Below are 72,089 nucleotides of genomic sequence, written 5' to 3'. Positions count from 1 at the left end.
CCAAGGAACTGCTGTAGAGCTACCAAAAATGTAGAAAGCAAATGTGGTGCTTGTTTCAAAACCAATGTCATAAAGTTATTTAAGGACAAATTCTACCAGGTCAACAGAACAGCCAAGCATGGACCCTCTCCAAGGAAAAGCTGAAGAGCTACAGCTGTTTCTTGTGCTGCTCTCCTTCTCATGCTTCCACCATGTTTCTTCCTCTTCCTTCTCCCAAAATCATTTAGGGAGAAGGAAGAGGAAGAAACATGGTGGAAGCATGAAAAGGAGGGCAGCAACAGTTCCACCACCACCTGCAAAAATAGCAGCTTATGGGCAGAGTGTGCTCCTTGAGAAGCTCCTTGTAGATCCGTATTTCCATATAGACATACGTATTTTTCTTTTGGTGGGAAGCAGGAAAAGGAAAGCAGCAACGCCACCACAACTAGTAGCAGCACATGGAGAGCACAGTGTGGTCTTTGGTATAAAACTATTCTCCATTATATGTGAGTAAACACTTGTCATCATATTAACTAGTTAGTGTAATCTGCCATGGGGGTGCAGAGGTCAGGTGAAATCCGATCCTGGTTCATTTTTATAAGCATCAGGCAATCTACATTGTCTCCGGTCAGGTGGATGCATCTGTCAGTTATCACACCCCCAGCTGTGCTAATCGCCCTTCTTAATACCGTGTTTCCCCAATAGTAAGACCTAGCTCAATAATAAGCCCTACTCTGATTTTCAGGGAAGGGGGGCTTGAAATATAAGCTCCCCCAAAAAAATAAGCCCTAGGTACACTAGATAAAATAAAAACAGCAATACTCACCTAGCCGGCAGCATCCTGGTCCCTCGCACTGGTCTCCAGCACTGTGCAAGAGGCACAGTGCCTTATTATTTGGGGTGTCGTATATTTACCTAGCTAGCGGCAACCTGGTGCCTCACGCTGGTCCGTGGCGTTGCTGCTGTGTCCTATGCACTAACAGCACTCTCTTCCTGGTAACGGGGATTTGAATACCCTGCCTCTAGCAGGCGAGTGCTGTGATTGGATCATGAGCACTGCTGGCTCAGCCAATCAGAGTCAGCCCTTGATCATTCACAGCCATTAAGTGAATGACATCACTGAATGGCTGTGATTGGTTCATCGGGCGCCGGCTCTGATTGGCTGAGCCAGCGGCACTCATGATCCAATCACAGCACTCGCCTGCAGGAGGCAGGGTATTTAAAGTCCCATTAGATACCAGAAAGAGAGTGCAGTCCGCACGGAGGACACAGCAGTGCTACCGGAGACTATTAGAGCCAGCGCTCGATAAAGCAATCACAGCCATTCAAAAACTATGCCACACCTCTATTAGACTTTTCCTGCCAGCGGTGGTGGTGCTGCTGCGGCAGCTTCCTGCTCTGCCAGTATAAGCCACAAAGCTGCGATCCAGTTCAGATGCCTACTCGTGGCCATGGTGAAATTCTCTGCTCGGTCTGTTTAACATTTTATCCTGATTAGGATGGCTCATAGAGAAGTGGCAAAAAATAAAGTGGCAGCTATACAGCAAGACACCTTTCCAACTTGTTACAAGTAATGTTAAGGTAAAGTTTTAGCTTTAAATTCCAACTGCAAGATAGTGCTCAAAACTGATGTGAATTATGAGAAATGGCGCTTATGCACAAGATTTCCAATTACAATTACAGAAGCTACAGCATTAATATTAATAATTTGCTTTTCCAGAAAAAATGCCATACTTTAAATCATCAAGTATTGACAATGGCATGTGTCCTGACAATCTACACATTTGTGCTGTTCCTACAAAATACCTCCAAATATATGAAAATAGTCAAAATTACAACACAAATACTTGTTAGTCAATGCCAAAGGACTGCACAGCAGGGTTGGAACAGCCTTGTGACTTGCTTCCACAACAGTTGTTTTTCTTCTTTGTTATTAATAAAATGTCTGAAAATGTATGGTTTTTGAGCACAAGCTGTCCTAGAAATAAGAACCTGAAACTCTGCCCCAAGTAAAGGTTTGTTGAAAGGAAATTAATTAGAGGGTGTCTTGCTTTGTAGTTGAAAGTTCAGTTTTTTGGGCCACTTCAATTCTGATACTGCTGCATTTTGAGATCCCTGTACACTGAATGAGATTTGTCATTGTGGCCTTGTAGTGTGGATCAAGGAAGGTGGCCACCCAGTAATGATCTGATATTTTGATATGGGCTATGTGGCGGTCCTTCTGCAAGCACTGCAGCACAAAAGCACTCATATGTCTCAAACTGCCAAAGGGTGATGGCCCTACTCCCTGTCCTAGCATGATACTGCCATGCAATGTCCGTCTCTTTCTACTCATCCTGTGAGCGGCTATCGTGGCTCTCTCTGTCTGTCCACAGTTCGGTTAAGCACTTCAGCATCTTCTACCTTCTCTTCCTCATTGTTGTCCTATGTTTCCTACATAGAGTGGACTCTGTGTCACATTTGGCACCTCTGTTTCCACATCCCCCTGAATACACATTGCCTGTAAAGGGCTGACCACATGCACTGACCCAACCTCATCTTCCTTTTCGGAGCCAAAAAAATGGTTGTGCATCATTTTGGTCTTCTTGCTCCATTTATTTCCTATTTAATGCTCCGTTGAAATCCATGACACTGAATAATCAACAGCTCCTTAAACTAATCCATGTGGACTGCTCCAGAGGGTGCACAAAATTTGGCATGGGGTGAAGTAAAGGAGGAATGCTCATGGCTGACTGATGCAGACTACCTGCTGTGTGCCTGCGATTTGAAGGAAGAGGAGGTAGTAATACTTCAGATATGCTATGTCATCCACTCTACAATTTATTCTTCATGCTGCGGATGTAACACACAGGCAGAACCACTTCTAAGGAAAGGCAGCAGTCTTTCCTCATCTGCTGCAGAATATGGAGCGGTTGCTTCAGTGGGAGTCGTTCAAAGTGCCAACTTGGCCTGTCCTCTACCACCTCTACAAATGAAATGTCCCCTATCCCTTGATTTCTTCATGTTTCCTTTATTTGTTTTTTATTTTTTGTTCACTTTTTTGTGTCATTTTATGTAATTTACGAGCTAACTTTATAGTTTGCAGAAAACTGGAGACTCTGAATGGTGCCTAAGGCCGCCTGCAGACGGGTGGAAATTCCGCAGCAATCCTATGCAGACGGGCGCGGTTGGTCTGCACGTAATCACGCATCCGGCAGCCGGCATATGAAAGAGCCGGAGCTGCGGGAGCGGGTGAGTCCGCGATGCTCTCTGCAGGCGCTCTCTTACTAGCTGCGTAAGATTTTGAATGACATCTGAGGCAACAAACAGAGAACTGCAATATTCCCCACGCCAAAGCGTGCAAGTATTTATATTAGTTTACGTATACAGTAGCTATATTGTTATGTATCATTGCACATAGCATATGCTATAACATTAAAGGAGCTCATTGGAGCTCCAGTGACCTTTCTAGTGATTAGAAGCAGGGGTGGGCTGGGCTGGGTGGCAGAAGGGCATAAGCACACTGGACCAGTATCCTGGTACATATTTAGGGCCACCCGTTTTGTATACTCGCTCACCCTGGCACAGCTATAGCTCCTAGTTACAAAGCACAGACCCCATTCCTCTGCAGTGGGAGGGCAAGGCTTCTATTGTTAGGCTGCTGTTGGCTCAGTTGCCACTTCTGCAGTTTCTGGGAAAGGTCTGGGATGAACAGCTTCTGACCAAGAAGGACAACAAGGACCATATATGGGTCTCCCACGCCTCTGTCAACTCTGTTCTTCCACCATACGTACAATCTAATAGATAAAGAAGAGTGCTGTACACCAATAGCTGGCGGGTACAGTAAGTGCAGAAGATCATCTTCCAAGAAGAAGCTCAGACTGGACATCAACAACAGTGTGAGTCACCTACATATACTGATGATGTATGTTGATATGCACACACCATTATATATTACCACATACTGAATACTTATTTATTGATCGCATAGTCAAGTGCACTAATGAATGAAAAGAAACTTTATTAAAATGTAAAAAAAATAATAATTTCCATTTTCCCCTTACACATCACTTTCTTATGTAAAGAAAAACAATAAAAAGAGAGACATAATTGGTATCGCTGCCTTTGTAAAAGCCAGCGCTGTAAAACTAATAAATCATAATCTCACATGTGTTCACAGTAAAAAATGAAAATAAAAACAATACCAGACTAGCTGCTTTTTGATCACCTCACCTCCAAAAACTAAAATAAAAAGGGATCAAAAAATTGTTTGCACTCCATGATGATACCAATAAAAACTACAGTTTGTATCATAAAATAAACCTTTAGAAAGCTCCATTTATGAGCTTTCCCTATAAGGTATTCCAGGATGGCATCTCTCAGAAACCCCTCAAATGTTTTTCTCATTATTGAAGTGAGACTTACCAGCCTGTAGTTACCAGGCTCTAAATTAGATTGTGTGCTTTAATGTCTTAGTGGTGTCTAAACTGACAGCAACATATGGGGCAATATGACATAGTAGGGGACTAGTCACCTCGCAGGATTGCCACCTTACCTCCCCCTAGGTGGGTGGCCGCACCTCAATGACCCATATGCAGGTCAATATAGGTGATAAAATTCAGGAAGTCTATTTTATTTTGCAGTAAATACTAGTTACAAAGATATCTTTGCACCATTGTTAGTCACATTGCACACTTACATCAAAACTGAAATCCCAGTTGTCTGGCTACTAACTCACATCAGATTCCTATCTAACACAGTGGTCTAGCACCACTACAAGTCACAACAATGTTTATCAGTGTACCCAACCGGGTGTCAGTGTAGGGCTGTCCTTCCCTGTCAGACTCATTGTCAGTACCACAGCCTGGTCTGCCACAGACCTGAGGCTTCCATCTTACTCCAAGCTTCACTCTCAGGGTATGGCTCCAGCAGCAGCTCTGCTCTGACTTTCAGTTGCCAAACTCAATGTGTCTGGTGGTTTCAACTCTTCCATACACTTCTATATAAATGTTCTCAAGCCCCCTGTAGGCTATTCTGTGTACTGCTTTGCCAAACATGTTATATAGGGTTTATTCTCAGTCAGGAAATAGTATATTATAAAGTTAAAAATTCACCCTAATGAAGATGAAAAATAATTAGACTTTCTTTATAGTCCCACTTATATTGCACATGAGATCTTATGAGTAGTGGCACTGAAAAAACATTTCAACCTGATGTTGGAAGGCATTTTCAATAGGAAAGACAAATAGGTGAGGCACAACTCGCTCACAACTCGCTGAGTGAGATTGGGGCATTTCTTCAATAATCTGACATTAGTGTTATGGTTAAGTGATGGATCTGGACATCAGAGTTGCTGTAATAAGCAGGTTCAGACTGATGTCCAGGTGGCATACCCACAGAATGAAGGGATGACTTGGAGAAACAGACACATCTAACTTGTTACCTCCTACGGTATATATTCCCTAGTAGTCCTTGACTACCCCTAACTATACAGAGCAATTGCCCTGACAAGGGTGACCCAGAGAACAGGAATGTTAACAGATTCCTTAGTATTCCTTTAACCTAGGGAAGGAACTAGATAATCATATGGCCAGGCAAGCTGGGGCTACAACTGGAGAGAGTAGCCGGTATATGGGAGGAACACAGAGTTGTAGTCAGGTTACAGCAGAGTCAGAATGCTTAGGGTAAAAACAGAAAGAATAATCCATATTCAAGTTCATGTCCAAAGCCGATATATAGAAAGAAGTAAACACCTCCTTTCAGAAGCAGAAAACCCACAGTACAAGCATAAAGGATATATTACTGGTGTTCAGAAAGAAAAGTGCCAGTTTAAATAGACTTCTAAAACCACAGATATGCAGTCCATAATGATAGACAGCCTTGGTATCCAATCATATGATAATGAAATTAGTCAGGTAATGGAGCAGGTGGTCTATGGAAACAGAAATAACAACCTGACAATACCTAACCGAAATGTTAACTCTTCTTAGGTCTTTCCCTAATCTATTCCTGACATTGACTTTCACATCATACAGTGCTGTCCCTGATTAATCAAAATACTAACAATCACCTGTCCGTGAGTGAGTTACAAGCTCAACTCCTGATCACATGACAGTGATGTCCTCACAAGTCAAAAAACATAAAACATGCAGAGCCTTACAAAAGCCATGTGTTTACAGGACCTGTGATAATGTCACCATCATGTGAACTGTGTGTGTGTGACAAGCATGTAGCAGAGCTGTGTGCGTGGGACATACATGTAGAGCTGTGTGTCTGTGATGCGCATGTAGCAGAGCTTTGTGTGTGTTTGTGACATGCATGCAACAGAACTGTGTGTGTGACATGCATACAGCAGAGCTGTGTGACATGTCTGCAACAGAGCTGTGTGTGTGACATGCATGTTGCAGAGCTGTGTGTCTCTGTGACTTGCATGTAGCAGAGCTATGTGTGTGTCTGAGTTGCATGTAGCTGAACTGTGTGTGCAAGAGGTGCACGTAGCAGAGCTGTGTGTGTCTGTGACATGCACATAGCAGAGCTGTGTGTGTGTGTGATGTGCATGTAGCAGAGCTGTGTGTGTGACTTGCATGTAGCAGAGCTATCCATTAGACTTCAAACACCCTAGCGATGCAATGATTGTGATGTCATCACAGGTCCTTAAACAGTAGTTGTGTGCTTACAACTCCAATCCCTTTCACTATATTATATTAGTAAGTGGCGCATTAAGCCACCAGAAACACTGGTACTATAATTTCCTAATAATTGCTAGTCCTAAAATATCCCTAATGAAAACTCTATCTGAAACATTGTTTCTGACAAACAAGGAGAGGGCCTTGGGACCCAGAAAAAAAAATGACCAAATGGAGCAGAACTGAACTAGAAGCAACACAATGCAGGTACAAACACGATAAACAAACAAGTTACAAGGCTAGAAGCAAGGACTGAACTTGAAAACCACAGGAGCCAGCTAAACTAAATAGACAAAGCTACTGGAGAATAGAAACCAAACAATAGAAGCATACAAGGAGTCACAAAGATAGGCTGGGTAAAGGATTCTAGAAGCAAATAAGTAATATTGGCTTTAAACAAACTTTGCATATGCTGTAACCAGTGACCAACTTCAGAAGCTAGGAATATAACAAAAACTGACACGCTGAATTATTTTTTATATATTATCAATATAAATGAGATTATGAAAATGGAAACTGGTCAATATTTTCATATATTTGCAACTACATGGAAGGAAGAATATTAACAGGTGAGGAGACAAATTTATTAGGCTTTTCTTTATTACTGAGATATGAAAGAAAACCTAATATCTTAGCAAATGTTAAGATTCATGTCAAGTTTGTTATTGGTTATTCAATATGTTATTGCATATTGTAGAATAAGTTTGCATGTTTAGTAACATCATAGAAGCAACTGAATTCTGAGATGCGAGAAAGGTTCTACTTTGGGTTCATAAAACACAGTGTTACTTGAAAGAATTTGTTTAGATCTTCATTGTTCATCTCGGCAATTCAGTGAACAAGAGATCTTTTCTTCATAAAACAGCACAGCAACCAAAGTACTGGCAGTTTGTCAGACATTGCTCTGTCAGCATGCTTGGTATCAATACAAAGGCATAAAATGTTTCCTACAGTGTGCAAAGCATGGAAAATATATTTGTTCACCAATTAATTCACACACCAAAACTTTCATATCAAAGCTGTAAAAACGAATGCTATTCATGTACTGTATCTGAGTTCTGTACATGTTTTGTACTATTTGCTAAAAAGAAAGGTGTCGGAGTTTAACATTTTTCCAAGGTTATTTCCACTAGTTACACAATGTCAGTCTCAAAGTTCTTCTCAGTACACAGAAAGGATAAACTTATAATATTTAATAGTATTGCCCTTTCACTTACAGTATTTTGCGTATGCTGAAATCTATACAGCTTCAGAATGACAAATTTGCCCATGATTACTGTAATCAGACTGGGAGTGACCAAAAAAAAAGCTTATGTCACATGAGGAATCAGGGTATAGGATATCAAATTGTACATGATATATAAACTTCGCCCAAGTTATTTTGGTACAGGTGTTTACCTGTTGTTTGCACAGAAACTTTTCATGAAGTTATGGTTACTTCAGAGGAACCGAGGAATAAAATATGTATATACATAGAGAAGCGTTAGATTCTCCTCAGACTGCATGTACCAATGTCCGTTTGCAGAGTGTGCCACCCCTAACATTCTCCTCACTTTTTAACCTTAAGGTTATACTTCTTCATATTCAAATTGAACCCCAGGCTGAAGGTTGCAGCCCTTTCTTAGCTTTAGAAGCATGATCCAACACTGCAGTCCATGTCCTTAGTCTGTGTACAGCCTTTCGGTATATGCACATAGAGGTCAGTTAGATTGTCCTCAGTATATACACATGGAGGAGCATTAGATTTTCCTCAGTATATACACATAGAGGTGAGGTAGATTCCCCTCAATATATACACATATAGGTGCAGTAGATTCTCCTCACCTAAAGAATGCTTGTGCCACATTTTACACTTGTATGGCACCTGGAAGTTACATTACATAAAGGTGCACTTACATTTGCCAATAGCATTAAATAATTGAGTTGTGACCCCTTTACTTTTCCTATTTAGGACCTAAAAAATAGTTGTGCGAAATTTCATGTTTGTACAACATCGGGAAGTTAGAGAATTAGATTAGGTACATTGCATAGGGGTGCCAATACTTAGCATTGAATAATCAGGTTGTGACCCCTTTACTTTTCCTATTTAGGACCTAAAGAATTGTTGTGCAAAGTTTCATGTTTGTATGACACTGGGAAGTTAGAGAATTAGTGGCAAGTCAGTCAGTGAGTCAATCAGTGAGGGCTTTCACCTTTATATATATAGATAGCACTGAGTAAAGGTTGTGAGTATGTGTGCAAAAAATGCTGTAGAGTAAGAATGGCATCAAACATAGAAATGTTAATAGTTTTTGAGTCAATTAACAAAATGCACAATGAATGAACAAATAAGAAATCTAAATCAAATCAAGATTTGGTGTGACCACCCTTTGTCTTCAAAACAGCATTAATTTTTCTATGTACACTCTCACAAAATGTTTTCAAATGAACTCTGCAGGGAGGTTGTTTTAAACATTTTGGAGAACTAATCACTAGAGATGAGCGAGCGTACTCGGAAAAGCACTACTCACTCGAGTAATTTGCTTTATCCGAGTATCGCTGTGCTCGTCCCTGAAGATTTGGGTGCCGGCACGGAGCGGGGAGCTGCAGGGGAGAGCGGGGAGGAACGGAGGGGAGATCTTTCTCTCCCTCTCTCCCGCCCGCTCTCCCCTGCTCCCCGCTGCGACTCACCTGTCAGCCGCAGCGGCACCCGAATCTTCAGGGACGAGCACAGCGATACTCGGATAAAGCAAATTACTCGAGCGAGTAGTGCTTTTCCGAGTACGCTCGCTCATCTCCACTAATCACAGATCTTCTGTGTATGTAGGCTTGCTCAAAGTCATCCCAGTCAGACTCGATGATGTTAAGATCAAGAATCTGTGGGAACAATATCATTCCAGAACTCCTTGTTCTTCTTTACATTCTAGATACTTATTAATGACATTGGATGTATGTTTGGGGTCGTTGTCCTGCTGCAGAATAAATTTGGAGTCAATGAGATCCGCGATGCGGACACCCGCCACAGATTCCACAATGCAAATCTGTTCATGTGCGGCCAGCCGTACACAGTACTGTAAAAAAACATAAATAGTAACCACCAGAAATGTAACTTGAAGCTTCTAGGCCCCAAAGCAAAATCTGTAATGGGGCCCCCAACTATAATGCTTTAGTCATAGTACTGGGTTCCCTATATGGAAAAGATAAGCCTTATGGGCTCCCTAAGGCTCATGGGCCAGGGTGCAACTACATCCTCTATCCTCTGTAGTTACGCCCCTGGTAACCATCTTATCAGAAAGTGTAGTAGTCTCTAGGCATCGTCAAGTGTTACATCTTATACATTACAATATAATAGGACTACAAGAAGAGATACAGAGATATGCAAAAATGTTATATTATGTCTGTGCAGGATTTTTTTCTTTGCTTAGATATAACTGTGCATACTAGTAATTATGTGAGCAGAGTGGTCCCAATGGGCAAAAATCTGAAAAATCTGCAATCCTGCTGTTAAAACCCTTATTTATCATTTTGCAAGCAGAGTTAAGAGGCTTCATATTTCAATGGATGAGGCTTGTGCTATATAATGGAATGTTTGGGACCTAAAAAGGTGTTCTATAACACCTTTAAAAGGGTTCTCTCATGACAACCTTTACCGGAAATGCAGCCCTAGCTGTGTCCGAAAAGTTTCCAAAGTGTTGGGCAGTGGAGGAAGCACATGAGCATCTCTGCTTCTTTTCATTATGAAAGGACCATCAGAAATAATCGAATCAGCTATCCCCAGAAGTTCCATTGAAGTGAATGGGAGCTTGAGGTGCACATATGCATTCTCCGCTGCCCCACACCTTGGGAACTTCAGGTCTGGGTTGTCATGACAAAATCTTTTTTTTTGCCCCATATTTTTTGTACCAACATTCTGTGATGATTAGAGATAAGCGAGCACCAAAATGTAATGCTTGAGAGTTCGTTTCAAGTAACTAACCCCATTGAAGTCAATGGAAGCCTCGAGCATTTTTTAACAGAGCAGTGGCTGCTGCCAGCGGCTCCATTGAACACAATGGTCTGCTGGCACCCCTGAATTGTTTTTCATGGAAGGGCTTTACATATAAGCCCTTCCCTGAAAAAAAATAATTTTAGTGTAAAAAAATTTAATTAATTTAAAAAAAACGTACCTCTCCGCCGCTGCCGTGTCTCCTGCAGTGATTCAGAACACATCTGCTGCATGTGGCAGCTGTTTCCTTCATCCCCACCAGTAGACAAATTCCCTGCTGCTACACCTGCCACATATGTGATAGATGCAGCAGAGGAATTCTTGTCATTGGATTTCAGGGAAGGGCTTTAAATATAAGCCCTTCCCTGAAAAAACAGTAAAAGTAGTGTAAAAAACAAAAAAAATACATACCTCTCTTCAGCTGCCGGGGCTCAGCCACGTCTTCTCTCAGCTGTTCCCGGCTCTGTAGTGCTGATGTATCAGCAGGCGGGGATTTAAAATCCCTGCCTGCTGAAAGTTGCTGATTGTGATTGGCTGAGGCTCTCAGCCAATCACAGGCAGCTCTTACCTGTCATTCATTCGGCGAAAGCTGCCTGTGATTGGCTAAGTGCCTCAGCCAATCACAATCAGCTCTCATAGATCAGCACTACAGAGTCGGGGACAGCGGAGAGAAGACGTGGCTGAGCCAATCACAATCAGCTCTGATAGATCAGCACTACAGAGTTGGGGACAGCAGAGAGAAGGCGCGGCTGAGCCCCGGCAGCTGAAGGGAAGTGAGTTTGCATTTTTTTGCTTTTTACACTACTTTTACTGTTTTTTTAGGGAAGTGCTTATATTTAAAGCCCATCCCTGAAATCAATTGATGGGGTACCGGCAGCAGGATACTCTACCGCAGCTGTCATTTGTGACAGCTGTGGTAGGGAATTGAAGAATTCCTCTGCTGCATCTGTCACAGATGTGGCAGGTGCAGCAGCAGGGAATTCTTTTCTATTGCGGGTATATTGTGTTCTTCATCCCTACGGGGGACACGGCAGCGGCGGAGAGGTCAGTTTATTTATTTATTTATTTTTTTTAAACACTAAAATTATTGTTTTTCACGGAAGGGCTTATATGTAAAGCCCATCAATGAAAAACAATTCAGGGGGGCTGGCAGACCATTTTCTTCAATGGAGCTCCTGGCAGCAGCCGTGGCTCCATTGAAATCAATTTAGTGTGTGTCCTGTCCATCCGCACTATATAACAAGACTATACTCATAGAAAGAAAGAAAAAATGGGGGGAGGAGAGTGTGAAATTTTCTCGAGCACCCAAGCACCACATGGTGCTCGCTCAAGTAACGAGTACTTTCGAGTATGCTAATGCTTGAACAAGCATCAAGCTAGGGTGAGCATGCTCGCTCATCTCTAGCAATCATTAATTTCTTCATACATTTTTATAGCAGCTGGCTCTCTGTTTTTTTTTTATGTTTGCTTTTTTGGAGACATAGAATGCTAAATCCTCTATTCTGGCTACCTGCAGCCAGCTCTATAGTGAGTCTAGTGTGTTTATACATTTATCTCAATAATGCAAAAATATTGTGGTGTATTTTTGTTAATATAGGGGAGAAAATCATTAAAAGCCCAGTCATATTTTAAAATGTTTATTTGCCTAGTATAAATAGGTAAGTAAAGAGCTTTTTATTCATGAATACATTCTATTGTTACCTCTTGTTAGCTGTAGCTTTCATAGTTATTTGCTACAATTGCTCTCAGTATAAATTGCCGATATCAAGGCTAGCTATAGTTCAGATATAGAAATAGAGAACAGTCAGCTCACCGCTATAATAAGTTGCTTTGAGGACTTGACGTCAGAAGATTTACAAGGTGGTGCATGGCGATAAGTCAGGCTGGGTCCCAGGTTTCAGTGTAGCAGGACAAAGTTTCAGTTATAACAAAGATTTTATGTTTTAATGCTACAGTGCTGGAGATCCCACTGTAATGTTGTTTAGCTAGAATTCCTCCTTTCCTGGACCATTGAATAGCACAAGCTACTGGTAAAGCAACAATCAGATTGAGCATGGTTTCCTTAAGGATGGAAACTAGAGATGAGTGAACATGCTCGTTCGAGTAGTAGCATACTCGATGGTGCTCGTTACTCGAGCGAGTACCATCCGGTGTTCGACCCTTTCCCGTTTTGACCCCTCCCTGCAGTGACGTGCCTGCGTGCGCACGTCCACAGCAGTATGTGGCTGGCTGGGGGGAGGAGAGAGAGACAGAGAGAGAGAGAGAAAAAAAAAAAAGCTCGGCATCCGTCGGGTCCATTGTAAAAATGCTCGTGACTCCCATTGACTTCAATAGGGTCCGTTACTCAAATAGAGCTCTCGAATATTACGAAAAGCTCTACTCGAATAACGAGCACCCGAGCATTTTGGGGCCCGCTCATCTCTAATGGAAACTTAAAAAAGTGTAATAAGCATACACTATCATAAGTTGTATACAGAGCTTCTACATATATGTTAAAAAAACCTTTTTGATTAAACTGGTTTGTCCTTTTTTATGTAAAATGTATCTGATTCTCCTTTATTTTTTCTTAAAAATAAACCCAAATTAGGGTTGGCTTTTACACTTCTTAATTTTCTAAAGAGACGCTCTGGTGAATTTTTTAAAATTCATTATGTAACTAGCCCACAGTGTACATGTCAGTTACTATTACTTTTTTTTAATTCACTGGTCAACAAATTTTTACAAAAGTCGTGTTACTGAAATAAAATTAGTCATTTCTTATCAATTTTTATGTGCTCAACACAAATATGACAGGAAAATGCAAAATTGGCTTTTTTTTTTTTGTCATCTGCAATAATTGTTTACATCACAAAATGCATGTAGGCCTATGGTTAATACCTCTAAAAAATCAAGTCATAGACTACGTCTTAGATCTCTTTGCCTGTCTCTTGTACAGCTGTTCGGGGGCCTCTCTGTGGAGTGTCCAGCAGTAGTCAGCCAGCATGGTAGTGGACCATTTTCCCTGGTATCTTTGTTCCATTGTTGCGATATCTCGATGAAACCATTCGCCATGTTCAGCACTAACCATACCACAGTTGTCTGGAAAGAAATCCAGATAGGAATGAAGGAAGTGGATCTTTAGGGATATATTGCAGCCAAGTTTCTGCCCTAACATTCCCGAGAGAGTTTGTAGACACTAGGCAAAAGCATTCCATGCTTGTTTTGCATCATCCTACAGCAAGTTGTTGAACAAGTCATCTTTGAAGAGCTCTTGAATCTGAGGACCCACAAAACTCCCTCTTCCTCCTCACCAGAGTTGGCAGTTCTCCTGGTAGGGGTTGACAACATTCCTATCAGATGTAGGAAATTATTAACTCCTGGCCTTCTTTCCGTTAAATTGTTGATTGCAAGGAACTGAAAGACAAACCGTGTCCCTTCAATGATAGGTATATCCCAAATGCTCTCGGAACATTGTGTTTATGAAAAATTATTTGCATAGGAATGACAGAGTAAAACAGTTTAGAGAGACTGGGGACCCTGGATGGAGCATTTTCAAATAAAAAGTTTCAAACCTTGAGTTATTTCAGAGAAGTCGTTTTGGTTCCTATGATGTGGATTCTCATAACCGGGTTCTTTTGGTGCATGTAATCTCAATTTCAGAGTAGAATATGCACTATGTATATCTGAATATATGTTTACCAAGACTATAGATGGATTGAATAGATCCTATAACCTTTTGTTTATCTTCCTTCCCCTGTTCTCTCCCCCACCCCTCCCTCTAAGTTAGATACATCTATTGTAATTTGGAGATCTACAACACTTGACTACAATTTACAGTGTTGTTATTATTTCTGTATTCTTTAATATAGTACTGCATATTGTTTTGGAATTCTTGACACATAATGACTGTTCTGTAAGAACTTGTCAAGTATGTGGAACTCAATAAAAATTATTGAACAATAAAAACTCCCTTTTTAATCTTTGCTTCGCTGAGTCTAGGGAATTTTTCATAAAGATATCAGAAAGCTGGCGAAGTCTGGTCCATGGCTTTCACGAAAAAGTTCTTCATCAAACCTGGTTTGATGTGAAGTGGTGGTAGCAGTATTTTATGAGCCTCGACCAGAGTTGGGTGCTGGATATTCTTCTCTCCAATTGCCACGTTTTGTCTGCGAGTCCATGCCTTCTGCAAGTAGTGTAATTCCCTTGCTCAGCTATACCATTCACATAAGAATCATGTGCATTTTGTATATCTCTGCTACAGTCCCATTAAGAGGGCAACTACCTTCAAATCGCCACAGAGGTGCCAGCTGTACTTGTTATACTCAATCGAATTAAGTAGCTGGTTTTAGTCATAGTAACTCTCTTTCATGTGGACACCATGCACTGCTGGAAAAGATGGAAGATGGTTGCCATTGTGCAAAAGCACAGCATTAAGACTCAGTTTCGAAGAGTCTACAAATAGTCTCCATTCTTGTGGGTCATGAGTGATTTCTAAGGCATTCATGAGCCCCTCAATATCGGAACACAATACCAGATTACCTTCCTTTCTGAAGAAAGGCTCAAACTGTAACTGTAAGGATGTTGCTATAGTCCTGCTGGATAAATTTACATGGTGAGGCTGCATTCAGATGAACGTATATCGGCTCGGTTTTCACGCCGAGCCGATATACGTTGTCCTCGTGTGCAGGGGCAGGAACTGAGCTCCCGCCCCCTCTCTGCCTCCTCTCCACCCCTCTGCACTATTTGCAATGGGGAGAGGCGGGGCGGGCTAATTCTCGGAATTTAGCCCGGCCCCCGGCCAGCCTCTGAATGCAGCCTGAAACACAGAAAATGAACTATATAAAATCTCTTCAAAATGAAAGCCAATAAAAAATGTCTGCAGTCATATTTATGTTCAGCACACCAAAATACTACAGATTAAGACCTTTTTAAGTCAGTAACAATTTCAGTGTTGACCAGTGTTATTCCTTTCTATCTGAAATTTCCTAGAATTCTTCTCCTCAGATGGGTCATGTGATGTCATTCTGAATACTTGGGTTTATGTTCCACTCAAAAAGTCAGTTTTTCTGTCAGCATAATTCTTGTGTGATGGACTCGACCACACAAAAACTCCTGTCACAGTTGCTGATGATGATTATAGGCTCCTGTCACACAGTTATAACGAAGGAGACCATAGTTCAGCATCTTGACTGTTTCCTTAGGGTCTGTCGGTTATTTAGATGAATATACAGAGTAGTGATAATAAGAGTGTACACCTTGTAGACAGAGATGGTACAGGCTCTAGCTGATGTGATGTGGTGATACATCATGGCATTGATAGCATTGAGTAGTGAAATAGAAATAAAGGATAAATGTCAGCATCAATATGGTTTCTGATAAGCATCAGACAGGAGACTGCATTTCATGGAAGTGACTGCAATATGCATAAGAGACATTGAGAGTGCAACAGGCAATCAAGTGAGGGGTGCCAAGATAGAAAAAAAATATTTTTTATTAGAGTTGCCCTTTAAAGGTAATTATTAATTACAGGTAGTAGAAGATTAATACAGGTATTGTATCAAGTGCATAAAATTGGAGCAATTAAGAGAAAATAATTTTATCATGGCATTTGCAGTTTGCTATTGAAGCAAGCTAAATTTAATTGTCATAAAGAAGCTTCAAAGCTGTAAAGGCTGAAACATCAATTTAATCATTTAAATATAAATGATAATTTCTTAATTGCCCTCCACATTTAACATCCCTCTCTGATCCTCATTGCAGCCACCCATACAGTTCACAACAACAGGGACTCATACTTACTCTATGAGTTCTCATGAAGAAGTGATTACACTTCAAGTAGTTTTCTGCTCAGCCAATGGTTGGGCATGTCTGATTATTTTAGCCTGACTGTTACACCTTTCCTTTGCCAAAGCATCAAGGCCCCTGTTAGTGCAAAGAAAATGTGACTACTGTTTGTTTTATTTAATTTTACCTGGACTGTTAATTAAATTAGTTTTCAGATTGCTCCTTACAACACAGGTCACACAGACAAGTTTATAAGTAGAGAATGCCTTACAAAAAAACTGACACCTACGGCCAAATGCACATGGCCTGAAATTCCGTGGCGGGATTTCCTGCAGAATTTTTGCCCATGCCCGCTGCTATAGGATTGCGTTAGATAATGCGATCCTATGCAGACAGCCTCTATTTGACCGCATGAAAACTATTTCTGTGCGAGTGACTGAAACGTCATTGGTGACGCATCGGTTCTGGTCTGCGCAAGCGCAGCTGTGCGACAGCTAACGCAGAGCGAGACGCCGGGAGGGGGTGAGCGCCGGGTCACTGCAGGGGCACGGCTCGCATACCGCTGAGAGAATTCTCGCAGTGGGATCTGACCCGGCCATCTGTAGGAAGCTTACAGCATCCTATGTTTTGGGAAGAATGATAGCAGCATGGTGACTCTGTGGTTAGCACTGTAGCCTTGCAGTGCTGGGGTCCTAGGTTGAAGTTGGACGAAGAGCTTAGTCACACGTGCGTTTGTAACGGGTGTTTTTCCGCATGTCAAAAAATTTGCACTAGAAAGAACCAATACTTTTCAACAGCAGTGGTCACATGTGTGAATTTTACATGCGGAGAAACGCCTTTGGCGAAAATTACAGGACGCCAGTTTGCAGAACCCATGTAACTGCGTTGTGCGCCAAACCGGTGTTGTGTGTGTGGCGCTGCTGCTGCCGGCTCCATTGAGCGCAAGGGGTTTTACCTTGCGCTCAATGGGGCCGGCAGCAGCAGCGCCAACCCCATTGAGAACATATAGTGAAGATTGCGTTCCTCTGCCACAGCTGTGACAGAGTGATGTTCAATGGACCTGCAATACAGCCAGCTCCATTGAAAGCAATGGGCTGCTGGCAAGCGCTGCAGTGATTTTCATGGAAGTGCTTCAAATATAAGCCCTTCCCTGAAAATCAATCCAAAAATGTGTAAAAAAGAAAAAGAAAATGTATACTAACCTCTCTGCAGCTACCAGGGCCCAGCCGCGTCCATCTGGCTCTTCTCCTGCACTGCTCTGAGGATTTTTCAGCAGGCCGGGATTTAAAATCCCCACCTGCTGAAAGGGCTGCCTCTGATTGGCTGAGCACTTTGACCAATCAGAGGCAGCTCTCAGCTATTGAATGACAGCTCAGAGCATGAATAGCTGAGAGCTGCCTCTGATTTTATTTTTTACACATTTTTGGATTGATTTTCAGGGAAGGACTTATATTTGAAGCCCTGTCCTGAAAATCACTGCAGCGCTTGCCAGTAGCCCATTGCTTTTAATGAAGCCATCTGTATTGCCAGCTCCATTGAATTCAATGGGAGAACATCGCTCTCCTCCGCCACAGCTGTCACAGCTGTGGCAGAGAATTTCTTCATATCCGAGGGGAGTCCCATTTTTACTAGACACTGTGACAATGTTGTCACAGTGACCAGTGACAATGGGACTCCCTGCAGAGATGAAGAAATCCTCTGCCACAGCATTTTTTCCGCCATGACGCCCGCTTCGGTCACGCGGATTTTTGAACGCATAACTGAAGTGTTCAAAAATTTGTGCGTCAAAACGCCTGTGTGACTGAGGCCTAAGGTCAGCATTTGCATGAAGTTTGTATGCTTTCCATGTGTTTATGTGGGTTTCCTTCTATGCTATAAAAACTTACTGATAGGTGAATTTAGTTTGTGAGCCCTAATGAGGACAAAAGCCAATATGAAGTTAGGTACTGCACTGGGGAATATGTGTGTGCTATATAAATGAGTAAAGTAAGAAAATTCCACTGCAGAACAAAATGGTATAAACAAAAGTGCATTGTTAAAGAATGATATATTTCCCTCCACCAATGTCATCTCTAGGCTTAGAATAACACTAGGTCAGACAATGGTGCAAAGGTTTTATTTGCAATAAGCACTATATTTTTCATTGCCTTTATGGCAAAAAAAAATGCTGTATATATTGATAAATCTACAGCTGCACCAATCCTTCACCCTTTCCAATCCACTGTCTGACCTCTGAAGACATTATGATTTAAGGCTGTACAGCTCCGATGTTGGAAGGCGTCCTTCGGGGTTCTCTTACTGTATATTGCCAGCCTCTCTGATGTCGGAGCCTATCCAACGTGTCACCTCATGCAGTACTGGCTTTAGCCAGCATATAGCGCCATTGTATAACAGCAGAAAAAGAGTAAGCCCCCTAGGAAAACCAGGATACAAATTGGATTGGAAAGGGTTAACAAGTTAGACAGATAGCTACTCTTATAGTAAAAGTATGTGGGTTTCTTTTTACTAAACAAAACCCTAATATACTATTAGAATGATAATCTATGGCCATAGCATAGTGCTCTGTGGCTCAGCTATGTTGGTAAAGCAGCTTTCCTTCTGCCAAGTTAAAGGGTTCATACCAGGAGCAGGTTATTTCCTATTCACAGGATAGGGGATAATTTGCTGATCAATAGGGGTCTCACCATTAAGACCCCCGCCTCTCTCAAGAACAGGGATCCCATTTTTCTCCTCCGCCTGTCACTGCAGGATCATTTCTCCTCTCACAATGACATCAGAATTTCAGGGTGGCTAGCGAAAATACCTTAGTACTTGCCACTCGACTATCTCCTTAGCCCCATTGAAAGTAAATATAGTATCAGTGCACTTGTGCCGCCAGTATTCCATTCAGTCTCCTCCTCACTGCGGGGGTGTAGCAATCCCACATCAAGGAGGAGGGGAGTCATGGGATTCCTATTCTCGGCCCCAGTAGGGGTCTCAGTGATGAGACCTCTGGATAGGGAATAACCTACAATTCTGGTACAACCCCTTTAAGGATTCCTACGTCTAAGCCATACTGTATGTAAAGAACTTCATATTCTCCCATAGATTACAAATAAACATCTGGCCAATGTGCTTTTGGCAACCAACTACTAGACCATAATTCCGTGTGTGAACTCAGCCTGATACTGCTGCCAGTAGCTCCAGAATCCAACCCAGATGTACTGCATGTAAATCGAGAGAACAACATAAAACATTATTATTAGATGGATTATGATTATCTAAATACAGAGTCACATAAAAGCCATAATTATAATTATGCAGATTGACTATGTTTATTGTGTATGGGTAACAACCTGAGGATAATTGCTACACATAACACAATATGGTTTGTTATTCCTTACTAGGGATGAAATGCAGATAGAGCAGTTAAATAAGATGTTCACCATTATCTGCAGCTTCTCTCCTGTTATGACTTGTTCAATGATAAATAATGAATCCAAGAGAGTCCTAGTAGCCTTATAACAACAGGCAATGATGTAGGATTTCGAAATGCATAGATTAATGTTCCTCTAATTTTGTACATTAAACCCAGCACTGTTTAGTGTTTATGCAGCACTAGAATAATGTTTCCAGTCTACATCAGTTTATATTGATAATAAATGAGTATAGTAGGCATTCACTACATCTAGACCAGGGGGTGTCAAACTTTTTTTGACCGAGGGCCACATCAGCATTATAGTTGCTTTCAAATGTCCATTTGTAATTGTAAGACTGCATACATGTAACTACTACTTAACTTATTGTTAAATAACCTGAGACACTGTATCACATAACATCCTCATCCATTGATCATGCTCTGAAAAAAACAATAAACACAAAACAAAATGCAAACACAACCATTAAAATGTATTATAGTGTAATTCAACCAGTTATTTTAGACCAGGTTAGGTAATACCCAGTCCCTTCCACCTCTTTAGCACCAAACTTCCTACTTTGGAGGGTGTCTAGGGTGCCTTGGTAGGGCTGTCAGAGTTGTGCCACCACCTGTGAGTGGGTAAACAGAACAGTGTGGAGGTGCACCCCAGAACTCAGAATTCAAGTCGGTACCGGATCTCTGTGATAGCACCGCCCCCTTTGCCAAGCGCTGGCTGTGTCCTCTAGGGGAAAGTAGCGGACTGGTTTTTCTACATCCAGACCTTGCGGGCCAGATGTAGAACTGTGGGACTTGAGTTTGACACATGATGTAGACAGTTAAAATAATGGATCAAGAATAGAGATGAGCGAACGTACTCGGATAAGCACTACTCGTCCGAGTAATGTGCCTTATCCGAGTACCGCTGTACTCGTGCTGAAAGATTCGGGGCGCTCCGCTGCTGACAGGTGAGTCGCAGCGGGGAGCGGGGCAGAGCGGGCGGGAGAGAAGGAGAGAAAGATCTCCCCTCCGTTCCTCCCCGCTCTCCCCTGCAGCTCCCCGCTCCGCAGCGCGTCCCGAATCTTTCAGGACGAGCAGAGAGGTACTCGGATAAAGCACATTACTCGGACGAGTAGTGCCTATCCGAGTACGTTCGCTCATCTCTAATCAAGAACAGAACAAGAATAAAAATTGAATAAAACAAGAGAAATTACAGTTAACTTACAATAAATAAATGTAACCAAAAAAAATAGGTGAATACAACTGTTATCAATGGGATATTGGGCAGTGCTGCTTTAGAGGAAATTAACCATCTTTGTATGGCCGCCTGCAGACGAGCGGAAATCCCGCCGCGGGATTTCCCGCGGGATTTCCGCCGCTGAAAGTTTGCATAGGAGTGCATTAAAATACGCACTCCTATGCAGACAGCCGTGGTTTGGCCGCGCGAAATGTCGCGCGGCAAACAAACCGCGGCATGTTCTAATTTTCTGCGGGGTACGCACTCACCCGGCCGCCGGCTCCGGTCTGCGCATGCGCCGGCTGCGCGGCAGCCGGCACATGAAAGAGCCGGGGCCGCCAGGCGCGGGTGAGTACGCGCTCGTCCCTGCAGGCGCTCGGGTCGGATCGCGCGGCAAGAATTCTCGCTGCCGGATCCGACCCGCTCGTCTGCAGGCGGCCTTTAATGTGTTGATCGCTGAGTGGCTGATCTATCCTTAGATCACGCCTTTAATGGAGCATATATTAGAGCCCCCCAAAAGTCTCATTATAAATAATTAATGACTTTTGTAGAAAAACATGTAAACTATTGAAGGGATAGTTCAGTTGTAAACTGTTGATGATCTATCTCCAGGATAGGCCATCAATAATAGATTTGTGAGGGTTTGCCATCTGGGACCCCCTCCACTCAGCTGTTTGCAGGGCTGGTGAGCTCATGCACTCAGCTGATTTCTGCGGGAAGCAGACAACTCTGTTCTCACTGCACTGGCCCAATTTGGTACTGCAGGCAAAGTTCAAATTAAAATCATTGAAGAGTGGGCCTGCAATACCAAGCTTGACCCACTGCAGTGCTCAGCTCAGTGCTAGAATGCAATAGCCGAGAAAACAGCTGAATGGCAGCAGAACTTCAAAAATGTACTACTGATAGCCTAACCTTAGACAATCAATAGTTTGCAGATGGACAATCCCTTTAATTTACATTACAATGCTATCAAATGTAATGCATCATTTTAGCTATATTTTGCATATAGCTCTAGGAGTTTAATAAGATATCAAAGCAAAAATTGTTTCAATACATATAGCTCATCAAAAGGGGGTAGGAAAAAACAAAAATGGGAAAAAAGGGCCATGTCATTAAGGGGTTAACTATGTATTTGAAGCAAATTTGGCATCATAAAAATATATGTTAAGATATTAATTGCACAGATTGCATTTAAAAGCAACTTGGTAGTAAAAGGTGGACACTAGAGATGAGTGAGTATACTCGCTAAGGCACATTACTCGATCGAGTAGTGCCTTAGCCGAGTATTTCCCCGCTCGTCTCTAAAGATTCGGGGGCCGGTGGGGGGCGGGGAGCGGCGGGGGAGAGCGAGGAGGAACGGAGGGGAGATCTCCCTCTCTCCCCCCAGCTCCCCCGCTCCCCGCCGCAACTCACCTGTCAGCTGCGGCGGCCCCCGAATCTTTAGAGACGAGCGGGGAGATACTCGGCTAAGGCACTACTCGCTCGAGTAATGTGCCTTACCGAGTATACTCGCTCATCTCTAGTGGACACTCACTTAATACATTAATGCTACATTTAGGTAATCATTTGCTAGTCTTTTCAATTTCAACATTTGGAGCTGCCTGTCACCAACAGTACCAGAAAAAAAATGTTTAAATATAAGCGCCTTATATTGTGTCATAAGAGTGCACATTGTATGTGTCACAGTTGTAATTCAAATAATATCATAAAAAAAATCTGGCAGCTATGAGGCGTTTCTTGTGTTGAATCATAGAGTGATGTCAAAGATAATTGAAATGTTTTGTTTTCCATTTAGTAAAAAACATTAGCAGTTGGCAGTCGGGCAAAAATGACTGAACAACAAAGATAATTCCAGTATTAATGTTTGGAGATGGTCCGACCATAAAAGACTTGCAGATTATGTCTGTTTGCTCACGGTATATGCCAACCTTGTAGCTTAATTCTAGCTCAGCACAAAAAGGCAACAAAATTGGTTTATTTAAGCCATAAATATCTGTAAAACCACCAGTTTCCGAATAGCACGTTGCTTTGCAGCAAAATAACAAAATGGTTGGATTTTTAGATTACATTTTGTATTACATTAAACTAGAAAATACTGCATAAAGTTGATGAGTGAAAGGTAAGTGGTCATCCATCCAATAACAATACAAAACATGAACCGATTTTTTTCTACAATTAAAACATTCCATTACCAATTAGGTAAATTTAAAGAGACTGTCAGTGTTATGTCTGTGCTGAGTGTTAATGCACCACACCCAGCACGGACGCAAGGCAATGCTTCCATGGGACAAATAAAAACCATTAAGTCCCACATATTACACAAAACAAATTAAAATATGAGGACACAATACATATTACACAAAAACCACCACCAAACACAAGTGAGGGAGAAATACTGAAAATCTAGCCCTAACAGCCAGAAGAGGAAAAAACATTGCCTAAAGTGAGGTGATGGCCCTGATAAGGGCGGCCCCGTGTCCCAAACCTGGGCCACCTGCACTGACCCTAGATGAAAACAGAGAAAGACTATTTACAGGTGGTAATAACAATAGGTAGCAGGGGGGATGGCAACACCAATTTCTAAATAAATACACCAGCTACTTAACCATGATGGCTACACCAAAGGAAATATGGACAAGACCAATTTCACTAACATAAGATGAATAATCAGCACCCTGTAAGGAAAAGTCTGGAATATGTAAACCCCCACTATAGTAGATTGGTCAGCCAGGGAAAACACAAAAAGCCTAACGGAATCTTAACATACGACTCCCAATGACTCTTTATTAGTCCCTTAAGAGATAAAAGGCATACGACCCAAAGAATATCATAATGTGGCTTGGACTGATATTGTGTTGCCAGTCTGTTTCTGCATCACAGCCATTATGCTACAACCCTGTCGCAGCTGTTTAACCATGAAAGTCAACTACTTTTAGCCCTATAAGCTAAACTAATGGGCTGAAAGTAGCTGATTTGCTGAGTCTGGGAATGTAGGTTTTCAACTTATCTCCTTCCATCATTCCCTCAGTGTGAGCACCAAAAGTTGCCGCTGAATGCATTTTCACACCTCTGATAAGTGGTCGGACCATTATAAAATTGTTTACACTGGGGGAGATGGGGAAGGTAAGTGTAAAGGCCCGTTTACACACAACTATTATCGCTCAAACTTTGTTACACGTAAATGTGGGCATCGGGCACTTTTCGTCTGAACGATGATTTTTAAGTGAGCTTAAAAATCCATTCTTCAGCCACACAGAGATAAAGTGTCTCTGAAAAGACCACACGCTGCATTCTCCACAGGAGTCGGGAGTTTACATTGTATTCTGCCGGCAGCCCCAAAGAGATCAATGCAGCTGCATGCACAGCTAGGTGTGTGACTAATCAGATGCTGGGCTCTACAAACAGCTCCTGGATGCCATTTTACATATGAATAAAGATGATAAAGTGTTAATGGCAATTAGTGTCCATTAACGCTTTATGCAAAAAAGATCACTAAAACTTTCAATCTTTCAGTCGTTTGAAAAATTATTTTAGCGTGTAAATGGGCCTTAACATTTAAATCCCTGGACTCAGCAGGATACCTACTTTTAGCCCATAACCTTAGCTTACAGGGATAAATGTAGATGGCAGAATCTCTTTAAAGAATAACATAGGGGGGATGTGACAGCAAGAAAACTCCTTTTTAAAGTGGAGCCCAGGGATCAGGTAAGTACCTCAGGTCCAGCTTCTGATCACCCAAATGAGCTGCAGCTGGCAAAGCATTTCTTCTGTAGTGGTATATTACATCAAACAATCACTGCATTAGGAACACATACTCAATAATGGGTTGGCCCACCTTCTTGGGTGCGCAAGGCTTTTAGACATCAGAGAACAGATTGCACAAGGCGGTGAACATCCTCTATACTCAACTTGACCCATGCTCATTGCAGCAGCTCTGTCAGTTGGTGCATATTTTGCAGATAAGTTGGAGTAGATCTTACAGCCAAGGTAGTGTGAAGAATTCATTGTTGTCTTCTTCCAGCTACTACCTAGTGGTCTTGATGACTAAAACATTGTCTTGTTGAAAGATGGCACTATGATCTGGTAAGACTTCCTGAAGATATAGGTGCAGATGGTGAGCTAGTAGATTCCATTCCTGTAGTGTTCACCATTCGACGATTATAGTATGATGACCAACAAAACTAGACCATGCCAGGAGAATGCTCTCCAAACTATTTCCCCACCACAACCAGCCTGTTGAACCCCAATGATACCCCAATGGGATTTGGTTTCATGCTGCTTATACCAGATGCAGATACAATCATCTATGGTTCAGCAGGAAACATGACTCATCACTAAAGACAACCTTCTGCCATGTGTCTAAGGTCCATTCACATGTTTCCTGGGCCCATGCAAGGCATTGTTGGTGATGTCATCAGGGGCACCCTTGCCAGTTTTCAGCTATGGAACCCCAGTTGATACAAAGTTCGCAGTGTGGTCATTGTGGATTTGTCTTAATACCCCACTGTTGTACTGCTGGGCCAGTTGGTCCACTGTGGCAAATTGTTACTAAGATACAAGATGTCCAACCTGACACTCGCCTCTAGGATCAACCACACATGGCCTTATGCTGTGTAATCTTCTTTTGGATGTCTGTTCATGATTTAACCAGTCTTGGTACAGTGGTGATGCTGTGATTTGGGAACCCAACATGTGCGACTGTTTTCAAAATACTGTCACCACACCTATGCGCACCAACAGTCTGCCCACAGTCAAAGTCACTCAAGCCACCATGTTCACCCATGGCTGCCAATTGTTGCCTTCTGCTATGCAGAGAAAATAATAATACATTATCTGAGAACAGGTCTTGTTGCAGCCATCACATGGTACGTTACTGATCACAAGATGTCATGAGCATGGTGATCCTAATGCAGTGATGATTCAGTGTACAAAGAGAAAAAAAATGACATAACATATATAGTGAACTCATAAATATTGTATTACTCATAAACCAGGGAAATAACTATTGAGAAAACAAACCGCAAACAAGGGTCATCATCTTATAAAGAGGAGCTCTTATAGTAGAAAATACATCATATACTGTATAATACATAAGAAGTAACCAATACACTCAAGAGCATGATAAGGTGCAGTACTTAGAGAAGTAACATGCCAGCCATTAAAAAGAACGGCTGATCATGTAATGCTATTGTGAACTTGGAATGAAGGAACATTTGACTGACAACCATTGAACTTAAAGGGAATCTGTCAACTTGAAGATGCTGTCCAAATAGCAGGCAGCATGCTGTAGAGCAGAAGGAACTGAATATAGTCTAATATATACTGTAGTATTATGGGAAATGATTCAGTACAAGGGTTCCTTCACTCGTCGGGTTTGCGAGTGTTTTTGCACACCGAAAATCTGCGTGCGCCAAACACGCCAAATTGTCGGGAAGGGGTTAAATATATAAGCCCTTCCCTGCAATTCATCCAGAAATGTGTAAAAATAAAAAATATATATATACTCACCTGGTCCCGGCAGACGGAGTTCAGCGCGACCAGCGGCAGTCCTCCTGAACTGCTCTGAACAGCTGTGAGTAGTATTCAGCAGCCGGTGATTTAAAATCCCCGCCTGCTGAATGAGCTGCCTCTAATTGGTCACAGCCTGACCAATCAGAGGCAGATTCCACTCACACACCCATTCATGAATTTATGAATGGGTGTGTGACTGCTGCCTCTGATTGGCTCAGCGGGACCAATCAGATGAGAGGCAGCACTCACTCACTCATTCATGAATTCATGAATGGGTGTGTGAGTGGAATCTGCCTCTAATTGGTCAGGCTGTGACCAATTAGAGGCAGCTCATTCAGCAGGCGGGGATTTTAAATCCCCGGCTGCTGAATACTACTTACAGCTGTTCAGAGCAGTTCAGGAGGGCTGCCGCTGGCCGCGCTGAACTCCGTCTGCTGGGACCAGGTGAGTATATATATATTTTTTATTTTTACACATTTCTGGATGAATTGCAGGGAAGGGCTTATATATTTAACCCCTTCCCGACAATTTATCCCGCGATCGCCGGCAGCCCATTGCTTTCAATGGAGCCAGCTGTATTGCCGGCTCCATTGAATTCAATGGGCTAACATCGTTCTGCCGGGACAAGGTGAGTATATTTTTTTTTAATTTTTACACATTTCTGGATGAATTGCAGGGAAGGGCTTATATAGTTAAGCCCTTTCCGACAATTCATCTCGTGATCGCCGGCAGCCCTTTGCTTTCAATGGAGCCAGCTGTATTGCCGGCTCCATTGAATTCAATGGGCTAACATCGTTCTTCTCTGCCACAGCTGTTACAGCTGTGGCAGAGGAGAACGATCTTTATGCTGACAGTGTGTGTGTGTGGGGGGGGGGGTCTCACTCTTGCCACTATTGTGGCTTAATAGTGGGACCTAGGAACTTGAGATGGAGCCCAACATGTAGCCCCTCGCCTGCCCTATCCGTTTCTGTGTCGTTCCCATCCCTTTCTTGAATTTCCCAGGTTTTCACACATGAAAACCTTAGCGAGCATCGGCGATATACAAAAATGCTCGAGTCACCCATTGACTTCAATGGGGTTCATTACTCGAAACGAACTCTCGAGCATCACTGAAAGTTTGACTCGAGTAACGAGCACCCGAGCATTTTGGTGCTCGCTCATCTCTATTAAACTCCTCAGTGATCACCTTCTATCACTTGGGGAAGCTATATACGGCCATTCATTCATCCTGCAGTGGCACAGTGGTATTACATGACATCCAGCCAAATAAAGGGCAATAATATACTGCATGGTCGCCCTGAGTCTTCCAAAGTAAGAGCCCTACTTTGCCGTCACTCTCTGCTCTGGATGAGGTTTTCCGGAAATGCCCATATATATCATAGCGCAAGAAAATAGCGTGAGATTTGTGTGTTGCGAGACACAAAAATCTTGCACAAATATGACCCCTGTTCATTTGAATGGGGTCATTAACACGAGCAATGTTTTTTTGCATGGCACCACGATGCGATCTATGCAGCAAAAACATCACATCATGTTCTATCTTCCTGCGATATTGCCCATTGTTTTCAAGCATTCTTTGAGAGAAATAGGAGAACTTCACAATGCTCTGTGACAACCACGTCGGGGAATCCCTTAAGCAGTGGCTGGGGGAATCCCTTAAGGTGTGGCTGGGGGAATCCTGTGGGGATGAAAGGATTCCCCATAGTTATGTGAGTCTGTATTCTCATGAAAATACCTCACATCCACAGGACTTTCACATGGCGGAAAGAGCGATATCGGGTCATGAATCACAGCTCGATACCGCCCTTGCCTGTGTGAAACTAGCCTTATAGGACACTTTTTTTTAACAATGGGCATAATATGGGTACAAGATATAACTAACAATATTTAATATATTTTGTATATAAAATTTGCATTAATAGTTAATATAATTAAATGCTGTAATAATAACTTGACAATATAATAAAATATGTTATACAACTTTGGAGTGTAACAAGTCAAGAATACATTTTTTAGATATAGGGTTTTTTATTATTTGCATATTCTTGTCACTGAGTTATCACTATCTGAAGAAAGCCCTTGACAAACATTAAATAAAAAGATCAAACACCTGTAAAACTTTGATCTCACTTTTTTAATAACTTGTTAAAGTTTTCTGGAGAGTGAAAGGGAAATGTTTTAAAATATGAGTGGGATAAGTTTGTGCACAAGACCAATGCACGGTGATGTTGCTTCTGTGGGCTATACAAGAGTGATCTCTTTAAAATAGTTATGATACCTCAGCTACTGTATCTTCTTCATAACATACTACATGGATCCTTATGAGATACTATCAGCTGATCATTTGGCCTGCTGTCCAGTGCAGTGGGATGGATGTTGTCATTAGCGGACAGGGAAGAAAGTGAGGGCACACGCCTCACTCCCATTAAAATCAGTTGGAGAGCCGCACAGCTGCGGCACTTCCCATAGCATAGATCATAAGTGAAAAAAGGACAGATAATCCCTTTAAAGTGTGAGGAAAAGCTCAAATGGCTATTGCAGATATGTAACTTTAAATTATTTACACCACCACAACAAAATCCCAAGCTCCCTGAGGGCTTCTGGCTGGAAAGTTTTATTTCCTGGAAAATATGAGAGATGATATATTTAGCACAGGTTCAATCTAATTACACGTTTACAAGCTTTTAACAACTTAAAAACTGTAATAATGTTCCGGATAGTTGATTTACTAATTTCTGAGATTGACACGTCTTTTTAATATTCAGGCTCGAGTTGGACTCTTCATGATTTCACACCTACCAATTATAGATTATGCTAGTAAAGCATTTTCCCTAAAATGAAAAAAGTTGGCTTCCACCTCACTGTTGTTGTTTTTTTTTTGGCCTTCTTCTGATCAACATTGCAGGATAATAGGCTAAACTGGATGGATATATGGATTTTTTAGTCTTACTTACTATGTGACTATACTTTCCGCATACAACCAGATCCTCTCCGCCTTCTTGCAATAATGTCCTTTGGAAGCTAAGGACAAATGAGAGAGGTAGTAATAAATGGTAAAAAATACCAGCGCTCCGGTGTATGTGTAGGGAAGAAAGGTATAAAGGCAAGCACTTACTTCACAGGGGTGCCCTGTCCTCAGCACCCCTGAATCCCCTGCGGCAATAGTATCACAGACGTGGCAACAGGGTAGATACAATGATTTATTTTTCCACATACGACGCGTTTCGGCTTTAAAAGAAAGCCTTCTCAAGCATCAAATGGGAGAGAGATAGAGGCTCGACTGATTCTGAAAAATGTAATTATATTCTAGAGTCTGTATGTGAGGCTTAGTATCTTTCACAGTTGTTTCTCATACATAGAGTATACAAAAAACCCTTTTCCTGTGTAACATAAGTACTAAGGTAGACTCCAACTATCTTAGGTGAGGCATGGAGGATGCCTATTTACTTCATATGACGTAGAAAGCAGTTTTGGAGATTATTAGAGGTGAAAATGGTGAAAATCCCAACAGATCCTGAAGCCTATATTCTTGGTATTTCTGGGAGAACTAGAGCTTTATAAATGTATCACTATAGCCATTCAAATACTACTATACCAAGCTCAAAAACTGATAGCATCTCAATGTATTCAATCCACCCTTCCTGAAATCCAAGAATTTATAGCCAAAATAAATGGGATCATATCCCCCTTAAATACCTCATCTAACCTCACCTCAACTCCATACATTTTAATCTGCATTTATAAATATTAAATGTTATTCAAGTGAAAGACCAAACATCCATCACAAAGTATGTTAAACTATAAAGCTTAGTGTTAACTGGCAAAAATGCTATACCTTAGATTTGTTGTCTAAACATCCAATAACTGTCAGAGGCGAAACTTCAATTTATCTTATAAACATACAGTAAAAACCTTTTTAGCAGAAAAGAAGATGCCAAATACGCTCAATAAATACAAACTCCAACATGGACTAAAAATGGAGCGTCCAAACTGCTGTTCTTTAGCATTAATAATCAAAAAGCTAATATGCAGAACAGTGTCGGACTGGGGTTCTAGGGTCAACCAGTAAAATTCATTCTGGGGACTCACTGGACAGCTACAAGCAGATATTATGGTTTTTGCCGTTATAACACATTTCTGGCCTACACAGTTTTCATACATGTCAATAGAAAGGTATTTACATATGGCCTTTTCTCCAATGAAGCAGAAATAGAAGAGGATCTCAGATGTGGCATTTATGGCATATCCTGTAAAGGGCAAGCTTGCATATAATGGTCACAGTATGGTTGAAAACTGTGCCAATATGCGTTTTTATATCAAATGGTGCACTTTTCATATAGACTTTTAGTTTTAGCCATAAGTGACCACTAACAATCAACTTGAAAACCAAGCTGATTTGCGGTAAAACCATACCTATAACAAGGTAGCTTGTGAATACTGTCCGACTTCCAAATAAGTCAGCTTATGCCAGCCTATGTGCCCATATACATAGACTAGCCAGGTTATTCTTTGAATGTGTAGGCTGGCAGAGATGTTGCCTATCTGTATACAGTACTCTGGCATGTTCCACTTTTTTAGGCTTGAGAATTCGGGCCCACTCTGCCTTAGGGCCTACCAGGGAATTCACCTGTTCCTAATGAGCCTGACAGAACACATGCCCTCTGATTCAAGGTAAAGTTTACTTTATAAATGATGATTGTGCTTAAACACATGCTTATGTTGTGTAAGGTAGATGGATAGATAGATAGATAGATAGATAGATAGATAGATATGTTCTGTACTGTTTTTTACCTCTACCAGGATGAGCTGATCCTTTGAACACCAAATAAGGACAACTCCATAATATTTTTTGGGCACACTCTGCGCTGTTAGGTATAGGGTTACTGCTGGGGGCGCTGGCCGCCGGTGGTCTCGCTCTGCTCCTCCTGGCGCCGCGGGTGTCAGTGCGGGTGGCTCCGGTCAAGGTTCCCCCGTGTTGGTGGTTGCCTGCTCCCGCCGGTGGTGCGTGCCCCGCCGTTCTCGGGGATGCGCTCCCTCCAGCCAGCCGTGTGGCTCTCTGTATAGTACATGGCCCCGGGGAGAGCCAGTCTTATCATCTCCCCTATAGGCGTGTCACCTTTCCCCGCCCTGTCTGCTTTTTTTGGCCCATGGTCAAATATATGATGAACCCGATAGGGCGGGGTATGTTGTCAGTAAGCTGTTAAAACTTCACCAGGGTAGACTCTCAGCGGAAGAATGTTATTTACAGTTCCGTCAGTTTTGCGTTTCGTCCTGGTGGAATGACCGTGCTTTAAAGGATTTTTTTCTGACTGGGTTGTTTGAGGCGGTACAAGATTTGTTGTTGTGGCATCCAGAACCGGAGACGTTAGATCAAGCCATGACCTTGTCAGTTAGGGCGGACCGACGACTTAGAGCCAGACACAACCCTCAGCACAGAGTACCTCTTGCTCCTCCGGGGAACCAGGCCCAGGCCTCACTTACCAAGGACACAGAACCTATGGAACTAGGCTCCATGTCCCCACAGGAGCATAAGGAGTACCCGCTCTACTGTGGAGATCCAGCCGCAGGAAAACTTCTGCTCCTAGGTGATGACCGGAGGGATCACCTAGGAGCTCAGGTACTTCCGGAATATTCAAAATTGTTTCTTCCTTGTGCTATTATTTACGGTAGTTACCATTTTGTCAGCCGAGCGTTTATTGATTCTGGTGCGGCCGCAAATTTTGTGAATTTTGAGTTTATTAAGCCCATGTTTCAGTGTCTGTAACTCCTGAGCCACCCTGTATGGGTCTCTGGAATTGACTCCACTCCCCTGTCTGCAGGTATTGTCAGGAAAAGAACTTCGGAGCTTCAGTTCTTGGTGGGGGCATTATGCACGGAGACCTGTTCCTTTTTGGTGATGGATAATCTTTCTGTAGCTGTGGTTCTGGGGTTGCCGTGGTTACAACTTCATAACCCGCAGATTGACTGGGCTCACTCCGAGTTGGTCCAGTGGGGCTCGACTAGCAAGGATCACTTAGTTTCAGTTCCGGTTCATTCAGTTTGTGAGGAGGTCGTGTTACCTAAATATATTGAGGTGGACATTTCCTAGCTGGAGAGTATTTAGCCCCCGGGTGTTCTGGTTGCAGCTCTGACATCTGACTTCCCCACTCAACTCCTGGCGGCCCAACAGGCGGTTCCTGAAGATCTCCCGGAAGGGAGGTTGTTTGTTTCTAGTGCACTGCGTCTCCTTGTGCTGGAGGAGGTCCATTCGTCTGTCCTGGCCGGTCATCCAGGGGTGCGAGGGATATTGAAACTGTGTGCTCGGTTGTATTGGTGGCTGCAGATGTCCCGGGATGTCAAGGAGTTTGTTAGGTCATGCTCCACTTGCACCCGGGGGAAAAATGTACGTAGACGGCCTGAGGGGGCGCTTTTCCCTCTTGCTGTTCCAGATAGACTGTGGTCCCATCTGTCAATGGACTTTATTGTTGATTTACCCGTGTCTCAGGGCTGTTCTGTTATTCTGGTGGTGGTTGACAGGTTCTCTAAAATGGGTCATTTTATACCGTTGAAGAAGCTTCCCTCGGCACCAGAGTTAGCCATCATATTTATCAAGGAGATTGTGCGTCTTCATGGTGTTCTGATTGACATATTTTCAGACCGAGGAGTGCAATTCGTTGCCCTGTTCTGGCAGGCCTTCTCTAGGTGCTTGGGAATGGGGTTGTCTTACTCCTCTGCCTTTTTCCCCAAAACCAATGGGCAGACTGAACGTATGAACCAGGAGCTTGTGCAATATCTCAGAATGTATGCAAGTGACCAGCAGAATCTATGGGCTGACTATTTGGTGCTGGCAGAGTTTGCCATAAACAATCGCACTAGTTCCGCGTCCGGTGTTTCTCCTTTCGTCTGCAATTATGTGCGCCACCCCTGTTTTTCTGTCTCATTCTCCTCCTCTTCCAACAGTCTGTCAGCAGACATGCTCATGCAGAACTTGCAGGAGGTATGGGGCACGGTGCGTAGTAACCTGGAGCATTCGTGGGTGGTGATGCAGGGAAGGAGCGTGAGCCGACATACAGTTTCAGAACCATTTGCCATGGCCCAGTTGGTGTATCTGTCTTCTAAGAATTTGAAATTAAAGGTACCCTCACTAAAGCTAGCTCCTCAGTTCATGGGGCCGTTTTCAGTCATCAGGGTCATTAACCCCATGGCCTATGAGTTGGCCCTGCTGGACTCGTGGAAGGTCCATAGGGTTTTTCACAAGTAGCTTCTTATGAGATACGTTCCTCCAGAGAGTTCCATAGTCTCATTGCTCTTACAGTAAAGAACCCCCTTCTATGTCGGTGTAGAAACCTTCTTTCCTCTAGACGCAGAGGGCGCAACCTTGTTACAGTCACAATCTTCGGCATAAACAGATCATGGGAAAAATCTCTGTATTGTCCCCTGGTAAATTTATACATAGTTATTTGGTCAAGTTTCAGCTTTCTTTTCTCTAAATATAATAATCCTAATTTTTGATGATCTCTCTAGGTACTGTAGTCCACCCATTCAATTTATTACTTTAGTTGCCTGCCTTTGTATCCGCTCAAGATCTGGTATATCCTTCTTGAGTAGGATGCCCAAAACTGTATACAATATTCCATGCATGGTCTGACCAGTGACTTGTAAAGAGGAAGATCAACATTCTCGTCATATGCAACTAGACATCTTTTGATTCACCCCATGATCCTTTTTGCCTTGACAGCAGCTGCCTGACACTGGTTGCTCGAGTTAAGCTTACAGTTAACTAAAACCCCCAAATCCTTTCCCATGTAAGTGTTTCCCAGTTGTTTCACATTTAGCGTGTAATGGTGACATGTATTTCCTCTGCCCATGTGCATAACCATACATTTATCAGTGTTAAATCTCATTTGTCATTTTTCTGACCAAGCCCCCAACTTATCCAGATCTTCTTGCAATCTCCTTGCACACTGTCATGTTTATTTCTTTACATAGCTTTGTGTCATTTGCAAATATTGATTTTACTGTGCAATTCTTCTTCCAGGTCATTAATAAGTATATTAAAAAGAAGAGGACCTAATACCGACCCATGTGGTACCCCAATAGTAATGATGGCCCAATCAGAGTATGTACCATTTATAACCACTCTTTAAGCATTCTCATCTGATATACCAACCTTTTATGCGGCACAGTATCAAACACTTTGGAAAAGTCCAGATACACAAGATCCAATGACTCTCCCTGATCCAGTCTAGAACTTACCTCCTTGTAGAAGCTGATCAGGTTGGTTTGACAGGAGTGGTCTCTTAATAAACCCAATGCTGCTGCAAAGTTATACAGCCATTTTCCTTGAGAAACTCAAGGCTAAGAGCTCTTAGAAACACTTTAAACATTTTACCTGTGATAAAAGTAAGACTTACCAGCCTATAGTTTCCAGATTCGCTTTTTGACTCCTTTTTGAATATCAGCACCACATTGGCTATGCAATCCAGTGGAACACATGCCGATACTATAGATTCCAAAAAATATAAGAAACAAGGGCCTGTGCATCACATTACTTAATTCCCTTAAGACCTGGAGTTCCGTGTGCTGTGGGATGCGAGTCCTGCGCTTATCCATGTGGATGAATCCTAACCCTTCATGCATGCTAGTCTTGGAGAGAGAAGTAGACAGTAGAGATAATGCAAGTCTACTTTCCACCCATAAAGCCCAACTATGGTTTTTGTTTGGAAAGTTTTTTTAACATTTTTTACTCTTTGTTTAACTTGTACGACTACAGAAAAAAAGTGTTTTGTTTTTTTCACTGAAAGCTCAAGATTCTACTTTTTTTTAAAGCTAAAAGAAACTGTCGACTTCTGTGCTGTTGCATGGCTTTAAAAACTGAGTTAATTTTTTCCCAACTCATTATATTCTTTACAAAAACTACAGATAAAAGAATACTTAAATGCAACATTTTTTACACAATACATTATTCATTAAAAGCCCCAAGTTCACGTCTATTTGCACTCTCTTCTAAAGGAAATATTACTTTGAGTAGGACTCATTGAAAATGATGCATCACTGAGGTAGTAATGACCATCTCAAACCTAAATTAGCTCATTTTGGTAGTGTTTTAATGATTCAGGGATTTTATTGAAGTCATATTTAATGAGATTTTGTATATTTTTAAACAAAACAAGAGGTAATTTAGCAATTTTATTATTATAATTTATTGTATTTATTAAACCTCACTTCAAAATAAATCCTATTTTTGGTATATTTTATGTATTTTACAATTTCCTAAATAGCAATTAGCAATTTTAAGAGTCAACAACAAAATCCCAATTAAGTTGAATTAATGAAGAGTAATGCATTTCTAGGCTGTTGGAGTTATAAGTTATATAACTAGATGAATTGAGATATCATTTTGGGATGCCTTGCTCTCCGTCCTATTCAGTCACCATATCTAGTTCACCCCTGCCTCTTCTTGTGGTACTTGGCATCCTCCACTAAATGTCAGGAGTCTTTTGAACATAGCTTCCAGCAGCTGATCCTCTACCTCTCCAACACTGCCTTTTTATTAGCTGATATGGAAGATCCCATACTGATACTTTGACTTCTATTGTAGACCCTGGTTCTCAGTACCAGATTGAAGTTATGAGAATAATAAATATCATGCCTCTGCCTTTATCTTACCTTATTTATGAGTGTCACTCTTAGGGCTCTTTCACACAGCCGTAGGCGTTTTTACGTGCGCCAATCGGTGCCGTAAAAACGCTTTAACAGGCGCACAAATCTAACGTTTGTGCACCTGTTCAGGCAGCATAGCCCCGGCGCATATACACCGAGGCCGCAATGCCGTTCGACATAGTGAAACAGCTTAGCTGTCTCCCCCTTCCCTCCCCCTCACCGGCTCACCTCCTCTCTCCTCTCCTCTGGCTGTTTGCAATGGGAGGGGGCAGGGCAGGGTGGAGTTAAACTCCCGCCCCTTCCTTGCAGCCAGCAATAATAAGGGTCAGGATTGGGTAGAGCTTAGCTCTGCCCCTGTCCTGCCCCCTCCCATTGCAAACAGCCAGCTGATGTATTCCGGACAGAAAGATAGTTCCAGGACTATCTTTCTGGCCCAACGTAAAAGTGCCTAATGCTATATTGGCCTGGTGCTTTTACGCCACGGGAATACGACCATGTGATCTGATGCATTGGAATCCAATGCATCAGATCGTAGCCTACATAGGCAGGCTGTGAAAACGGCGGTCGATATATGCTGATGGGAAAGAGCCTTGAAAGTGGTTTTCCAGGACTAGGATAATGATTACCTATCCTCAGAGTAGGTCATTAATGTCCAACTGGTGGGGGGTCTGCAGCCCAAAAAATCTGTCAATCAGCTATTTGAAGCGACTGCAGCACTCATGCAACACTGACCTATTCACTGCTTACAATGCACAGCACCATACATTTTATAATGGCTGTGCCTGGGATAGCAGCTCAATCTCATTGTCACATTGTGCTCATAGGACCTGTAGTTCCATGGGTTTCCAGGAGCAGACTGCTACAGGTGTGGTTGATTTGGCTGGCTTATTGTGTGGAGTTCTATAGCCCGCCAGTAACCACCGGTCTGAGCACATAAATAATAGCCCCTCTTACTAAAAGGTGTTAACCATTTATCCATTAGCCCTTTCACACTTAGTGCTTGGTGTTTTGTGTTATGCATGCTGCTAGTTTCAGTTGTATTCCCCATCCCCCCTGAAAGGGGTCTGAACACTTCTCTATCTACAGGTTTTAAAACTCCTTCTCCTTTCCCTTTTATCAGGTGCGGCCTCCAGACATCTGACGTCCTGTACATTGTCAGTTGGGTGATATCTGATAACATGCTCCTTTTACTTCAGCTTGTTCTCTGATGCTCTTTCCTCTTTGTGTGTGGACACAACTAGCTTCTGTTATATGCATGAATGCATGATGTTTTGAGTGGTGTTTTTTTCCATCTGTGAGGTAAGCAGATATTAAATGTGAACAATGATTTTTTTCTATGTATGTCTGAAGGTGTAGTTCACACTAGATGTGAACAAGATCATGTTCAATGTATGCCTGAAGGTGTGGACTATACTAGGTGTGTACAATGTTCTGCTCTGTGTCTGTATGCATAGTTGATTTTCTGTATGGTGATGTCTATATCTCTAGGGGTGCAGACACCTGGTGAGTTTTATGTTGTATTCCCTTGTGTCTGTAGGTGAGCAGATGACTGTTGTATTATTTTCCCTGTCTTGTGTTCCTCCCTGTTACCATCTACGATGAGCCAGGCCTCTATGTTGCAGCATGGAGCCATCTCTTTTAGGACAATAACCCCACTTGTAGGCAAGACCCCCTTTCTGTGGTTCTAGTTGTCTTATGAGAGTGGTTACTCACAAGATGAGGACCCTTAACGTGAGCTTGTGAGCTTACATATTCTGACCAAAATACAAACCAATACCTCCTATGTACTTATTAGTGATTTGATATGTCTATGTTTGCTTGTACTACTGGTAAGTATGTTGGCGTCTGTTGTCTTTGTAGTTATTTGTATACATGTTCGGTTTATATATTTTATTTGTGTCCGTTCAAGTGCATAGTCCATCTTTTTCCCTCCAGCTCTTATTTACCTTGCATTTGTGTAGATCATTGTGTCTATAGCCTGCATGAGTGTAATACTCATTCATTTGAATGAGACTGAGCTGCTCAAATACCATGTGACAAGACAATTGAATGGGACATTACCTTGAGAAAAGGCTACAGCACTCACCCGAGCACCACGGTCTCTTTAAACAGCTGATTGGTGTGTGTCCCAAGTTGCATACCTCAATCATCAGATATTGATGACCTATAATGACCATATATTATCAAAATCCTAGTCCAAGAAAAGCCCTTAAGCAATGATTAACAGTATATGACTGAAACTGGCCAATCTTTTTAAATAGGCATAGGCAGTCAAAAGCCCCTTTACCTTTTTTATGTTGTCTGATGAGCTTATTGCACCCATAGCCATACATGCAGATGAACAGCTCTATTTAAATGATAAACCTCTATTTAATAACTATTTACAAAGCAGATGACATCTAATTACTTAGTATTATCTTAAAATTCACCAGCTTTCTGGTAAATGTACAGTCTATACAAAAGGTCATTCCGTGGTAGCATGAAATCTCACTGGATGCTGCTTTATTTTGCCTGGGAAAAATTTGGGGAGGCATACTGGAAGCCAGACGAACCCCACTATAGTCACTGGAGTCCATCTGGCACCATTTGGATCTGGCATGTGCTGAATTTAGCAGATCCTTTATTTTTGTTGTTCAACTCCTACTATAGAATGTGCGCATGTGTGAGCCCTTTGGGCAGCAGAAAGAGACTGACAAAAGGCCATAATATGGATAGGAGAGTGCACGAGAGCTAACAGCAGGGACAGGGAAGGAGAGATTGTGACCCCTTAAAGAGGAACAATTTTTATCTGTATCATAAAACCCTGCAGCAGCAATTTTATCCTGGAGGTGAAGAATGTCACATTATTTACTGTCACTGGCTGTTATGGAAGGTGGAACAGGATCTCTATTTTATAACCTTTATATCATGGACTGATGAGTCCAAATCCAACCAAAATGGGGTATTCAACATGCACAATCGACATGTTTAGGCAAAAGAGAATTCACAGTCCAATAGGGCATGTCACAATCAGCGACAGTTCAGCATTAACATCTAGCTAGTCATGCTCGTCCAACTAGTTGGTCCAGTTTTTTATGAGGGAAAACTCAATAGAGAATGATATCTACAGCTCATTTAGCTAATCATCAACATCTTTATTAAAGACTTACCCCTTGCTTAGTTTCGTAGGGCACACTTTCAACACAACAGTTCCCCAGAGCCCCAGCCACAACCAATTTGAGACTGGCTAAATGACACTTTAATAGGCTATGTCATCTCACGCAACAGGGATGAAACTGTTAGGTCTACTAATTCACCAGATCCCCTACCACTTGATTTTTAAGTTTGGGGGAGGCTGAAGGAGATAGCATATTCTACACTTGTGAAAGACATCATCACCCAGCGTCAAAGAATAATGGGTGCAGTTGACATTGGATGAATTAATTACTGCTGATCATCAATGCATCCTCACACACAACTTTGCATTGCCATTGGAGGAGGACAACCTCAAAAACTGTCTAACATAAACTATTTGTTCTTCCAGCAATTACAAATAAAAACATATTTTATGTGTAAATTAATTGTCACCCTACTTTCCATAGGCACAGTCTCCCAGCATTACACATCACAAAGCGCTTAAGCCTAACACACTATTTGTCCTGTCACAACATTAAGGGAGCATTGAGTTGCACCCGTGTGTTGGCCGATACCTACGACAGTGGACACTGCTTCTGCGATAGGAGACAAAATAGGAAATGCTACCATTTTTTTCATAAGGACCATCGGTCCATGTGAAAAAGCACCTGTGCGTATAGCCTAATTAGCTATAATGGGTCTATGTGCTGTCCATGAAATACAGAAAATATGCCCCTATGAATGAGCCCTAACTGAGACACCCTGTATATTCTCAGTTCCTCCACAAGTGTATTAATTTATAGGATTCAACAAAATGATGTTTTCTAATAGCATTTTAATAGGGCAATCAAAATAAAGTTTAGTTTTAAAATGTGAATGAGAGGAGCAAGGAAAAAGAAGATGTCCAAAATCTTTAACTTAAAATCTTGCTCTTATAATTAAATACACCACAGATAGAAATAGTCCACCAGTGTACTAAAGCATTTACATATAAATGGTGTTGTTTATATTATCTTTTTTTATAATCGTATCATTGTACAGTTTTAACCTTGAAATCTTGTTAAAATACAAGAAAAAGCTTAAATATTCCCAGGTTTCTTCTTCGGCACATTTAATAGTTTGCAATCACCATGGCTGTTTGACACTAACAGCCAGCCATGAGAATTTTTAGAGAGAAGGTCCAATTTATCACAAACACATTGACCCAGCTGAGTGTCAATTAAGTGATAGTCACCCACAGTGCAAAAGAAATGCGTATGCTTTTGCAAAAGCAAATTTGTGAGCTCTTGGTATGAAGCCATGACCATTAGCTAACTCTGCAAAGGAAAATAAAATAGCTGTAGAATTTATACGGAAAACATCAAGTATGCATCGCTCCTTTCATTTTTATCGTTGCAAATTATATACTTCCCAGTGACACCAACAGAACAATGCCAAAACAATATAAGGGGACTAAAATGATTACAAACCTTTTAATTACTCTGAGAAAGATCCTTTATATGAAGGTCACACGTTTCTCTAAACATATGGTTCTTTTACAGCTTTTTCAGATAAAAAGCTGAAATAAAAATATAATATATATCCTATAGAGACTACAGTTCATATTGCATAATACTAAAGTACAATACTTTATCAGGGTTCATTACGGAATTAATTAAATAATTAATTATCTTCTTGCTGTTGGGGCATACCTAGGTACACGCTAAGGGCTCGGTCACACAAGCGGATGTACACACGTATTAGCGGCAATACGCGTGTATTTCCACGTGGAAAAACGGCCGCACTGCAAATGTCCGCACCTCTGAAAAAAAGGACATATGGGCGGCAATGGAGCTGGTCATGCGGATTTTCATCCGCACGCGGTGCAGGCGCTTTTCCAAGCGGATCAATGCCCGTGTGACTGAGCCCTAACAGCTGACTGTATATTGTTAGCATAAGCTGATATAGATTTAAAAAAACTATTAAAAATCAGTTAAAAAAAACATAAATGTGGACTTTTGCAATGCAGAAACCTTTTAAATATAGGCCCCAAAACATAAATTCTACACATATGTGTCACAACTAGAGATGAGCGAGCGTACTCGTCCGAGCTTGATACTCGTTCGAGTATTAGGGTGTTCGAGATGCTCGTTACTCGTGACGAGTACCACGAGATGTTCGAGTTACTTTCACTTTCATCTCTGAGACGTTAGCGCGCTTTTCTGGCCAATAGAAAGACAGGGAAGGCATTTCAACTTCCCCCTGCGACGTTCAAGCCCTATACCACCCCCCTGCAGTGAGTGGCTGGGGCGATCAGGTGTCATCCGAGTATTAAAATCTGCCCGCCCGCGGCTCACCACAGATGCATTCTGACATAGTTCAGGGAAAGTGCTGTTGATGCCGGAGCTGCTATAGGGAGAGCGTTAGGAGTGATTTTAGGCTTCAAGAACCCCAACGGTCCTTCTTAGGCCATAGAAATCGCAGATCGCAGCGATCTGCGATTCCTGTCCTCTTCTCTATATGCGCTCAATGGGGCCAGCGGCAGCAGCGCCGACCCCACTGAGAACATATAGAAGACAAATCATTCTTCTCTGCCACAGCTGTAACAGCTGTGGCAGAGAAGAACGATATTTGCCCATTGAATTCAATGGAGCCGGCAATACAGCAGGTTCCACTGAAAGCAATGGGCTGCCGGCATGCGCGGGATGAATTGTCGGGAAGGGCTTAAATATATAAGCCCTTCCCTGCAATTCATCCAGAAATGTGTTAAAATAAAAATATATATATATACTATTACTTACCTTGTCCCGGCAGACGGAGTTCAGCCGCGGCGGCCAGCAGTGGGTGTGAAGGGGGTGTGAGTCAGACTCAGCGCTGAGCCAATCAGGGGGCAGGTCTGACTCACACCCCCTTCACACCCACTGTAGGCCGGCCGCGCTGAACTCCGTCTGCCAGGACAAGGTAAGTATATACCGTATATACTGGCGTATAAGACGACTTTTGAACCCCCGAAAAATCTGCTCTGAAGTCGGGGGTCGTCTTATACGCCGGTAATACAAAAAAAAAGAAAGTGTTAAAAAAAAAAATCCATTACTCACTTCCCCCGGCGTTCTGCGGCGCTGCTGCAGGCTGTCGCTCCCTCCTGGTCCCTGGCAGAGCATTGCTTTCTGGACTTGAAATCCCCGCCTCCAGAAAGCTACTGTGATTAGCTAACACATGCCGTCAGCCAATCACAGCCATTCAATGACATCATTGTCATTGGCTGTGATTGGCTGAAGGCACGTGTGTTTTCTGGAGGCGGGGATTTCAAGCCCTGCGTCCAGAAAGCAATGCTCTGCCGGGGACCAGGAGGGAGCGACATCCTGCAGCAGCACCGCAGAACGCCAGGGGAAGTGAGTAATGATTTTTATTTTTTGCTCCGCTGTATTCCCGGCGTATAAGGTGACAGTTGGGGGGTCGTCTTATACGCCCCGTCGCCTTATACGCCGATATATACGGTATATTTTTTTATTTTTACACATTTCTGGATGAATTGCAGGGAAGGGCTTCTATATTTAAGCCCTTCCCGACAATTCATCCAGCGCACGCCGGCAGCCCATTGCTTTCAGTGGAACCTGCTGTATTGCCGGCTCCATTGAATTCAATAGGATAACATCGTTCTCCTCTGCCACAGCTGTTACTGCTGTGGCAGAGGAGAATGATCTTTATGCTGACAGTGCGGGGGGGGGGCACTCTTGCCGCTATTGTGGCTTAATAGTGGGACGTGGGAACTTGAGATGCAGCCCAACATGTAGCCCCTCGCCTGCCCTATCCGTTGCTGTGTCGTTCCCATCACTTTCTTGAATTGCCCCGATTTTCACAAATGAAAACCTTAGCGAGCATCGGCGATATACAAAAATGCTCGGGTCGCCCATTGACTTCAATGGGGTTCGTTACTCGAAACGAACCCTCGAGCATCGCGAAAATTTCGTCCCGAGTATTTTGGTGCTCGCTCATCTCTAGTCACAACTAAAATAACCTGTGCAAGGCATATATCGAAAAATGTATGATGATTGATTTATAGTGTAAAAATTAAATAAGTATAAAAAAACACTGGTAAGTTGAAGTATTAACTTATTTTTGCAAAACTAATAAATATTATAAAATATAAGCTAATAGACAGCATAATTACAAAAAAAAGGTGCCTTGATAATTTACGACTTGTTATACAAAAAACAAAACAGCTATTTTGAACCATTAATAAAAAAAAATTATGACTCTGGTCCTTGAGAAAAAAACTGACCAAAGGGTTAATGCCTGAATTTGTTTACCTTTAACAAAAAAGTCCTGGTTGTACTCCCTGATTCCTTTTTTAAACCCGTCAGATGACTTTTTTTCTAGTACCAATTGATACAGAATATCTTACAAATAGCTTACCCTCTAAAAAGAGCAGTTACATTTTGGCTTTCCTGACTTACCGTAGTTGCTTATTACAAAGCAATGTACTTGCTAAACCTCTAGAGCTCTTATCCAATAGAAATCTGACATTAGGTAAGGAAATTTCTATGGCTAACCTTAAAACATTCAATTGGGTAAATATGTTATTTAGAACCTTTCTTCTCTCTGGAAGCAGATCCCAGTAGAAGACATTACTTAAGGGCTCAGTCACACGGGCGTTTATAGCCGTGATTTGCGCATGCGCATGCGTCCGGCGATTTTTTAAAACCATTGCTTTGCAATGGTATCGGACACATGAGCGCTTTTTATGCGCTCGTCCGATAAATTAGAGAACAGAAATCGCAGATCGCACCTATCTGCGATCTGCGATTCCTGTTCTCTTCTCTATATGCGCTCAGTGGGGCCGGCGGCAGCAGCGCCGACCCCAATGAGAACATATAGAAGACAAATCATTCTTCTCTGCCACAGCTGGAACAGCTGTGGCAGAGAAGAACGATGTTTGCCCATTGAATTCAATGGAGCGGCAATACAGCCGCTCCATTGAAAGCAATGGGCTGCCGGCGTGCGCGGGGTTAATTGTCGGGAAGGGGTTAAATATATAACCCCTTTCCTGCAATGCATCCTGAAAAGTGAAAAAATAAAAAAAAAGGATGTACTCACCTGCTCCCGGCAGCCTGAGATCCCCGCGGCGGTCCTGCAGTGGGTGTGAAGGGGGTGTGACTCAGGCTTGCCCCTGATTGGCTCAGCCTGAGCCAATCAGAGGCTGATCTCAGTCACACCCATTCATGAATTCATGAATGGGTGTGACTGAGACTTGCTTCTGATTGGCTCAGCGCTGAGCCAATCAAGGGCAAGCCTGAGTCACACCCCCTTCACACCCACTGCAGGCCGGCCGCCAGGGATCTCCAGCTGCCGGGAGCAGGTAAGTACATACATTTTTTTTATTTTTTTACTTTTCAGGATGCATTGCAGGAAAGGGGTTATATATTTAACCCCTTCCCGACAATTCATCCCACACTCGCCCGCAGCGCTTGCATTCAATGGAGCCGCTGTATTGCCGTCTCCATTGAATGCAATGCGCTGGACAGCTCCGGCCCGTTTCTAATGAAACGCGGCTAGGAGCAGATTTTCGGGCGATTTTTGGGCCGATTTTTCGGCGCCGGTCACGCGATTTGCGCATGCGCATCCGTCATGCGATGCGCAAATCGCGTGAAAAAACGCCCGTGTGACTAAGGCCTAAGGGTGAAGTCACACGAACGTATATCGGCTCGGTTTTCACGCTGAGCCGATATACGTTGTCCTAGTGTGCAGAGGGAGGAGGATGGAAGAGCCAAGTGCAGGAACTGAGCTCCCGCCCCCCTCTCTGCCTCCTCTCCGCCCCTCTGCACTATTTGCAATGGGGAGAGGTGGGACGGGGGCGAGGCTAATTCCTTGGAACTTAGCCCCGCCCCCGTCCCGCCTCTACCCATTACAAATAGTGCAGAGGGGCGGAGAGGAGGCGGAAAGGGGGCCGGGAGCTCAGTTCCTGCTCCGGGCTCTTCCATCCTCCCCCCCTGCACACGAGGACAACGTATATCGGCTCGGCGTAAAAACCGAGCCGATATACGTTCGTGTGACTTCACCCTAAGGGTCTGATTGCCACCTGGAGCTCTGTAAAAAAACATTCATTCATTCATTCATTCATTCATGTACTTCCCATTCCCAATTATGCGAAATAAATTCATTCCCTACCATAATGACTCTCAATTCAGTGATCCTATGAAGTTTTGGTCCTCTTTCTCATCTATATTAGTAAAAAAAAATATTCAAAAAACCTTCTGCTGCACCCTTGAGCTCACTGCAGAATAAAAAGCTAAGTACTAGCTTAAATGCATTACAGTATGCTCATTTTGCTGAATCGCGAAGGACTTTCTTGGTTTCTCACAATATACAAAGTTACCTCATATGTTTCAGATTCTTATGTGCTTCTCAAACTAAGCCAGCTGATTTTCAAACTCTGTGGAAAATGTTATCCCATAAATAAGTCTAATTAGTCTAATTAGGCAATAAATAAGCCTAATTTTCTGTTCTAATATGAAAAAGAGTTTGGCACCGCTTTTGACGCTTCATATGTGAAACAGATTTTTAAACACTTCCATGGTTTCTCTGGATGTGTGAGAATCCAGAAAAACTTTAAAAAAATCTTCTCCAGATTGCCATGTCTTATCCAGATCTTCCTAGTGTGTGCTGGAGATGTGGTTAAAGCACAGGCCCTCTACTCCATACTTGGTGGGATTGCCCAGAAATGTCCCTGTTCCACCAAATTATCAGTGTGATTGTTCTCAGTAAGAAAAACCAAGTAATCTTGTAGATATGATACCTTTGATATGATACCTATGATATGATATGATCACCGGGCCCAGATGGATTACACCCAAGGATACTAAAGGAACTAAGTGACGAGATAGCTAGGCCGCTATACCTACTATTTCTAGACACTATCAAGACCGGAGTAGTACCATTGGACTGGCGCATTGCCAACGTGGTTCCAATTTACAAAAAAGGGAGCAAAAGTGAGCCTGGTAACTACAGGCCAGTAAGTCTCACTTCAGTAACGGGAAAAATTTTCGAGGGGATTCTGAGAGACGCCATCGATGAGTACCTCAAGGAGATTAAGGGAATAACTCCTCACCAGCATGGATTCATGAAGGGTCGCTCATGTCAGACAAATCTGATCAGTTTCTACAATGAAGTAAGCTCTAAGCTGGACCAGGGAGAATCTATTGATCTTGTATATCTGGACTTCTCTAAAGCCTTTGACACCGTGCCACATAATAGGCTAATATACAAAATGAGGCAGCTCGGACTGGGCGAAAACGTGTGTAATTGGGTAAACAATTGGCTCAATGATAGAAAGCAGAGGGTGGTAATAAATGGTTCCTACTCTGATTGGACCACAGTCGCTAGCGGGGTGCCACAGGGTTCAGTATTAGGCCCCACTCTGTTCAACATATTTATTAATGACCTGATAGAGGGGCTGCAGAGCAAAATATCAATATTTGCAGATGACACAAAATTATACAATATAATTAATGCAACGGAAGACAATGTGCGGCTACAAACGGACCTGGATAAGCTGGGGGCTTGGGCAGAAAAATGGCAAATGAAGTTCAATGTTGAAAAATGTAAGACTATGCACATGGGCAGGAGGAACGGATGTCACAAATATTCACTTAATGGGGTACCGCTGGGGAAAAGTGATATGGAAAAGGATCTGGGGGTATTAGTGGATAATAGACTAAACTGGAGTAACCAATGCCAGTCAGCTGCTGCAAAGGCAAATAAAGTCTTGGGGTGCATTAAAAGAGGTATAGAGGCGAAGGACGAGAACATTATCCTTCCACTATATAAGGCACTTGTCAGGCCTCACATGGAATACTGCGCACAATTCTGGACACCGGTGCTCAGGAAAGATGTCACAGTGCTTGAAGGGGTTCAAAGAAGGGCAACTAAACTAATACATGGAATGACGGGACTGGAATACCCAGAGAGGCTATCCAAATTGGGACTATTTACTCTAGAAAAAAGAAGGTTAAGAGGCGACCAAATAACCATGTATAAGTACATGAGGGGACAACACATGGATCTCTCCCGTGATCTGTTTACACCCAGGACCACAAAGGTAACAAGAGGATATCCGCTACGATTAGAGGAAAGTAGGTTTCATCACCAACACAGAAAGGGGTTCTTTACTGTAAGAGCAGTTAGACTGTGGAACTCTCTACCGGAGGAAGTGGTGATGGCAAAATCGATAGAGGAGTTTAAAAGGGGACTTGATGTCTTTCTGGAGAAGACGGATATTACAGGATATAAATATTAGGTTAAGTGTCAATCCTGGTATATAGGCAGGTAGGAACTATTAGGGGTTGATCCAGGGAACAGTCTGATTGCCATTAGGGAGTCGGGAAGGAATTTTTCCCCCAAAAGGGCTAATTGGCTTCTGGCCTTGGGTTTTTTTTGCCTTCCTCTGGATCAACACAGTAGGATAGACAGGCTGGACTAGATGGACAATGTCTTCATTCGGCCTTACATACTATGTTACTATGTTTTAATGGCTAACAAAAATATATGGTGTTACAGCAAGCTTTCAGGATGTCACCCCCTTTGCAAGGCTAATGACAAAGGAAGCGATATCCCGAAAGCTTGCTCTAACATCATGTATTTTTGTTAGCCATTAAAAGGTATCATCTCTATGAGATTGCTTGGTTTCTCTTTCTGAGAACAATCCCACTTTACTCTACTGGCTAACACGGTACCAAAGCCTTTTGTCATATTACCGAATTATCATTGACACTTGTAAATCTACCCTCGGGGGACTACTTGTCCTCTGCCCACAATTTGCCCAGCCTACTAATTGTGGCTGCAAATATTCTGATTCCCTTCAGATGGCAGAAGAAAAACCCATCACCCAGACATCCCAATGTGAATAGGAAAATGAAAAACTTTGCTTCGAAGAACTATCTAGCTGGGAGTCAAATTCACCTTAGACATTTACAGTGGTCTGGCATCAATAGGTATCCTGGGCACCAAATTTTCCTCGAACTCAATCAATTCTCCAATTTGCATGTACGATATTTGTTAGAATTTTATTCTAACATCAATGAAGTTAACCTTCTAAAGCCACCTGCTCTCCCCCTCTCCTCTTTTTAGGCTTTCTCCTTTGCCTTCCTCTGTATTGTCAGTGCAAGTATACTTTCTGTACCTTGTATGCTACATTTACTATGTTTTATGTGCATTTTTAATCGACTCTCCAAAAGTGATGCGCTTAACTGATTCTTTACCTTGCCATGCTCAATTTCACTCACCTTTGGCACTTCACTTGTTGTAATGAGGTGTTTCTATGTCGTTTTAAGCATTTTTTCACTTAATTTAGAAATAACTAATCAAGATAAGCTTCTTTCTTCTTTTATCACTTTATTCAGCTGTCTAATAGTTATTACTGTCTCTGGGAATATATATAGTTTAATGTCTCTTGTAGATGAGACAATTCTTGTTTGAACGAGCGAATGAGCGAGTGATGACACCACTAACTTGTTTTCACTCATTCAACCCGTTTAGACAGGTAAATCATTATTGATAAATGCACAATCCAACAATGAATTTTAGTCCTGCTGAATATTCTTTCACATGAGCGCATATTGCCCAGCGTTTTCACTGCTTGCCAATATGCTCTATGATCTGATGCATTGGATTCCAATGCATCAGATCACATGGGCGTATTACTGAGACGTAAAAATGCCAGGCAAGTCCAATATGTAGAAAAAAAAACAGTACTCACCTCCCCCGGCATTCTGCGGCGCTGCTGCAGGCTGTCGCTCCCTCCTTGTCCCCGACAGAGCATTGCTTTCTGGATGCGGGGCTTGAAATCCCCGCCTCCAGAAAGCTAATGCTGTGATTGGCTAACTCACGCGCCGTCAGCCAATCACAGCCATTCAACATTAAATAGCTGTGATTGGCTGACGCCACATGGGAAGGATAAGATGCTGGCTTCCCACTGCGGCACTTACCACGCTCCCTCCTGGAAGGAAGTGCGTAGCCTCGGCCAGGGTAGCGCTGGGCCTCTTCAGGACACCCATAGGATAGGGATGCGCAATAAACTGGAGAACAGGGATAGTAGTTGTCACCGGTGATGCCACCGTTCCACTACACACTGGAATGACCTTTGACGGAGAATAAAGGAGACGCAGACAGGTATAATGTACCACAGGTCCCTTGGAACAGTCAGGGCCTGGCAAAACTTTACTTGAATAAACTTCAATAGTACAAGGCAGAATAAACAATGTTCCAAGTGCAGGCATTAAGACAATCATGAGTAGGAGTACCTCTACACGGTGATCCCTGACTTCAGGACGCTCATGTGTGAACAATTGAAGATGCGTTCCTCCATCTGGTGGTCCCAGACTTCAGGACGCCAGATGTGAGGATTAAAGATGAGTATCTCTGCACTGGGCCTTGGGAAGAACTCACTCATGGTTTTCTCCCACTCTCTCTCCACTTGGGGGCTCACTCTTCTCTGATGCTAGAACAGTCAATCCAGGAACCTTTCTTCCTCTTTCATTTTCACTACATGAGGGTCGAAGGTACCCTCCTGTAGCTGGCACTCTTGGTTAGGAACCCAGAAGACATGGACCTTTTCCCATTCTCAGACACTCCTATTTATAATCACACTCATACCACGTGGCAGGACATAAACTGATACATTCACAGGCAATCTGTAGGCTTTTGCAAACACTTAACCTCTCACTTGCTGCAGCTGTGCAATACACAGAATGACTAGTTTGTTTGCACAGCGCACCAACCTAAGACATGATATCTATGACATAATGAAGGGGGGCAGAAATGGATGTACTGGACCACTACACATAGACACAATAGACTGAAGAGGATTTATTGACTTCCATGGAAGAGTACTATAGGCATGCTTTGTGACTTGTACAGGGGTCATTGTGCAGGGCGGAAGTGAGCTGCGACCATTGCCTATTATCAATGGTGGATATATTTAAATCCTGCTGAGATAACTCAGCCTATCAAACTTGGTGATCAAAGAGAAAAAATATTTAAAAATACATAGTAACAAAAAAATTAATATATAATTTAAAAAAATCACCAGAAATTAAAAAAAATATTACTCTATATTAAAAAATAACTTTATTTAAACAATAGGCCATTTTTTGATGATGCATTCCTTTTATGTCACGGTGTGCTTCCATTGCAGGTCGCCTGCTCCTCTAGCTGTGGGGGCTCACCACCATGTTCCTGCTCCTTGTTATGCTCACTCCCTGAATTCCCATCAAGAGAAAATTTAAAGACAAATTTGTAACTATTTAAGAACCGGGAACTGTAACAAGGATAGATGCCTAAGCAACTGGTCTCATTAGCAATTGTGACAAAGCTTCTGTCTCCTGCTTGACCTCTGACAACTCTGCCTTCTGTGCTTCCTGATCTTGACTCTACTGGACTTTGATGTTGCCTGCTGCTTGCCTTGACCTTCTGCTTGGACCTCATTGTTACAACTGTGCTGCCAATCCTAAATTTTGCTATGTATTTGGTGATAGCGAAAATTATGCTTAAATGTATATTTTGGGTGTTTCAAATCTTATTAAAATAGAGTTCTCTGAGAACAAATGACCACACTCGTTTTCCTAGTGTAATCAAGTAAGTTCTTCTGCTTATTCCATTAACCATCAGAAGTATATATACTGTGGCAAGCCGAGGTCGCTTGTCTGCGGATCGCTGACCTCTCCATCAGGAAATGGGCACTACACATGTCGAAAACACTCCACACACTGGGATTTCTTTTAAATCTGGCATCTGTCAGTTTTATTCCATGTCACAGCAAACAACTTGTGTAGCTTACAATGTCCAGGGTTCACAACCTACAAGGTCCCATCACTAACCCCCACTCAGGATGTCTAGAGGGCGTCCTCTACTGTCTGATGGGTGACAGGCCTAAACTGGTCCACACCAGGCCTCAGGCTCCTAGTTCCTGATGCAACGTGTTCACTTGGCCTCTCACTGGTCCAAACTGGACCTCAGGCTTGCAGGCCTTTCATCTTTGCTAAGCTGTCACTTGCCTCTGAGTGGGGCAACAACTGACTCTTTAATGTTGCTTCCTGCCACACCCGCATGTGTTATCTCTCCTATGGTTATCAGAATGCCTATCTGTAGCCCTCTTCAGGCCATCCTGAATGGATACAAAATACTAAATGGATACAGCATACAATATTTACTGCCTTAACGCTGGATAATCACCCCTTCCGACACTTCGGCCAGTTCAGCATTAGCAGCCACATAACTGGGACTATCTGTATGTCTAATGGCTTGGGGACCCCGCAGCAAAGTCATTATCCCACTTGGATGGTTTATGCATGAAAACCCAGGGCTCTCCTCAGAGAACAGCCTATTTTACCTGCCTCGTCCTAGTCCTGCACATAGGACTGAATTTTCCATGGACTTACATGACTGTATTAAATATACATTTACTATATCTGGTAATTAATTTTAACCAACTTAAATTTTTGTTCCAAAAATATTCCACCTTTCCAATCATGATATCAGAGAATATGGCTCCTTAATTTCTACTTAATTATCACTGTTTGCACTCATATGTTGCTAGGCATTTTCATGTAGCCCTTTTGCCATTTTAATTTCAATTAACATTTCTCAAATTACTACCTGTCAAATGCAAGTTCACATGAAGAATTTATCTCCCTAATGATCACACGTTCTTTTCTGAAAAGCAAATTAGTTATTCTTTAAGACTATTGACTAAAATGTCACTAGAACATGATCCATCAAATTTACACTGAATGCCTTAAGACAAAATGTAGTAGTAAAATATTTCTTATATCATGAGAGCTCCATTGGGCTTACAAATCAATGCAATGTTAAAACTAGATTAAAAATGTTATAAATTGTGATGGCTATAAATACTATTTGTTCGAAGGTCCCCTGCCATTTTTCCGGCACAGCTTTTTTTGCTTACCAATGCAAAGTCTGTGGCCTTGTATGGCTAATTTGTTAGACATTCTCTCCCTATTTTCTTTTTTTGGCCTTTTTTTGTCCTGTAGGACAGGATGTATTCCCCAACAGCTGTGCACTCTATAGCATCTTGGGTCATTAAGGCCTTGTTCACATTGCAGAATTTTACTGCACATTTTGGCATAGATACTGTGCCCAAATTCATAACAAACTGTTATTTTAGCATCCTTTTGAATGCTACGAAAATCTGCACAGTAGTTCATACATAGTGGACTTTTCTTCACACAGATTCTAAAATCTGCCTTGCAAAAAACAATGATTAACTTGTCAATCCTTGGCAAATTTAATGCACAAAACCTGCATGAAAACCATATTTGGAGCGTGTTTGGCTCCTCAATATGGGTTAGGTCCGTGTATAGCATCTTCTTCACATGACCCTGCATGCAGAAAAAAGCCAGACCTGCTCTATTTTCCTGCGTTTTGCACAACAAAGTTCCCATAGAAGTCTATAGTAGGTGTGCAAATACACAAGGGGAAGCGTGGAACCATGTACAAAACACAGGGAAATGAATACATCTTGGCATCATTAGGTTAATTCGCCTTTTATTCCAAGAGTGTGTTGAGCGTGTGGGAACTGGCCCTGTGTGCATAAGGGCTTAGTCACACAGGCGCATTGGCGCCCGTGTTACTGCAGGAAGAAGATGGCCGCACTTCAGGAAGGCCGTCTCTCTGCAGCGCTGGGAGAAAGAAAATGTGACCGGCTTCATTGTCGGTCATGTGTTCTTTCTTCAGCGCTGCAGGGGAGTCTTCCATCTTGAAGTACGGCCGTCTTCTTCCTGCAGTAAGGGCTCAGTCACACGGGCACATCAGCGCCCGTGTACAGGCACCGATGCGCCCGTGTGACTAAGCCCTTCAAAGTACTATGTGCAGACATATGCACAAATCTACCTCTTCATACCTCGCTCCATATGCGCTAATAACGGTGAGCGTATTTGTGCATATGGTCGTGTGAAGTAGCTTTCAGTCTTCCTACATTTTGACCCTGATTTACAATACAGGTGTTTCCTTTGTTAGTAAATATAAGCTGGAAGTCAGGGTGCCACAAGTGTGGCGGCAGCAGCACCAACCCCAAAACATAGGGAGAATATTGCAATCTGTGACAGCAGCAGCAGGGGATTTGGCGCTCGTGAACCAATCAGAGCAATCACTTGCTGGAGGCAGGGTATTCAAGCCCCGTCACCAGCAAGAGATGCAACATCGGCATTGGGGAATACACAGAAGCCTGCGGGAGCACCGTAGGCCGGCAGGAGGAACCCAAACGGCGCCTGCTAGTTTAGTATAAGACACCCCCTGAAACTAAGACCCTGTGCCTCTTTTGGGGCAAAAAATAATATAAAACAGGGTCTTATTTGGGGGGAAACATGGTATGCAGCACAATTTATGAACATGCATCCAGTTCTGTAACAGACAATGTTGATGGCGATGCTACAGTAAAGTAGATGAAGAATATAATAAAATACAGATTTATTCACTATAGAGTTCATTAGCACCAGGGGCGTAACTATAGAGGATGCAGGGGATGCGGTTGCACCCGGGCCCAGGAGCCGTAGGGGGCCTATAAGACCTCTCTTCTCCATATAGGGAGCCCAGTACTATGAATAAAGCATTATAGTTGGAGGCCCTGTTACAGGTTTTGCATTGGGGCCCAGGAGCTTCAAGTTATGCCTCTGATTAGCACCCTTTGTGCAGTAACCATTTGGATTTTTTTATACTTTGTTCAAGTCCAACAAAAGTTTTAACATACCCATGGTGAATATAAACTTTAATTCAGTTTCTTGTATTCCAAAATAACTTTATTGTAATTACTTGAAGCATATCAGTGTGAAATAAGTATAATAATCAACAGTGCAGACCTTGTATAACATTAAAGATATGTAAGGCATACAAATAACCAAAGAGGAAAAAAATATATAATTCAGTACTATTGCTTTGTGGTCCTTCTGTACCATAACAGCAACACTGGGTTACTCTGTGGGATGTAGTTTATGATCATATACGTTCCATAATATTTGTTTAATGAAAAATTAACACAATTTAGTGTGATGCCGGCATTTAAATGCTTTATCCATCTGCAATGCATTTTGTTGACACACTATACTATTAAACAATCACTTATTAATCTATAAAGCAATATCTATAATTTGCATATTATTGCAGCATTTAATGTGTAAGTTGAAGCTATTTAATAAAGTAAATACTGCTGCGCGAGTTTAGTATCCAAGAAAAAGACTGAGATTAAACAGGTTTTCCAAGTAATTAGTGACAGTGCTGGGTATATAAAAAAAAAAAGCACAGAACCTACCTCCCGCTGGCACGATGCTCCCTGCCACCGCTTGCTGCACTCTGGTCTTCAAACAACTTACGGACACTTGTCAGTTAGTATGTGAGTGCTTCTGGTGCTTTGCCCCTGTTGATGTCATTGAAGGTCCTACAACATATATAAACACAGAGCCTGACCGACAGAAGAAAAACACAGTTAGGGCTCTTGAAAAGGGGAGGACAAAAATAACAAAATGAGAATACAACAAGCCGTTATTATCTCAGACACAACTTAGCGGTCCTGACAGAAGGCACCTACATACAGCCACCACAGAGATTTGGCGGGCTGAAGGACCTGTGGTGACATCACTGCTGTTTGTTAGAAAGTACTGTATACTGGGTAAACCGACAGCAGCTACTACCATGACCTGTGATGGCATCACCATCATATGATCACCTGTGTGAGTGGAATCAAGCATCACATGCCCACGGGCTCATCATTGTATCCAGGAGTCTGGTGATGTGTGAAAATTTTGGATGGTTGTGGATGTGGCAGAGCTGTGTGTGTCATGTGTAAATCAGGATGCATGTAGTAGTGCTTTGTGTGTGATTTGTGTGCATCGGGATGGAAGTAATAGAGCTGTGTGTGTGATGTGTGTGAATCAGGATGTAGAAGGATGGATGTAGTAGAGCTGTGTATGTGATGTATGGGGATCATAATGGATGTACCATGTAGCAGAGCTATGTGTGTGTGGATAAGAATGTAGCAGAATATGTGTGTCATGTGCTGTGTGTGTGATGTGTGGGAATCAGGATGGATGTAGTAGAGCTGTGTGTGTCATGTGTGGGGATCATAATGGATGTACCATGTAGCACAGGTGTGGCGCATTGCGCCACCAGAAGCACAGGTACTATAATTTCCTAATAATTACTAGTCTGTTTATAAGCTCGGCAGTGGTCACACAAGTGGTTGTTTATCCATATGATCACTGCAGCCAATAAAAGGCCTGACTGGTGATGTCCCATAAACCTGCTGGAGGGGGCTTGTACGTTAGAAGTCCACATGACAGGTTTACGGCACGTTACCAAGTTCTTTTTGCCCAGTGATGTCATCTGTCTGATACTGTGGAACCAGACCACCAAATGGAACAGGGGGCCAAAACTATGTAAAATAAATAACTAAGGAAACCTCTTTAAGAGCTGCAATCATATTAACTCATGAGTAACTTTTTAATGTGTTTGAAACTACAGTATATCTGTTGATATAATCATAATACAGTGCCATATTAACACATTAGTGAGCCCAGTGCAAAGTTTGCGGGGGTGTGGAGGGTCTCCATAGTATCTGCAGTATCAGTACACTCTCCATTGCTGCACATGTCCCATAATTGTGATATGGTATGTTTGGGGTGGCTTGAACCTTGGGGTGGAGCTAGTTTATCCTTGATTGGAGGAGAGTGCCAAGCCCCCCTAACCCCTTGAGTGGCACACCCGGAAATTTTCCGGGACGAGCTCCACTGCTCATAGCAACATAGCCCGGAAGATTTCCGGGCTATGTATCACTATGGGAGCTGCAGAGCACAATGCCACAAGCTGTGGCATTGTGCTCTGCCTGCACAGTCCCACAGAGAACAAAGCAAGGGCTATGAAAAACCAGCAGAAGATATTGCCGATCTGCCGGCAATCTCCTGCTTTGTTTAGAGGTTGCCATAGAGACCATCGGCTTGTCAGAAGCAAGCAGTTGTTCTCTGTGGCAGGGAGAGCTTGGTGCTTGGCTGTGAGAGGACAGCTTGGTACCAGCTCTTACAGCAGAGATCAGAGAAAACCTCCGATCTCTGCTGTGTTAACCCTTTACATGCGGCAGTCTATGTGACTGCAGCATTTAAAGGGCTGTCACTGCAGCATGTAAAGGGCTGTCACCATCGGACCCCTGGAATATGATCAGGGGGTCCTGATGGGTCCCTGTGGAAGTCCCCTAAAGGGACAAAAAAATTTTTTAAAAAAAGTTAAAAAATTATAAAAACACTTGTCTCTCTTTACTTTGTAAAAAATCAAAAATACAATCACACATGTGGTATCCATGAGTCCCCAGAGAAGGAAGTTAATACATTATTTAACCCCTTAATGACATGGCCCCTTTTTTTCTTTTTTCCCCATTTCTTTTTTTCCTCCCCCCTGTTTAAAAAAATCACAACTTGTCCCGCAAAAAACAAGCCCATATATGGCCATGTCAATGGAAAAATGAAAAAGTTATGGCTCTTGAGACGCAACTGCAAAATTAGTTGAAATTCAATGATTAGACCATTTTAAAAAACTTGCCCTGGTGGGCACGACAGGGTGGTAGGAAACCCGCCACTCAAGGGGTTAAATGAGGGGCAGGGTTTTACGCATAAGAATTTGGGATTTCCTGGCCTCCCAACATTTGCACACTAGCGAGCTGCTGGTTATCATTGCAATTTGGCATCCTTAACATTATTATATCTTGCTGCTCTTCCCGGCCCCTGACTAATCTTAACATTACAGAAATGCATAGAGGCAGATGCTAACAGACATTTAGGGACATCTTCCTCATACCAAATCAGTTTAAGGGCGAGCACCCACTGGCGTTTGCGTTCTCCGCGGGAAAAAAAACGCAGCGTTTTCGCCGCGTTTCTCGCGTTTTTTCCGCGCGTTTTTCGCGGCGTTTTTCGCGGCATTTTCGCGGCGTTTTGCGTTAATTTCCATTGACATTCATGGGTGCATTAGGAGAAAAATAGGGACACATATGCAACTGACAGTTCCTATGTTAAAAACGCAAACGCAACGCAAAAAAAACGCCAGTGGACAGGAACACATGTTATCTCTATGCCTGTGCAGGAAAAACGCAAAACGCAGGTAAAAAAACGCCAGTGGGTGCTCGCCCTAAGCCTAAATCTTTTTGGCTGCTTGCTCTTTTTTTTATCTCTATTTGAATAATTAAAGTTATGTTTTAGGTTCTACTCTGATTGGTTTTGCCCATTGTAAATTAGGTTTATTTGTCAAATTTAACAACTTTCAGCTCTTTGAGCAACAAAAAATCAAACAAGGGCAATTTATTTGGTTTCAATGTATTTTTATTACATTTTCCCATTTGAAAAAAAGAATACATTACATGTAGAGATGAGCGAACACCAAAATGTTCGGGTGTTCGTTATTCGAAACGAACTTCCCGCGATGTTCGAGGGTTCGTTTCGAATAACGAACCCCATTGAAGTCAATGGGCGACCAGAACATTTTTGTATTTCGCCGATGCTCGCTAAGGTTTTCATGTGTGAAAATCTGGGCAATTCAAGAAAGTGATGGGAACGACACAGCAACGGATAGGGCAGGCGAGGAGCTACATGTTGGGCTGCATCTCAAGTTCACAGGTCCCACTATTAAGCCAGAATACCGGCAAGAGTGGGCCCCCCCCTCCCAAAAACTTTTACTTCTGAAAAGCCATCATTAGCATGGCATACCTTTGCTAAGCACCACACTACCTCCAACAGAGCACAATCACCGCCTGCATGACACTCCACTGCCACTTCTCCTGGGTTACATGCTGCACAACCGCCCCCCCCTCCCCCCCACAGCGCACACCAAAGTGTCCCTGCGCAGCCTTCAGCTGCCCTCATGCCACACCACCCTCATGTCTATTTAGAAGTGCGTCTGCCATGACGAGGGACCGCAGGCACACACTGCACAGGGTTGGCACGGCTAGGCAGCGACCCTCTTTAAAAGGGGCGGGGCGATAGCCCACAATGCTGTACAGAAGCAATGAGAAATAGAATCCTGTGCCACCGCCATCAGGAGCTGCACACGTGGGCATAGCAATGGGGAACCTATGTGCCACACACTATTCATTCTGTCAAGGGGTCTGCATGCCCCAGTTAGACCGGGCTTTTTAATTCATAGACACAGGCAGGTACAACTCCCTATTGTGAAGTCCCTGTCGACCGACAGCATGGGTGGCTCCCTGGAACCCACCGGCGGTACACAAAAATATCCCATTGCATTGCCCAACACAGCTGAGGTAGTAATGTCGTGCGTAATACAGGTGGGCTTCGGCCCACACTGCATGCCCCAGTCAGACTGGGGTTCTTTACAAGTGGAAACAGATGCATTTATAATTCCCTGTGGACCCACTGCCTGGGTGGGTGCCAGGAAGCCACCGGCGGTACATAGAAATATCCCATTGCATTGCCCAACACAGCTGAGGTAGTAATGTCGTGCGTAATACAGGTGGGCTTCGGCCCACACTGCATGCCCCAGTCAGACTGGGGTTCTTTACAAGTGGACATATGTAGGTTACACTCCGTGTGCACCTACAGCATGGGTGGCTCCCTGGAACCCACCGGCGGTACACAAAAATATCCCATTGCATTGCCCAACACAGCTGAGGTAGTAATGTCGTGCGTAATACAGGTGGGCTTCGGCCCACACTGCATGCCCCAGTCAGACTGGGGTTCTTTACAAGTGGAAACAGATGCATTTATAATTCCCTGTGGACCCACTGCCTGGGTGGGTGCCAGGAAGCCACCGGCGGTACATAGAAATATCCCATTGCATTGCCCAACACAGCTGAGGTAACGTCAGCTGGAATGCAGGTGGGCTAAAAATTAATTTGATTACACTGTAGGCGAGGGCCCACAAAAATTGCTGTATCAACAGTACTAATGTACATCCCAAAAATTGGCCATGGCCAGCCAAGAGGGCAGGTGAAACCCATTAATCGCTTTGGTTAATGTGGCTTAAGTGGTAACTAGGCCTGGAGGCAGCCCAGTGTAACGAAAAATTGGTTCAAGTTACAGTTCCAACGCTTTTAAGCGCATTGAAACTTATAAAAATTGTTCAGAAAAATTATTTGAGTGAGCCTTGTGGCCCTAAGAAAAATTGCCCGTTCAGCGTGATTACGTGAGGTTTCAGGAGGAGGAGCAGGAGGAGGAGGAGGAATATTAGACACAGATTGATGAAGCAGAAATGTCCCCGTTTTGGATGGTGAGAGAGAACGTAGCTTCCATCCGCGGGTGCAGCCTACGTATTGCTTACGTATCGCTGCTGTCCGCTGGTGGAGAACAGAAGTCTGGGGAAATCCAGCCTTTGTTCATCTTGATGAGTGTTAGCCTGTCGGCACTGTCGGTTGACAAGCGGCTACGCTTATCTGTGATGATTCCCCCAGCCGCACTAAACACCCTCTCCGACAAGACGCTAGCCGCAGGACAAGCAAGCACCTCCAGGGCATACAGCGCTAGTTCAGGCCACGTGTCCAGCTTCGACACCCAGTAGTTGTAGGGGGCAGAGGCGTCACCGAGGATGGTCGTGCGATCGGCTACGTACTCCCTCACCATCCTTTTACAGTGCTCCCGCCGACTCAGCCTTGACTGGGGAGCGGTGACACAGTCTTGGTGGGGAGCCATAAAGCTGGCCAGGCCCTTAAAGACTGTTGCACTGCCTGGGATGTACATGCTGCTCGATCTCCGCACCTCCCCTGCTACCTTGCCCTCGGTACTGCGCCTTCTGCCACTAGCGCTGTCGGCTGGGAATTTTACCATCAGCTTGTCCGCAAGGGTCCTGTGGTATAGCAACACTCTCGAACCCCTTTCCTCTTCGGGAATGAGAGTGGGCAGGTTCTCCTTATAGCGTGGGTCGAGCAGTGTGTACACCCAGTAATCCGTTGTGGCCAGAATGCGTGCAACGCGAGGGTCACGAGAAAGGCATCCTAACATGAAGTCAGCCATGTGTGCCAGGGTACCAGTACGCAACACATGGCTGTCTTCACTAGGAAGATCACTTTCAGGATCCTCCTCCTCCTCCTCCTCCTCCTCAGGCCATACACGCTGAAAGGATGACAGGCAATCAGCCGGTGTACCGTCAGCAGCGGGCCAAGCTGTCTCTTCCCCCTCCTCCTCATCCTCCTCATGCTCCTCCTCCTCCTCCTGTACGCGCTGAGAAATAGACAGGAGGGTGCCCTGACTATCCAGCGGCATACTGTCTTCCCCCGCCCCCGTTTCCGAGCGCAAAGCAGCTGCCTTTATGGTTTGCAGGGAATTTCTCAAGATGCATAGCAGAGGAATGGTGACGCTAATGATTGTAGCATCGCCGCTCACCACCTGGGTAGACTCCCCAAAATTACCAAGGACATGGCAGATGTCTGCCAACCAGGCCCACTCTTCTGAAAGGAATTGAGGAGGCTGACTCCCACTGTGCCGCCCATGTTGGAGTTGGTATTCGACTATAGCTCTACGTTGTTCATAGAGCCTGGCCAACATGTGGAGCGTAGAGTTCCACCGTGTGGGCACGTCGCACAGCAGTCGGTGCACTGGCAGCTTAAAGTGATGTTGCAGGGTGCGCAGGGTGGCAGCGTCCGTGTGGGACTTGCGGAAATGTGCGCAGAGCCGGCGCGCCTTTACGAGCAGGTCTGACAAGCATGGGTAGCTTTTCAGAAAGCGCTGAACCACCAAATTAAAGACGTGGGCCAGGCATGGCACGTGCGTGAGGCTGCTGAGCTGCAGAGCCGCCACCAGGTTACGGCCGTTGTCACACACGACCATGCCCGGTTGGAGGCTCAGCGGCGAAAGCCAGCGGTCGGTCTGCTGTGTCAGACCCTGCAGCAGTTCGTGGGCCGTGTGCCTCTTATCGCCTAAGCTGAGTAGTTTCAGCACGGCCTGCTGACGCTTGCCCACCGCTGTGCTGCCACACCGCGCGACACCGACTGCTGGCGACATGCTGCTGCTAACACATCTTGATTGCGAGACAGAGGAGGAGGAGGAGGGTGCTTTAGTGGAGGAAGCATACACCTCCGCAGATACCACCACCGAGCTGGGGCCCGCAATTCTGGGGGTGGGTAGGACGTGAGCGGTCCCAGGCTCTGACTCTGTCCCAGCCTCCACTAAATTCAGCCAATGTGCCGTCAGGGAGATGTAGTGGCCCTGCCGCCTGTGCTTGTCCACGTGTCCGTTGTTAAGTGGACCGTGGCAGTAACCGCGTTGGTGAGGGCGCGTACAATGTTGCAGGAGACGTGGTCGTGCAGGGCTGGGACGGCACATCGGGAAAAGTAGTGGCGACTGGGAACTGAGTAGCGCGGGGCCGCCGCCTCCATGATACTTTTGAAGGACTCCGTTTCCACAACCCTATACGGCAGCATCTCAAGGCTGATGAATTTTGCTATGCGGACGGTTAACGTTTGAGCGTGCGGGTGCGTGGCGGCGTACTTGCGCTTGCGCTCCAACAGTTGCGCAAGCGACGGCTGGACGGTGCGCTGAACTACACTGCTGGATGGGGCCGAGGACAGCGGAGATGAGGGTGTGGGTGCAGGCCATGAGGCGGTAGTGCCTGTGTCCTGAGAGGGGGGTTGCATCTCAGTGGCAGGTTGGGGCACAGGGGGAGAGGCAGGGGTGCAAACCGGAGGCGCTGAACGGCCTTCGTCCCACCTTGTGGGGTGCTTGGCCATCATATGTCTGCGCATGGTGGTAGTGGTGAGGCTGTTGGTGTTGGCTCCCCGGCTGAGCTTTGCGCGACAAAGGTTGCACACCACTGTTCGTCGGTCGTCAGGCGTCTCTGTGAAAAACTGCCAGACCTTAGAGCACCTCGGCCTCTGCAGGGTGGCATGGCGCGAGGGGGCGCTTTGGGAAACAGTTGGTGGATTATTCGGTCTGGCCCTGCCTCTACCCCTGGCCACCGCACTGCCTCTTGCAACCTGCCCTGCTGATGCCCTTGACTCCCCCTCTGAAGACCTGTCCTCCTGAGTAAGCGTTGCACACCAGGTGGGGTCAGTCACCTCATCGTCCTGCTGCTCTTCCTCCGAATCCTCTGTGCGCTGCTCCCTCGGACTTACTGCCCTTACTACTACCTCACTGCAAGACAACTGTGTCTGATCGTCATCGTCCTCCTCACCCACAGAAAGTTGTTGAGACAGTTGGCGGAAGTCCCCAGCCTCTTCCCTCGGACCCCGGGAACTTTCGAATGGTTGGGCATCAGTGACGATAAACTCCTCTGGTGGGAGAGGAACCGCTGCTGCCCAATCTAAGCAGGGGCCCGAGAACAGTTCCTGGGAGTGTTCCCGCTCCTGAGCAGGTGTCATTGTAGTGGAGTGAGGAGGCTGGGAGGAAGGAGGAGCAGCAAACAGAGGATTCGGATTTGCAGCAGTGGACGGCGCAGAACTGTGGGTAGACGATAGGTTGCTCGAAGCACTTTCTGCCATCCAGGACAGGACCTGCTCACACTGCTCATTTTCTAATAACCGTCTCCCGCGTGGACCCATTAATTGGGCGATGAATGTGGGGACACCAGAAACGTGCCTCTCTCCTAATCGCGCAGCAGTCGGCTGCGACACACCTGGATCAGGAGCTCGGCCTGTGCCCACACCCTGACTTGGCCCTCCGCGTCCTCGGCCGCGTCCACGTCCTCTAGGCCTACCCCTACCCCTCAGCATGCTGTATTACCAGTGATTTGATTTCACAGGCAGGAAATAAATTGGCGCAAGACTGCAGCCAAATATAATTTTTTCCGTTTTTTGAAAACGAAAGGCCCCACTGCCTCTAGTGAATGAATAATCCAAGTTTAATAACTGTGCTGTGTCCCTGCTAATGTGTCACAGAACGTGAGGGTAGCAGAGTTATTATAACTCTTGGAGAGCAGGTATTTTTTTTCCCAATTAAGGAAAGCAAATGGCGAAGCCTGGAGTAAAACGTAGCTGGGTGCGTCTGATTTTTAAACGTTGCACACGCAGCCGACACGTGTCCACCGCCCTTAGGACGGACAGAGGCAGGACAAATAGAATTATTTTCAGTTTTTTTCCACCAAAAGGCAGCACTGCGTATATTCAATGAACATGAGAAGTTTAATAACTGTGCTGTGTCCCTGCTAATGTGTCACAGAACGTGAGGGTAGCAGAGTTATTAACTCTGGCAGAGCAGGTATTTTTTTTTCCCAATTAAGGAAAGCAAATGGCGAAGCCAGGAGTAAAACGTAGCTGGGTGCGTCTGATTTTTAAACGTTGCACACGCAGCCGACACGTGTCCACCGCCCTTAGGACGGACAGAGGCAGGACAAATACAATTATTTTCAGTTTTTTTCCACCAAAAGGCAGCACTGCGTATATTCAATGAACATGAGAAGTTTAATAACTGTGCTGTGGCCCTGCTAATGTGGCACAGAACGTGAGGGTAGCAGAGTTATTAACTCTGGCAGAGCAGGTATTTTTTTTCCCAATTAAGGAAAGCAAATGGCGAAGCCAGGAGTAAAACGTAGCTGGGTGCGTCTGATTTTTACAGGTTGCACACGCAGCCGACACGTGTCCACCGCCCTTAGGACGGACAGAGGCAGGACAAATACAATTATTTTCAGTTTTTTTGCACCAAAAGGCAGCACTGCGTATATTCAATGAATAATAACTGTGTTGTGGCCCTGGCTACGCAATTCTTTCCCTGCAGTATCAATGGAGGGTGCAATGCTCTGCAGAGGCGATTTTGAGAAGAAAAAAAAAATGCAGCACAGCTAACAGCAGCTAGCACAGTACTGCACACGGTTAAATATGGCCCTAGAAAGGACCGTTGAGGTTCTTGAAGGCTACACTCACTCCTAACACTCTCCCTGCCTATGCAGCACTTCTGTCCCTAATGCCAGGTGCAACGCTCTGCAGAGGCGATTTTGAGAAAAAAAATAATTGCCACTGCTAACAGCAGCCAACACACAGCTATCAGTCGGCCTAATAAGGACCTTTGGGGGTCTTGAAGCCTACACTAACTACCAATTCTTTCCCTACAGCAGCTCCGGTACAAACAGCACTGTCCCTCATCTAACTCACACCGCATCTGAGGCGAGCCGCGGGAGGGGCCGACTTTTATGTTCGGGTGACACCTGATCTCCCCAGCCACTCACAGCAGGGGGGTGGTATAGGGCTTGAACGTCACAGGGGGAAGTTGTAATGCCTTCCCTGTCTTTCAATTGGCCAGAAAAGCGCGCTAACGTCTCAGGGAAGGAAGTGAAAGTAACCAGAACACCGCATGGTGTTCGTTACGAATAACGAACATCCCGAACACCCTAATATTCGCACGAATATCAAGCTCGGACGAACACGTTCGCTCATCTCTAATTACATGAGATAATCAACTTTCATGCACACAATTATATAATCACAGCATGTTATATACAACATAGAGCCAACTGTACAGTAACCAATGTGTAGGTCAGAACATATAAAACATCAAACCAAAAAGAAAAAGTAAGAGAGCATATAGGTAGAGCAGTAATTACCAGGTGTATAAATGTGTTATATTCAAGAATTTTGCATATTGCCATAGTCCTCATGGATCCATTCATGGGTTGGGGTTCATGTGATGCATGATCCAAGCTCAATATATAATAGTGTGGTGCTGATATTTTTTTATGTTGAAATGTAACAATTGTTGCTTTCCCTCCTGTTCAAAAGAAATCTGCAGTCATCACAATTTACTCTGCTGTGCATAGCCTGTCCCAATTTAAAAAAAGAAATCTATTGGTTACTGAATGTTTATATCTCTTCTGTGCCATGTATTTTATGCTGATTTGTTCCTTTGTCGATTAACTAAAAGGTTTGTCTATTCTGTAAATTCTTAATTGCATTTCTGAATAAAATCCACCGGCCCCAAAAGTCCTTATTAAGGCAGTCATTAAACTTGAAAATTACATTGTGACAAATCCTTGAGACAAAATTGGCCACAGTAGACCAAGAAGTTTAGTTCTTCCTTTTTTGTTTTCCAAGAAAAAAAAGGGAACTACTATCTGACAGTGCTTTTAATTTTCCAATGTATTGAGACAAGTACAAAATATGCTGTAAACCATTGTGTCCCTCATTTGTCAAAACAGGCATTTCCTGTGGCTGCATTAATATAAACTGCCCTAGAGCAAGATGAACCAAATTTATTAAGAGGTGCACGTCTCTTAATACATTTGGTATATCATACAGCAATCTGTGCACCAGAAATCTAACGTACATTTATTACATGCTGTCTAGGTTTGCACCACAATTTACTCCAGCTTCTGGTGGAAATAATAGCAAATATTTTGGAATAATTTTAGAAAATCGACAAGAATGCAACAAAAACTATGTTAAAATAGTCATAATTTTTCCTTGCAAAATAACAAGTGCTAAATGTAGGTCATAAAAATGGAACAGATGCTTTGATATAGAAGTTTACTGGCCCATATTAAAGAGTTCTTTCTTGTTCAGATTGGGTGCCAGAGGTTTTAAACCATAAGGCTCTACAGTAAGGAGTTGTAGGGACTTTGTGTAACACCAAGCAGGCTACATGTATAAAGCTCTGCCTTGTACATAAGGCCTAAGACTGTTCCTCAATGTTTTATTTATATATTCTCTGAATATATCATCTGAACCTTCAGCCTTTTGGGGGTCCTTACTGCAGTTCCCTGGACACTTGGTAGATAGCGGTATACATGGAAATAGTGTGAAGACACCTCAGTACTGAACTAGCCACACAGAACCTTTATTCTAAGGAATAGTGGTAGTTCCAGCAGCAGGACCACACCGTCCAGGAATTGAGGGACGTTCAAACATGATATTCAGGCAATTCTTGTAATTAAAAATTATTTTATAAGATTTGTCTCACAAAAAATAATCTTTGCACTCTGCACATTGTTTATGTAGCCCATAGTTAGAAACTTTTTTTTTAATACAGAAAATGTTTCTAACTGCAGGTATTTCAGCACAATTGCTAGAATAGAACCACATGCTATTTCTATTGTGTAGCCTTTTTGTGTTGACCTTATTTCCAAGGTGGTCACACATGCTCAGTCTTGCTTCTCTCTCTGCTCCTCTGGGCATGTGTAGGAATCCTTGGTGTGATGAGTAGCTGCTTCTGAAGTTACATCTTCTGTTTGTCAGAAGAGTTGCTGAGCAATTGCAGTAATGCTGTCTCACTTTCTTATCACTTGTTCAGAATTTTCTATGACAATCAGACCTGATGCTATAACTTCAGAAGCAACCACTCACCACACCAAAGTCCCTTCAATATACTCAGATGAGCAGAGAGACAAGAAGGAATGAGCATGTGGGACATTTCCTGAGGTGGACACAGAAAGGCTACTCAATAGAAACATTAAGTGGTGTTATTCTAACACTTACTAGAATATCTGGGGATACAAACATTTTTATTAAGAAGTGTAAAAGCAAAACATATTTAGAATTATGGGCTGCACTTAACTATAAGCAGCATTCTTTGTGGGCCTCTTTAATATTAGTTTATACTAGCTGATGTCTACAAAGCAGTCTTGAAAATAAAGAAAATAAATTCTAATCCTAACTACTTATATTTACTATATTTTATATAATATAATCTATCTGCACAGACACTCCAATGTACAACTCCAATTCCCCAAAAAGTTGGGATGCTGTGTGAAATGCAAATAAATGTTAAGAAAAAAAAAAGAATGCAATGATTTGGAAATCTCATCTAACCATATTTTATTCACAATAGAACATAGAACAATAATGTGTGAAAAACTGCATCTACAAAATTGTGGAAAAAAAATTCTGAAAATGTTCTGCAACATAAAATTGCAAAGACTTTGAATATCCCACCATCTACAGTTCATAATAGCAAAAGATTCAGAGAATCTGGAGAAATTTATGTGCACAAGGGACAAGGCTGACAGTCAATATTGGATGCTCAAGATCTACGGGTCCTTAGATGTCACTGCATTAAAAACAGGCATGATTCTGTAATGAAAATCACTGCATGGGCTCAGGAATACTTCTAGAAATCATTGACTGTGAACACTGTTCACTGTGTAAATCACAATTGCAAGTAAAAGGTGTATTAGTATGAAGCCACATATCAACGCGATCCAGAAATCCTAACGTCTTCTCTGGGCCAAAGCTCATTTAAAATGGATTGAGGCAAAATAGAACACTCTTCTGTAGTCAGATGAATCAAAATTTTAAATTATTTTTGGAAACCACAGACGCTGGAGGAAGGGAGGGAGAATCCAACTTGTTATCAGAGCACAGATCAAAAGCCTGCATATTTAATGGTACAGGGTTGCATTAATGCCTATAGCATGAGCATGTCACACATCTTGAAAGGCGCTACCAATGCTGGACAGTAAATAGAGATTTTAGAATAGATACTTATATTCAGACAATATCTTTTTCGGGGACGGCCCTGAATATTTTAACAATATAATGCTGGACCACATACTGCATCCATCACAACAGCATGGTTTTGCAAAAGAAAAGTCCAGGGCTGAACTGCAGTCCGGACCTTTCACCAAGAGAAAACATTTTGTGCATTAGGAATCAAAAAATCTAGCAAATGAAACCCAGGACTATTAAGATGGTAGAATTCTACACTGGGCAAAATTGGGACAACATTCCTCTCCCGAAACTCCAGTAATTGGTCTTCTTACTTTTCAGACATTTACAGACTGTTGTAAAAAAAAGAAGGGGATGTGCGATGTAATGGAGATGCCCAAAGCTGAATGGGTACTGGGTAGAAGTACGTTCTGATGAAGTGGATGCTAACATCTGAACTGAGACCTCTGAACCAATATTCATATTAGAAATGAAAGCAAGATAGACATGCAGGCTTAGGAGAGAATGCAATTAGGAGTGGACACAGAGAACGTGGTACACAGATAACCCTGTTGCAGAAGCTAACAGTTTGACAACACTAATGACGCTAGTGGACCGATGTAAAATGTCACTTTGGAACACAACTGAGTTGGGGGTGATTGTATTCTTGGTTATCATATAAGATATTTGGCAACTTTATTATATATCAACATGAGTGGAACAAACAAAAGGAAGTACTATGGAAGTGAGGAAGAGGAGCAATGTATCCTCTATCAGGAACTCTTGTAAGGGATCATCGAGGACAGTTGTGCGTAGAAGGAAGACTCCATAATTTCTGAACATACTAGCAAACAATACATTATATACATTGTGGTGGGACATCGTTGGGGGGGGGGGAGTTGGTTAAGTTGTTAAAAAAATGAAAACATTAATAAAGAGCATTTAATTAAAAAAAGAGAAGGGAATGCTACACAATGGTAGACATGGCCCTTTCCCAACTTTATATTAGGATGTGTTCCTGCCATCAATTTCAAAATGAGTTGTTGTTTTTATGAAATTGAAAATTGTCTCCCATTTAACTTCTGATAAGTGTTCTATGTTCTATTGTGAAAAAAATATGTTAATTTAAGATTTCAAAATCAATGCATTCCATTATTTTTTTTGTTACATATATTTACATTTTACATTGCGTCCCAATTTTTTTTGGAAATGGGGTTGTATAATTTTGGTTTTGGAAATAATGTTTTGTTGTCCCAAGAAACACGTGTCATTATATTTTATGTTCACCAGGTTGTGTCGAGCTGCGTGCTTTGAGTCATACTTGTCCCTTTGTGTATATCTTATAAATTAAGGTTTGTTGAAGGACAGCATTTACTACACCATAAAAATGTAATATAGCTATGTTGGGAGTCATTTTGTAATACTTTATGGCATAACACATAGATGTAATGATATGAAGAGCTATCTATATAATGTTCAGTACTTAATGTACTATAACTGGGATTTCTTGTCACTCATATAACACTGTAAATGTTTTGTAGTAGAGAACAATGACATGGGGGTCAGCAGCAGAATACACCAGAAAACTCTTATAGAGAAATGCAGATACACAAGCTACAATTGCACATAATTAACTGAAAATGCTCTTTTGCGCAGACACAACCAGCAGATTCCTTCCCATATATTTGTTGTCACAATGTTGGCTTGATGGAATTCTGTGGTTGGTTAGTTCTTCTAAACAATAGGATTAAAGAATAAGCTCCAATTGTCCAGGTGGTTGCTATTTGGAAGTAGACTATTTGTTGACTAGGCATATTAGAGTCTTTGTGCAATTAGGCATATGGCACAAGAAGGAGTGCAGTAGAAAACTGAAGTGTGGACTCATATGCCATTTTATGTCTAGCCAAAGAAGCAAATATTCTTGTCTGTCCAACATCAAAGGCACCTGGACATAGAATATTGGTTTAATGCACACATGTGTGGAAGAGAGCTTAAAATGTTCACAACTAGCAACCAAAATGTATGTCCTAGTCAAGTGAAAGTTCTTCAACTGAGGCAAGATCAGCCCTGCTCCTACAGTAACAGCTGGAATCAACTATAACTCACATTTACATCAGCCTAGTCCCTCGGATGTCATGGTTAATAAAAACTGTGGTATCTGTAGTGTTTGATAGTGTAGGGAGACTTCCTCTGTCATTCCATCAGGGCTCTGTGACTTGTGGGTGGTAATGGGTAAACATGGCATCTGAAGGCCTAATAAAAGCTACCCAGGCATGCCATCACTATCAGCCAATTAGGTCATACGAGCAGCATAGCCTAAAACGCTCAAAAAGAAACACCTGCTCTCAAGGTATCTTGTATTAATAAATATAGTAAAAGCTTAATTTAAACAAATGCACTAAAAGGTACCACAAGATGAAGAAGACATGCAATCTGCTGTGCAGCCCTCACAGTAAGAATGATGAGTTATTACATCAATACATAGTTTATCAATTTTAAACCATCCAGATATGGTTTGGGCCACTTTACATGTCCAGTGATCTGAAATGAGCCATATACTATCTAGCTGCCAAATTTAAACAGCTATCAATATAGTCCCTGTATAATGTTCTCAGTGCTGTAATCTATACTGTATGTTCCCTCTTGGTATTCAATGTATGCCAGTTATCAGGACCTTTCTCAATAGTTTTCCATATGCCATACATGTATTTGTCAAATAACAGATCCGCTCTCAACAGTTCTCTTTATGTCAGTAATTATTGCTTAATTTGCTCAAATCTCATCATGACATTTCCATATAATGCTTCAATATTTAAAGGGCCCCTCCATTGATTTATTAACTTTGAAGCTTTACCCCAGTATATATAAGTAATCTAGTGTCACCTTAGTTAGATATTCCTTTCTATCTGCAACTTCCAGACTCTTTTTCCTCAGATGGTCATGTGATCTCAGTTTTGACCAGTTTAGATCTACTTGGGCTTATGGATTTATTTTCTAGTCAGATTCCAAGTTTGTGGGACACTATTATATTTATCTTCCACAGAAACTGCCTACAGGTAAATACAGGCACCCATGTCACATTTACTGATGATGATACTCTTGTCACACAGTTATAGTAGAGGAAATCACAGCTCATCCTTCAGACTGTAAATTTATTCTCTTTAGCTTATTTAGGCAAATATATTAGGTAATTATAATTGAACTGTCGCTAAGCAGACAGAATGGTATAACCATGGCTAATGCTGTGCTAATTTATCATGAAACTGATGTGAACCTGAAAGTAAAAGAATCTCACTTTTAATGTGGTGCCTGATAAGCATCAGACAAGGGGCTGCACTACAGGAAAGTAATTGGAACACCTAGAGGAGATCTACAGAGTGTGAAAGACAATCAGATGAGGGACCAGGATGGAAAAATATGTTTTCAGTAGAGTGTCCATTTAAACAGTTGCCAGAGTCTAGCCCTCACCACCCACGTTTCGCCTATCAGCATTTCATTGTCGGCTATGCAGAGCAACTTCATTTATGCTGCAGATTTATTTAACAATGTGCAGATGGGAGTTTTCTTCCTGACTGTGGATGCATTTTTGATTCCATAGCTTAGGTTGTTTCAAAGCACACTATACTCTAGGTGTGATTTTTTTTTTTAGGAATTTTCCCCAAAAATTTTCAATAGGAAGAAAAAAATAATGGATGTCTGCATAAGAAAAATGGCCTAAAAAAATATTGTCAAACGCATGAAATTAATAGTATTTTTGAGAATCTAGAAAAATTACAATACAAAATAACTGCGTGTGCTAAGCAACGAAGGGATAAAATCCAAAAAATTCTTTTTTTTTTTTTTTTTACGTCCTAAATAGAGATGAGCGAGCCTACTCGGCCACGCCCCTTTTTCGCCCGAGCACCGCGATTTTCGAGTACTTCCGTACTCGGGCGAAAAGATTCGGGGGGCACCGTGGGTGAGTGGGGGGTTGCAGCAGGGAGTGGGGGGAGAGGGAGAGAGGGCTCCCCCCTGTTCCCCGCTGCTACCCCCCGCTCCGCCATGCCTCCACCCGCCCCCCGGCGCCCCCCGAATTTTTTCACCCGAGTACTGAAGTACTCGAAAATCGCGGTGCTCGATCGAGTAATTACTCGAAATGAGTACGTTCGCTCATCTCTAGTCCTGAACATTTTCTATTATTGCATTATACTGTGGTTAAATCTAAACAAAAATACTTGTTCGAATCTTGGACATAAAACGTCTCTTCACTTGCTCTTTGAGAAATGGATCTTACTACAAGCTATATTAACACCTGTTTCACCTACTTTGTAAACCAAATTGAATATGGATCAGGGAGTGCTTTGTCTTCCTTAAAGTCCACATCCAGACACTGCAAAATGATGCCGTTGCTGCAAGCAAATTAATTTTTCATCATTTATCTAAAAGACAATAGTTCCTTGTTTCCTTAAGCAGTAACAATTTGGGAAATGGGTTCTATTTAAAGCTAAATAAATGTTACC

The sequence above is a fragment of the Eleutherodactylus coqui genome, chromosome 10, assembly GCF_035609145.1.
Source record: "Eleutherodactylus coqui strain aEleCoq1 chromosome 10, aEleCoq1.hap1, whole genome shotgun sequence".
NCBI lineage: Eukaryota > Metazoa > Chordata > Amphibia > Anura > Eleutherodactylidae > Eleutherodactylus > Eleutherodactylus coqui.
The sequence above is the reverse complement of the archived record's forward strand: the minus strand, read 5'-3'. Positions refer to the sequence as shown.